This window comes from Schistocerca nitens, chromosome 8, assembly GCF_023898315.1.
Source record: "Schistocerca nitens isolate TAMUIC-IGC-003100 chromosome 8, iqSchNite1.1, whole genome shotgun sequence".
Lineage (NCBI taxonomy): Eukaryota > Metazoa > Arthropoda > Insecta > Orthoptera > Acrididae > Schistocerca > Schistocerca nitens.
Window position 1 is genome coordinate 509,078,544 of NC_064621.1, and position 72,089 is coordinate 509,150,632.

Consider the following 72,089-nt stretch of genomic DNA (forward strand, 5'->3'; position numbering starts at 1 on the left):
AAGGCGCAAAGAATGGACATCTCTCATAAACATTTGGCCCGTTATCATCACGAGGGAGACGGATTTTTACAGCAAATCGTTACTGTTGACGAAATTTGAGTGCATCATCACGAACCGGAAAGTGAGGCTTGGAAATACCCATCATCACCAGAAGCTAAGAAATTTAAAATCAATCATCAGCTGGAAAGATTACGCTAACACTATTCTGGAACATGGGAGGCGTGGTAGCCGTTCATTTCACCCAAGAGGCGAAACTATGAACAGTGAGAACTATTGTGATGTATTGCGAAGTAAACTGAAACCTACAATCAGATCCAAACGTCGCGGATAACTGCGAAAAGATGTCATCCTGAAGCAAGATAACGCTCAGCTACGTTCTACCAATTGAACGGCCGAAACAATAAAGGAGGCGAGATTCGAATAGCTGGAATACCCGCCATACAGTACAGACCTGGCTCCAAGCCATTTCCATATGGTTGAGCCATTGAACGAGGCGCTCTGGCGAATCAGATTTGCAACCAATGCAGAAGTCACTGATGCGGTGAAAAACTGGTTACAGGGGCAACCAAAAAGCTTTTTACATGAAATGTATTCGCAGTTGCGAATATGGGCTACCATCAGCTATATAATGGAATGACGACAATGAAAATTTGTGTCGGACCGAGATTCGAACCATTTCCCGCTTCCGAGCACGACTCACGGCCATACCCAGACTTCCACATGTCGTCAACCATGTGTCATCAACCATGTGTCCTTCAGACATGCATACAAGTCCGAAGAAACTTTACATCGTAAATCGGAATAACATAGGCACTGCAATATCGTAAATACCGCAAAAGACATTTTTCCAACAGAATTTAAGAACTTGCGAAACGTCGGACGAAGTGCGGTGAAGTGCAGGAAGGTTACGTAGAAATATAATATATGTTTCAGTTTCCTATCATTAGAATAAATACTTCTTTTCTCAAAAGTCCCTCTACTTTTTGACTTCCCCTCGTACAAAGCTATAATCAGACCAATATCAATATGTGGGGCAGAAATATGAATAATAGATAACCATGCATAGAGAAAAATAAAAGTTTTTTAAAAATAAAATCCTGGGAAGGGTATCTCGACCAATATGTGACGGAGCAGAATAGCGAAGAAGAGAGAAGAGGGAGGTGAGGGAGATACACTATAATGAATCAGGTAGTGTTGCCTAAACAAAGACAAGCAGAAAAGAGGGTACTGCGAGAAGTGCCAGAGAAGAAACCGAAGAACGAAAATCTTTAGGCGGACGAAAATAAGATGGCAAGACCAGTTGGCCAAGGATCTTCAGAAACTAGGAACAAAGGAAGAGACTGCCAAGGAGGAACACTTTGGAGGAGGCTACTCTACAAGTCCGAAAACCGACTGCAGTTTGTGGAGCCGTGAGAATAAGAGTAACTGTACGTCATCATCATTTTCTTTGGGCTTTTCTCCCACTGCCTTGTTACTACGGATTTGGCAATATCACCCCGTACCCCCCCGGGACGGAATTAGTCTACCCCAGCTGTCTGTGTCTAGTGTCAACCATTAAATAGTGCGAACGTGTTTCAGATGTCTGCGACCGTGTAATTGAGGCCGGACGTGAGGACCAGCCCGGTATTCACCTAGCAGGATGTGCAAAACTGCCTGAAAACCACATCCAGGCTGGCCGGCACACCGGTCCTCGTCGTTAATCCGCCGGGTGGATTCGAACTGGGGCCGGCGCGTGTACCCGAGTCCAGGAAGCAGCACATGTTTCCCATGTGTCGCGCTTCTCGCATCACTCAGCAACTGTTTAAGATCATTATCTTCCTCTTGCACATTTCAGATTAATGCTTTAGGGAGGCATAAAATAAAAATCTATTTATCTGATCCGTTACAACGTTAAAATGTTTTTTTTTTCATTGATAGTTAGGCTGATTGTGAGACTATACCTCGAAATATATTGCAATGTAAAATACACAAAGATAAATTAGCACAGAATGATTGTCTGGGAGTCCCCCAGGAGGGATGTTCAGCCACCTGTTTTCAAGTTCTTTCAATTGGACGCCTTTCGGAGACATCGGCGCCCTTAACCTCCCCAGCAATCCTATTGGGGAAGGACAACCTACATTTTAACCTGGAATTCAAACCAAGCTTAGTTCCTGGCTTATCTGCAATTCATTGAAAGGTGAAGGCTAGCATAAACACGGAATGAAAAATTCCGCTGTCTGATGGGGCTTCGACCCCGCGACTTTTCGGTCGCCAGGCTCGCACTTCGCCACTAGGCAAACAGACCCAGCAATATTACATAATATTAGTAAATTGACAGAAAAATTTGTCTTTTAACGATCTGCAAAAACTCTGCTCATAAAACTGCCAAGTTTGACAATGAAATTATTACTAGTGACGTCATATCTGGAGCAAGGCTGTACAAGTACATAACCATCGAAGACGACACGGCACCCCTTACTACAACGAACGCTAAAATGCCTTGACACTGACTGCTAGGGGACAATATTGGCTGCTGATACGTTTTGCTCCTTTATGTGTGATCAGTATGCGAACACCACTCATTTACAGTCCTCAAAAATGTGCGTCATATAAGGTCTGCAACATAGGCGTCTGCCGAAATTTAGACAGGAGAAAGCAAAATTCTAAAATTACGAATTTTTGTAAAACTGATTCGGTGAGTTTGAGGAAGTATAGTGCTCCAACAGCTAAATTTGATAAGGATTACGCGAAACTTATTGTATCTGAAACAACCGATAGGTATCAATTGTATGATTTTAGGTACGTTATTGTGATGCCGATGTGGCAAGGATATTTCATTGCAGTAAGTTAATTACCCATGGTGTTAAAAAGAGATGCTAATACCCACCAAAACAAGGGAAAAATGTCCAAAAATGTCCGCAGCTCGTGGTCGTGCGGTAGCGTTCTCGCTTCCCGCGGCCGGGTTCCCGGGTTCGATTCCCGGCGGGATCAGGGATTTTCTCTGCCTCGTGATGACTGGGTGTTGTGTTATGTCCTTAGGTTAGTTAGGTTTAAGTAGTTCTAAGTTCTAGGGCACTGATGACCATAGATGTTAAGTCCCATAGTGCTCAGAGCAGTTTTTTTTGTCCAAAAACAAAGGCTTCAGAAAGCATACCTTACGAGCTATGAGCACTTGTTCAATATAAGAGATGTGTTTCACAGTATCGAAGATGGATAAATGATCATAGCTCTTAAGATACGCATTTTATAGCCCATGCTTTTTTTATTTCGCTCCATACTACGCTGTACCAGAGTATAGAAAGAGATGTTTTTCACAGTACACAAGAGGAACAAATGCTCGTAACTACTGAGGTATGCGTTTTAGAGCACACTTTATTGGACTTTTTTTCTTGTTTTGGTTGCTACCACCACCTCTCAAAGTGTTTGACACCTTTTTAAAACCCTGTACATTTTTATGTTGGTATAATGGCTGTGAATGACGCTATTTGACTCAATGATCTGAAATTACAACTTCCTCACAACTAAATCCATAGAATTCAACTAATATTTATTCACAATTTATTTTTTTTTTACTCATATAGGAGCCATGATATATTTTCACAGAAAATTAAAAATCTCGATGGAAAAGTCACAATGTTTGACAAAAACCTCTTGGATAGCTAAAAAAATTATCAGGGAAAATGCTAATTTGTTACTCCCAAAAGCGTAGAAGCAGAATTACACTTTAGAAATCAAAATTCTGCTTCTCCAAGGTGTAGAAATAGAACGAAACTTTAACGCTAGCAATACCAACACGTTTTCTATAACGTGTACTGCCAAAGAAAGGGGTATTTTGTCCCACCACAAAAATTTTTTTAAAAAATTCGTTGACTTCTGTTAAGTTTAATGAACACTATTCTTTTTAAGTGGGTACTGATGTATAAGTAAGCCCTGGAACCTAAAGATATCTTTTAGCACAATGTTATCAACACCCAATCTTCTTTTCGTAATGTGTACAATGATGGAAGGAGTACTTTATGACCTCCAAAACAAAATTTAAAAAACGCACATTTATTTAATTGTCGTTGACTTTTTTCACAACGTAAAGATATATCGATGTGTAAGGAGGATCCTGAACCTGAAAATACGAATACGATGTTTGTTACGAAAAGTTACATTCAGTACTAAAACTTAAATTTTTGCGTTAGGTTTTACGGAAAAATTTAAATAATTACAGGATCTGGTACAAGAAATTAAAACAATAAATATTTTTCCGAAAGTACATAACTAGATTGCAACACTTTCAAAAGGAGATCATAAAGTACTCCAGTCCGCACCCCTTTAGTATTGTGAGGGTTAAAAATCGCTGAAACTGCCATCGTGCTCGGCAATGATAAATCTGCGATTTAGTAGAACCGCAGACAACCATAGCTAGAAACGTGCGATAGTAAGGTCTTTACCCTCAGCTTTTAGGAGGACCAAGTACCCCTATTGTACCTCCCACCCATCTTGTAGACGCCTACGGTGTGTAACGATCCGACTTGTGAAAACCAGAAAAGTACTGTCGGAAATAAAACGCTTTCATACTGCACTTCTTACACGGATATCTCACGCGACTTGCGAAGTTACAGGCTTGGAATCTAGGAGCTGAAGCGACCGAGTAACACACACACCATACTCAAGTAACTACTCCAAGTTCTGCTCGTTCCTGAGATCTTTCACTGGCAGTCAGCGAACGGAATTGAAAAGTGTGCGGTTTCGCTTTTGACTGGCGGAGATATTTGTCGGGAAAAAAATCGGACGGAGAAAAGACGCAGCGGAAGGATACGGCAGGTGCAGAGCCATCTCGGCACCGGCGTCTTTGCGCGGCCAGCAGCCGGCCAGCAGCGTTCGGCGGCGGCGCTGGTATCGATAGCGGGTGCTGGCGGCGCGCCTGCAGACTCAGAGGAGCTGCCTCGGCCTAACTCTGCGGCAGAATAATCGCTGTTAATGGTCTCGCTCAAACACGCGGCCCCTCTCTGAATAGATGCACTATCTCTGAGGAAGACCGGAGGAAGGAGATGGACAGAGATGCTCCCACCCAATCAACTTGTATATAGGGTAATGAATCCCCCTGCGAGGCGCGCGCGTGGCGAGAGAGACGGAATAGGGGGGGATGGAGTTGGTTGGTTTCGGGACGGGTGCACAGCGCAGCGGCGAGGCGAGGGAAGAGCTATTGAACTACGGGCCATTCAGGCGGGCGGAGTTTGCAAAGTAAGCCTGCGCCGCCGCCGCCGAGGAAACACAAACTTGCCAAGAGGAGCCGGCGGCGGCGGCAAACAAACGGCTGCGCTGTGTCTCTGCGCCCTCATTGAGGCGCCGCCGCGGCCGCACAAGTCCGCCTCTGTGTTTCCGCGCGCATCAGATAAGCCGCCGCCGCCGCCGCCACTGCCTGCGACTCCGCCTCCGCCGCCCCCAGACGGGCAGACACACAGCGCCTCACATTGTCGGCGACGCGCCGGCCGACCAACTCCGCCACCGAGTCTTATCTCTCCTCTGCCAGCAGCCCGTGCGCACTTGCACCGGCCGGGCCTAATTTTCCAGAACGCTCTCCCGACACGGTCTCCTAGCGTGAACCGCACAGTACTGGCGTGAGTGCTACTGAAAGTTCTATGCTCGAACTCGAACCGTGAACTTAACAGAATACATCTGTACATCTAAATCTACACTATCTGATGAGAAGTATCATGTGGGTTATGTCTATGCTTCCCCTTTATGACGGGTTGAACTCTGCTGGCCAAACTTTCAGTGAGGTTGCGAGGTACCGGAGCTAGCAGTGTATTTAACACTAAATTCTTCTAGAATCTACATATGTAAATGATGCTCTAAGCCCCCCCCCCCCTATTCTAACTCCGACTTTTGCTGTTGCACATGGATTAAAAAGATACGCGAACTGACTGTAATCAACCCTGCAAGTGGAGTAGAAAAGAGTTTGGCACCTGCAATAATTTAATTTGATAAATAAGTTAAATAAAGGAAGGTTTCATTAACGTAGTGAGAAATGATAGGGTTGCTCTACCGATTAACAGAATGAAAGTTCTGTCCAAAATAACAATATGATTTATTAAGACTAAACACAAAATAATAAACAAAAACACATGAAACATTTACAATACATCAAATTGGCTCAAATTGGATACTCAAATAAACGCTGTGAAGGTGAAGTTGTCCCTAAACTAGATTGTGACGTTTATGACGAAGTGGTATGTGGAGCCAATTCCTTGCCACTCAAATCTTAAGAGAGACACACAGCTAACCCAACATTAATTGCTGCTACATTAGTGAGAACTCAGACAATGAACACCCAAGATAGAACAAAGTTAGAAAAGACGAACAGGCGCGCTCTGCTGAGCTCTGATTATCGCCTAGCAAAAATGCCTGCTTTGCCGGTGCTGCGGACGTACATTACCAAGCTGTCTTCTTAGCTGCAAGGACACGATCTGGTGTACTGGAAGCGATGGGTGGTTGCTTCGACGTCCGGTCGTGGTGATGATAATGTCGCGAGTATAGCCCGAAACAAATTGTCCTGGTCTAGTTGTTCCAGACTAAAGACTTGCTATCAATACAAATGCGCCTCTGAGGGAGACGAAGAAGGCTCGCCACACAACCACTGACGGTACAGTGATTGATTTTCACAAGCGAAGTCACACAGTAACTCCGATACAGTCAACTTTAGCCAAAACTGCCCAAGACAGACAACATAGGCCGCTTGTACGCAGAACGCTCAATTGCCAACTGTACTCGGAAAGTTACGTTGAAGTCGAAACTTCAGCAACTTCGTTAAACAGTTACAATCAAATAAAAGTATATTAGACATCCAACGGAAGGCAGGCTGTCCAGAGCAGCGAGTGCTCAGTGTTGTAACCTACTCCGACTGAAAGGCGAGAGCCGACTGCCCACAAGAGCACCCGTACAAACCGAACACAGAACATTCCCGCCCCCACGACAGTGGCCGTGGTTAACCGTTCCAATCAGCAACTCGAAAACCGGCAGAAAATTCCACTCTATTGACGGAGCACTACCATTCCACCAATGGAGATTCTTGGCGCCAATTTCTGCGCTGATTTTGCGACGTCACGGAGCTATGTCCTGAGCAAGCCAATCACAGTTACGATTTTGCAGAAAGCGCGAGAATTTGCCTGCCACAACTGCCTGGGTACACAAGTCATTCCCACGCCTCGCTGGTAGCCCGCCAGAAAGTGTTTTCGCCAAGTTTCTGCGAAGTAACGGAACCTCTAGCCCAGCCGCTACTTCAGGCCCCTCCGAGCGTGTATCCGCCGCTGTTCTACAATGTCGGCGTCTGGAAAGCATTCACTCGACTCCCTCACATCCGTCTGCTTACCCTTTCAAGATCAGCAGATCCCGCCTGTCACCGGACCACCCGGGTAACGAGAGACGCTGCGTGGGAAGTCCGCGTGTGAAGGAATAGCAACTTTTCACCGCATGCAAGTAGAGAGGAAAATCGTAAGATAGAAATATGAGAGTGGGCTCATGCCACCTCTCAAGGTATCTGAATGAGCAGTCCATACCTCCTGAAGAGCGTAACTAGAGAAGACAGTGTTGTTGGACACTGGGGTCTGGAGTGAAGTCTACGTTTCAACTCTTCCCTAACGGCCAAGTAGCCGGCCAGAGTGGCCGAGCGGCTCTTGGCGCTACAGTCTGGAACGACGCGACCACTACGGTCGCAGGTTCGAATCCTGCCTCGGGCATGAATGTGTGTGATGTCCTTAGGTTCGTTAGGTTTAAGTAGTTCTAAGTTCTAGGGGACTGATGACCTCAGAAGTTAAGTCCCATAGTGCTCAGAGCCATATCAACCACTTTTGCGTTCCAGTTGGGACTCAGAGCAGGTTAGACCACTTCAGGAATATTAATATCCAAATGTTACTGCCCACAAACAGCTCCCTCACATATTTGTTTATTTATTTGCTGTTACCCAAAGCTGAGCTCACATATCAGTAGTTTTGTTATGATGAGTGATGGTAAGTAAACAAGTTTTGAAATGTGCAATAATGTCAGCTACCCTCACGTGTCTGCCTGTTCAGGTAAGCAAACTAACGATATCCTCCCGCCCCCCTCCACAACCAAACTCCCGCCCTGCCCTGCTCCGCTATCTCAGCTTCTAATGTCGCGGCTCAGTGGGGCATGGAGAGAGATGTCAATGGGAACCCACATCGTTGCATTCATCTATTGAAGTAGGTTTACATTACACAACATGTACATTATGCATTAGATTTAATACTTCTTAACAAGATTAATATTGACTGTTGTAAATAATGATGTAGCCCGCCCAGTTATTCGTGCGGTCTAACGCCCTGCTTTCCGGATTGGGAAGGAGCACCTGGTCCCCGGCAAGAATCCGTCTGTCGAGGTCCGGTGAGTCGGCCAGTTTGTGGATGGTTTTTAGTTTTTAGGCGGTTTTCCATCTGCCTCAGCGAATGCCGGCCGGTTCCCCTTGTTCCGCCTCAGCTACGGCGATTGCTGTGCAAACAACTTCTCCATGTACACGTACACCACCATTACTCTACCACGCAAACATAGGGATTACACTCGTCTGGTGTGAGACGTTCCCTGGGGGGGGGGGGGGGTCCACCGGGGGACGAACCGCACAATAACCCTGAAAGAGTGGTTCACTGTGGGGCGACGGAGGCGTGAAGTGGACTGCGGTAGTCATCCTGGGGCTGTGGACCACTGCAGCTGTGACGGGGACAGAGCATCTCCATCTTTTCTAGGTCACCAGTTAACATACAACACAATACAATACAAATAATGATGTTCCATAACTTGCCTCAACATCTTAGGTTCAAATGGCTCTGAGCACTATGGGACTTAACATCTGAGGTCATCAGTCCCCTAGAACTTAGAATTACTTAAACCTAACTAACCTGACATCGCACAAATCCATGCACGAGGCTGGATTCGAACCTGCGACCGTAGTGGTCGTGCGGTTCCAGACTGAAGCGCCTAGAACCATTCGGCCACTACAACCGGCACCATCTTAGGAATCCATTAAAAAAGAAAAGAAAGGAAAAGAGTAACCTATTTTTCTTCCTCGGGATTTAAGCTATGTATGTGTCCAAAGTTGATCGAAATAGTTTAAGTAGTTAGGTGTGAAAACGTAACAGAGTAACTGTCACATTTATAATATCACGAAGTTTGTTCAACAAGTAATGCAACACTTTTTTCCGGCCAATTTCAATTGAAAAAATACGGAATCTGTTTAGGGACATCGTGCAGTATTTCCGCTTCAGTCCCTATAGTTTCATGAAGCTCCGATAGGTGATAGCGCTGTATTTAGCTTTATAAATGTGTTAGTAGGCTCTTTAGGTTTTCTTATTGGAAACGCCACATAGCGCTCAGTATGAAAATCACTGGCTATGCTGTGTGCAGTCTGTGGCTGGTTTGCATTGTTGTTGGCTATTGTAGTGTTGGGCTGTTGGCTGTTAACAGCGTGTAGCGTTGCGCAGTTGGAGGTGAGCCGCCAGCTGTGGTGGATGTGGGGAAGTGAGATGGCGGATTTTTTGAGAGCGGATGATCTGGACGTGTGTCCATCAGAAACAGTATATTTGTAAGACTGGATGTCATGAACTGCTATATATATTATGACTTTTGAACACTATTAAGGTAAATACATTGTTTGTTCTCTATCAAAATCTTTCATTTGCTAACTATGCGTATCAGTAGTTGGTGCCTTCAGTAGTTTGAATCTTTTATTTAGCTGGCAGTAGTGGCGCTCGTTGTATTGCAGTAGTTCGAGTAACGAAGATTTTTGTGAGGTAAGTGATTTGTGAAATGTATAGGTTAATGTTAGTCAGGGCCATTCTTTTGTAGGGATTACTGAAAGTCAGATTGCGTTGCGCCAAAAATATTGTGTGTCAGTTTAAGCACAGTCATGTATAATTTTCGTAAGGGGACGTTTCATATGTCGACCCTTAGCCGAGGATACCTCACTGGAATCTTCTGATTTTTTTCTTGTAGTTTGTGTAATTAGTGTAGCTATTGTTTATTGCTAGCGCATAATTATAGAGAGAATTTCCTTTGTAGTTGTAGTTTTTCATTGTTGTACAGTAAAACAGTTGTGGCATGCATGTACATTTGCACCAAGTATTTCGCAGCTGCGCTTGCAATTAATTAGACATTATTTTCAGTGCTATGTTAATGTGTTTTCTTATTTTGCTCTTCAAATTGTGCTTTTCTGTGTTATCGTGTGAAATATTGTGACAATTATGGCGTGTGAAAAACGTAATACTAGGCTCCAAAGTCAACTGAGAAATGACACTAGAGACGAAAGCAGTGTGTTAGCGCCACCGTGTAATGAATTAACTAATGTTCAAAGTAGTAATTTGGTAATTGTGCATAGGGAAATGGAGCGGGCGGCAAACAATGGTGTAGAGAGTGAAACAATTAGTGAACAGGGAAGCGTTATCGATCAATCGGTCGGCAACAGCTCGCCTCAGGAATCGGGAATGACAGGACACAATCTTGCAAATACTGCAGATTCAGGTTTCGGGTCCTCACCGTTTTCTCAGATAAGTCAAGACACATTTTCTGCTCGTCAAAATTTGAATGTTGCCGGTGCAAATGCCGAAAAGCATAGAGGAACAGATTCCAGACACTAATCCATTATTATTGCAATTAATGCAGCAAATGAAAGAAAATCAGAGACAAACACAGCAACAGTTAGACACAATGGAACAAAATCTTCAAAAGTTAGACACAATGGAACAAAATCAGAGACAAACACAGCAAAAGCTTCAAAAGTTAGACACAATGGAACAAAATCTTCAAAAGTTAGACGCAATGGAACAAAAACTTCAAAAGTTAGACGCAATGGAACAAAATCTTCAAAAGTTAGACACAATGGAACAAAATCAGAGACAAACACAGCAACAGCTTCAAAAGTTAGACACAATGGAACAAAATCTTCGGAAGATAGACACCACGCTTGAACAAACACGTGAAGATTTAACTACTGAGTTACATAAAATCGAAGCGAAATGTCAAAAAGTCTGTAATGACGTAAAAACACAAATTTGTGAGCATTTCCAACCTATTTTTTCGCGTCATGAAAATGCATTACAGAACCACGAAGGAGCCATAAAAGAACTGCAAACTATTGTTCATGGAAATCACGACACCTTACAAGCTAAAATTGACTCAGTTGCACCTACCGATTCGGTTACGCAACTTGCAAATACTCAGGAAAACTTAAAGGACACAGTAGATACTCTGAAAATTGGTTCAGAAAGACACATGGAGGAAATTAGTTCATTATCAGAGAAAGTAGTTGAACTTTCGGATCAGCTAAATAATTTATCTACGAAGGTAGATGATAATCTGAATGACACAAAACCGGTAGTCTTTAATGACACAGAAGAGTGCGAACAAATTAGGAAGTTCAAACAAAATCAGAATCAAATTAATAAGCAACACCAAAGAGAAATCCGGGTAGTACAAGATCAGTTGACACTGGTAATACAAGAATTACATATTTTAGAGGACACTCGCGCTCCAATACGGGAAGAGGGACATAGAAATACGGAACAGCCACTAAATAATAACACAGCGCATTTCGGAAATTATGAAAGAAATTGGCAAGGTGCACCGAATTTTGAAATGGAACCGCCGAAACGACGTAACAATGACCGACATGCGACTCGCCGACACGATGATTTTGACTATAAGCTGTTCATTACTACACGCAAATTCAAAACATTAAAGAATTCTGGCAACGACATTTATCCACAAGCGTGGTTTAATCAATTCTCTCATTGTTCCCCCCCCCCCCCCTCCTGGCCATTAGAGCACAGATTAGAATCTATGTGTGGCTATTTAGAGAAGGAACCAGCTGTAAGAATGCCATCGGTCATTCACAATTGCCACAGTGAAGGAGAATTTTATCATGCCTTCCTATCAGCATATTGGTCTCAAGCTACACAAGACCGAGTAAAACATAGCATCATAATGATGAAACATTTCGAACAATCTGAATTTTCCAGTCTTGTGAAATATTTTGAAGACATGTTGCACAAGATTCAGTACCTGTCAAACCCATACAGCCCCTCAGAACTCATCCGCATTTGCTTAATCAAATTTCCTGAACATTTACGATATGTTATTTTGGCAGGACGTTGCAAAGACGACATTGAAGCTTTTCAGGGACTCTTACAAGAATTATAAATTGACACTGACAATCGCGGAACGCGAAAACAGGAACACAACAATTACAGGTCACATCCGTCACAATTTCGCGATGACAGAAATAATAAATGGACACGACAAGGCTATTCTTACAACGTAAATCGTGACCAAACCACCCATATGACAACCGTTGGCAGAGTAAAAATAATTACAGAGAAAGATCGCATTTCCATAGTAATGATTGTCACAGAGACAACCATAGAAACAGACAATATGGGAATCAAAACAATTATTATCAAGGGAGACAGAATAACGTCAGACGCAATGGTCCACCACGCAGTTACGATTCCGGGAGAAATCTCCACCACATGACTGACAAAAAAGAAACTATGTAAACTACCGACAAACCGACGGACCTGAATTTCATCAGAACTAACCGGATTCAAACAGGGCTGGGCCCTCTCGGCAAGGTGAACTGGTAGAAGTTAGGTCTCCTAATCCCAATAACGACGCACGCCAACAAAGACATAGCAGACAATGACTCGCACCGCAGGCAGCAACGTGCGCCGGCTGGCTCAGCGAAAAATAACATAGACGCTAACCTTGAGAAAAATTTTAGCATTCCTTACCGACGTATACCGCATGATTATTGCGTTAAAGCTGAAACTCTGCACACTAGGAAGGGTGAAAGATTGCGCCACATTTCACATGTAAAACCGTTTATTGAAAGACAATCTGCTTTTTAACTTACTCTTTGCCATAAAATTTTTCACTTCACGCTACTAGTACAATTTGTCACACTGAGTAACTGTTAACATGCAACAATGTTTTGAAGTTAACTATCCAGTCTAGAACCTGGGGAACATATTTAGACAGTATTTACGAGTGCCTTGTTATAGTGAACAAACGACACAGTGTTATTGTGTGTGTACATTCTTGCTTGTTAGTTGCACGATTACGTAAGGAGTATGAGGCTCACATACTTAGAACATATACTGGTACTGCTAATGAGATTTTAATGCTACATTTTGGTTTACTTGAAAATACATTCTGCATTTAAAGTTCTTTCTGTGAGATACCAGATGACACAGTGGTTAGTTTATGTGACAGCTACACTATTTTATCACGACGCTACTAATATGTGACACAATTTACATTGTTGCTTTTGCGGTGTATTTGTTTTATATCTGCACAGTTTTTATGTATTATTCTGGAAAGTAAAACGTGTTTTAGTAGTAACTTTTGTGGTATAGCTACTATGAGGCAGCCTTTTCTGTAGCACAACAATACATTACAGTATAGTACTTTCTTGATCATGGTACTGTACATAGTAACTACGATATCTATACGCAAAGCATTTCACTTTCGTTTATGATGAGGTAAGTACATTGACTTCAGCAGAACTTTGCTTACAGAGGGCGATAACTACGACAGTTCCACAGAATTATCTTACAGCAAGACGTATATTTAGCGCTACAGGACACGCATTTGAGTGATTAATTTTGTTCTTAAACCATTTATTTTTCTAGATTTTTGAATTACAAAGAAAGTTTTCCGTGATACATTTCATTCCATTGCTGTAATCTGCAACACCTGAGGGTATAATTACATTAATCCTCAGGGGGGTACATGCTTACTTTGTGTACCATGTGTCTGGCAAGCACAAGGAGCCCTAGCTAATATGGTATTTGCTTATACAACTTTACAGATCGGTACCATATTTCTCTAACACATAAATTACACAGCTATCTGATCATTTAACTGAGAGAGACAAACAATTTTTTTTTACTATATCAGTGACACATGTTTACACAATTACACAGTTGGATAACTTCACACTTATGAAATTGTATTTTGTCTGTACATTGTGAACGGTTCATATTTTTTTTGGAACCATTGTGATACTACGAGAGCTTTGAATGATATATTTGGTATGGGATCATGATTTTTAAAGTACATTTGAGGTAGATGACACTATTGAAATGAGCAGAGAATTTTTTTTTTAGGTTTTGAAATTATTGCAGAAAGTTACGACGTTCCTGAGATTTGACTGAGGTGTTATGATTATTTTTTTTACTTTGACGATGTGTATTATGCTGTTGAGGTATGTTTATGATCAATAAGCTGATGCTGTATGAGGAATTTGATTATGCTACGTATTTATTATGGTGAAATATTGAAGAAGTGTCGACAAATATGTATATGTGTAATAAAGTAAGGAGTAATGAGTAGTGGTTAGGAACCCTGACTTGTGAAAAAGGATGTTGGAAATCAAGAATCGTACTTTTAAGAGTTATGAAATGTGTGTAAATGTGTGAATGTATCACAATGCGGGCGAAAATTTTTTGGACACTGTTATATTTACAGGATTTTGTTTCTACACATTTGTAACGCAAATTCTCGATCTGTGAAGTTTTTATATGAGACTGTCACTGCTGGCATAAATATTTTGATAAGAAAGTTAAGTGGCCACCTTAACGTAATGCATCGTGGGCACCCAGCTGTGTGACAGTTGCCTGGAAAAAAGCTATTAGTGTGTGCCTCTCATAGGCACAGGTGGAAAAAAAAGGAGGCCATTATCCTCGCTATTGACATTTCTTTGTAGAAAGCATCGCAAATACGACGCTCTCAAACTTGAAAACATATGATTATATTGTGGAGCTCTTAATTTATGATATTTACTAAAATGCCTAATGAAATGATGGGAAACATTTTAGATCTATTGTCTTTCTAGTTGAGAGAATTTTTTTGCCCTTGGAGACGCCATTTGCCTAGTGAATGACGTTTTGTATATTGCTTTATATATATATATATATATTTGCTCATTTTGTTTAATATCAAGTTTCTAGCTGCAGCAGCATTGGTTAAAATAAAATTTAGTAGATGCACTAATATCACTATTTTCTGTCTACAGACCCAGTAAAGAATAATTTTATGATGTACTTTCGTAGAAAAGAGAGCACAAATAATTTTTTAACGATTTGGTAACTTGTCTGCTAGAGTAAGTTATCGTGATGCATCACTCTAGTGTTAAGATGTGACATAGGTATTAGACATGGCCATCTTCACTGTAATATTTTTTCTGCTTGACCTTTGTCATGTTTAGAGATAAGTTATTACATTTACTGCTGCTTGCTTTGCCAATTTCCATTTTTTTGTCATTGCTGTTTGTGTGAATTGTATTTTGCTGCTGCATTGCCTCGTCCCTTAGTTTAGCATCTGAGCTCAGTTGATTTAAGTTAGCTTAAGATGGGGTAGGCTATGTATGAGAACGAGTTGTGATGAAATGGATGAAATGCATTGAGAAGCTATAAGAAAATGGTTTGGCATAAAAAATATTTTGAAAGAGGATGTGAACAAACAAGTAGGGTTTAGAGACAACAGGTTTAGGTAGGATTTTCTTGGAAATAAATGATGAGGTAAGATAATGGAAAATAAATAATGAGGTAAGAAATATGTGAACATATAAAAACAGGAAGCATGCTTGGATAGGATTTTTTTTTCTTGTGGAAACAAATGTTGAAATAAGACGAAAGATCTACAGAATGAAGTTTTGTGTTGGACTGCAGTACCAAATGTCACACTGAAAACAAACCCTGTCCTGTAATTTTGTGTTATTACACTATGTGAATTTGTGTTTTTCCTGTCTTTATGTGTTTAGCTAATAAGATTTACGTTGTAGAATTTTTCTGATAATATGTTATTTACTTTGTAAAGATATTTAGACATTATTTATTCTGTTTTGTTTTAATGCTCATGTGTGAAGTTGATGTTTCAAAAGTTATTGTGATCTTTTATGTATGTAATTATGTCATAATTCTTGTAACACTGATGTAAATTTTGTAAAGCCTGTTTTACTACAAATGTTATCTATATTGTTATGTTCTTTAATGATGTATTTTGTGCCTTTGTTATTGTATTCTTATGTTATAAAATTGTAATTGACACCAGTTCATCAAATTAAGTAACTTGTAAGTTACATTTCACTGCACACGTTTCTGTTGGTCATAGTATATGGACAATATGTGAGAAGTTGAGACCGTTAGTGTTTGCACGTGTGTTGATAATTCAGCAAAGGACTGGTTAAGAGCATTGCTGGTTCTAAGAACAATTCCAAAATCTTTGTGAGTGCACAAGTGGTGGTTTATGGACTTGCTATATTGTCCGCAAAACTCTTCAATGGTGATTGTGCACCTGCACAGTCGCAACAGATGGCTGCTGGCCGTCTCTAGAAGGACTACAGTGGGTCTGCATCTCTGGTGGCCCACCAATACCATTATTTCTACAAGGACTACAGTGGGTCTGCATCTCTGGTGGCCCACCAGTACCATTATTTCTACAAGGACTGCAGTAGGTCAGCAACTCTGGTGGCCCACCAATACCATACTCTCTACCAGGACTACAGTGGGTCTGCTCTGTGATGGCCTACCTACCAATATTCTTGAACTTGTACTGACTCTGCTGTGGGTTTGCTCTGTTGTGGACCATTACCTGTCTGCATGTCAAGAGTCAGCACTGTCTTTCTGTTGGAAGGACAACACTACTTCTTAAAGACTGCATTGAAATCCACTACTCCCATGTGCATTTTCTTTTACTGCTCAGACTTTGAGAAAAACACTGCAATTTTACTGTGATGAACGATCAGGACTGTCTTTATGGACTGTGAGAAAATTTTAGCTTTTGACCAACATTGTATCAATAAGTGTGTGCATTTGATTTCTTTGTTATTGTAATTATGAAAAAAATTTTCAAATCTGTATTGGCCACTGCCCAAAGCAATTTGTAAAATTTTTTGTGGGGAGTATGGGGGCTATGTAAGTTGGCTGTTTAGGTTTTCTTATTGGTAACGCCACATAGCGCTCTGTCTGAAAATCACTGGCTGTGCTGTGTGCAGTCTGTGGCTGGTTTGCATTGTTGTTGGCTATTGTAGTGTTGGGCTGTTGGCTGTTAACAGCGCGTAGCGTTGCGCAGATTTTTTGAGAGCGGATGATCTGGACGCGTGTCCATCAGAAACAGTACATTTGTAAGACTGGATGTCATGATCTGCTATATATATTATGACTTTTGAACACTATTAAGGTAAATACATTGTTTGTTCTCTATCAAAATCTTTCATTTGCTAACTATGCGTATCAGTAGTTAGTGCCTTCAGTAGTTTGAATCTTTTATTTAGCTGGCAGTAGTGGCGCTCGCTGTATTGCACTAGTTCGAGTAACGAAGATTTTTGTGAGGTAAGTGATTTGTGAAAGGTATAGGTTAATGTTAGTCAGGGCCATTCTTTTGTAGGGACTACTGAAAGTCAGATTGCGTTGCGCCAAAAATATTGTGTGTCAGTGTAAACACAGTCTTGTACAATTTTTCAAAGGGGAAGTTTCAAATGGCGTCTTTAATGGACATGTGTTCCAAGCAGAAAGCTGTCACTGAGTTTCTATTGGTGGAGAACCAGAGCATCGTAATATTCATAGGCACTTGCGGAGACCTGGTAGTGAACAAAAGCACGGTGAATAGTTGGGCGAGGCGTCTGTCATCATTACAACAAGATCGCGCCAACCTGTCCGATCTCCAGCGCGCCAGCTGGCCGCCCACAGCTCTGACTCCTGCAGTGTCGGAACGTGTGGACACTCATTGGAGGTGATCGACGCAGCTCAATCAAACACCTCGCTGCTCAACTGGAGAGCCTGTTAGTAGTGCTGACGCAATTGTCCATCAATTGTGTGCTCCCTAGGATCCTCGGCCATCTAATAAAAGACCATAAGAACTAACAACGGAATATGTGTGCGGAATTGCTTGGACGTTATGAGTCTTATCACGACAATTTCATGTGGAATATCGTCTCAGACGATAACACAGGGTTTCATCATTTCGAACCGGAAGCAAAATGGCAATTCACGGAGTGACATCACACCATGTCTCCTCCTCAGCCCGAAAGTAATGGCGACGCTCTTCTGGGTCTTTGAAGGGGTTACATCAGCGTGCTCGTCGCCACAATAATGCAAACGAACTTCTGTGTGAGAGCGCATGGCCTCAGGCAAGTCTTCGCACCAGACAGGAGCTCACAGAAGATCAGTGGACTTTTCTTCCGCATACACCCTACAGCCCAGAAATCGCACCTCCTGACTTCATCCGTTTGGCACAATGGCGGATGCACTCCGTGGGAAGCGGTACGTGAATGATGGGGAGCTTATTGATGCAGCAGGACTTTGACTCTGATGTCGACCAGTAGAGTGGTACCATGTGTGCATACAGACCCTCCCAGAAAAGGAGACTAAGGCCGTCGTACTGAATGGAGATTATGTTGAAAAATAGAGTTTAGTAGCCAAAAGAGTGGAGAATAGTATCTTGTATTTGAATCCTGAATTAAAAAATGGCTACGTTACTAATTGAAGACCCTCGTAGTACGGACGTTGAGGACTGTATCAGGATTGTATCTATTGTGTAGAACATACCAAGCAATAAAACCATTTTCACAATTATGATAAAGTTCTAATGTCCAATGATAATCAGCTTTTTCAAAGGGAGTATATTTCCCCTAATTAGCGTACTATTCTTCAAATCAATAAATATCTTGTAGTGCACCCTTCTTACAGTAGCGTATGTTCTTCCTTAATATCCAAGTTACCTTCATACCAAATTTCATCAAAATCATTTCAGCGTTTGTCCTGGAAACGTATCAGCCAACTTTGTCATTTATAGAGTTATTATGGGCTTATTTTACGTGTGCAGGACTTAGACAGTATAAAATTATAAAAATAATACCAAATTCTGCCAGGCACTTCTGAATCTCTATTAGATGGACTGTCAGCTCCAGAATTCCGCTATCTTGTTGGTTTTATCACTAGCTGCACATACACTGATCAGCCAGAGAATTATGAACGTCGACCTACTATCGATATAAACCCGTCCAGACGATAGCAGCGTCGCCTGGAGAGGAGTGACTGATAGTCAGATACATGCACAGTGCATGTAGTGTCAGTGAGCCTGCCGTCCGTGTGTAGAATGGGGAAGGCACGCGATCTATCTGAGTTTGACCGAGGACAGATTGTGATCGCCCATAGGCTCGGCACAAGCATTTCGGAAACTGCACGACACATGTTCGAAGAGTGTTGGTGATTGAAACAACGTCCAGAAGTTGTGGGTTTGGGCGACCACCCGTCGTTACAGATGTCGGACATCTTAGACTGGGCAGAGTGGTAAAACAGGACAGGCGGCGAGTGTGGTGGAACTAACATGAGACTTTAATGCTGGGCAGAGTACAAATGTGTCTGAACCCACAATGCAGCGAAAACCCCTAACAATGGGTCTCCGCAGCCGACGACCCATGCATGTGCCGATGTTAATACCATGAAACCGGTAACAACGCCACGTGATCATCGGCACTGGACGTTGGCACTGTGGTACAGCGTTGCATGGTCTGATGAATCCGGATACTTTCTTCATCATGCTGACGGGAGAGTGCTCCCTTTATGCTCTGGGGAACATTCAAGAGGGCATCCATGGACCCAATGGAGCTAGTGCAAGGCACCATGACTGCCAAGGAGTATCGTGCACTGGTTGCAAACCACGTACCCCTTCATGACGATCATATTTCCCGTCGGCAGCGGCATTTTTCATCGAGATAATGCGCCATTTCACAAGGCCGGCGTGCGATGGAGTGCTTCGAGTAACTCACTGGCAATTTTCGATTGATATGCTGGTCTCCCATCTCGCCATATCTGAACCTGATCGAACACATCTGGGATGTGATTGAACGTGGCGTCAGAGCTCATCGCCCCCCTCCCCGGAATTTACGGGAATTAGGTGACTTGTGAGTGAAGATGTGGTGCCAACTCCGTCCAGCGATCTACCAAGGCCTCATTGCTTCCATACTACGACAAGTCGCCGCTGTTATCCGTCCCAATGGTGGACACACCGACTATTGCGTAGTCATAATGTTCTGGCTGACCAGTGTAGATCTTCCTTGGTGCAAGGATTGAGCAGGTTTCTGCAGACCAGAACATGGACTCGTGTTGCAGGTCACCACACTCACAGGATTTGTCTTCAGTCATGAAGTCCCGCTTCCTGAAGTTTGCTTTGCATTGTGACACTCCTGTTGTCAACCGGCTTAGTGCTGTCCATGCCACATACGACAGATAAAACAACGCAGCAAGTTCATCTTTGATGTTTTCCCCCACCATTTAGTTCTTCCTTGGCTTCAGCCTAGGTTTTTGTGTTTCATATCCCAACAGGGGTTGTCCAGGATAGAATTTCTACTTCCTTTTCTACAGTTCTGCGACTATCATTCTGCGGACGTCAGGTGGCGCTATACCCACAATTTGATAAATATTTGTGAGAGGAGTTGGTCGTAGGCAGCTAGTCACAATGCGTCATGTCTCATTCAGCGCCGTATCCATCTGTCTGACTTGTGTAGAATTTCTCTAAACTGGTTCTTTGTATTTTGCTGTAGAGAAGAACAGTGCAAGACAGCTGTTGATTTATGACAGGGTGCATTGTTAGGCGTGAGGGCTTTCAAAGTAATAAATGAAAATTATGCTCGTGCGGTGGCCCTCAACTACGTACCCTCCGACTCAACATTGCAGTATCTAAAGTTTTGGGTGGTTTCGTTGTCTAGGGGCTGGGATACGTAGTTGCCGCATTACAGGCCAAATAGTCCTGAGTCTACAGTATACAATATGAATACACACATGAATCGAATGGTCGAAGTTTTCTATCACTTGGCAATTGCGAATTATGGATGTAACATATAAATTTATAAATGAAACATTGCAATTAAATAAAATCTGCAGGTACTATCTTAACGGCTTTAAATGATAAGTGTGATATTAGAAATACTTTTGAGATTGCGGTTTATTTCTGCAAAACACTTATTCTTGTCGATGGTCCAGCAATTAAATAAAATGTAAGTTGAATAACAGGGAAATAATAGATTCCCACTGCACGTAATTAGTCATGAACGACAACACAGTTCGCGAGATATTCACTTCTAAACGCACATTACGTCTTCACTGTAGAAGCCACGGAAATCTCACAAGGGCACAAGTCGGCACTCCAAAGTATTTGTATCTGCCGCGACCACTCGCAAACTGCTCCACACTCTCCAAGTCTCTCTTGCGACCGTGGATCCGCCGCTCCATCGCGTCCAGAGCTTTCCCGTGTCCTCTGCCGTACTGTCCAGAACTGCCGCACTTCCAAACTACCCCCGTGTCCCCTCCGGAAACGATGCTCCTCCCCACTTCCATACAGTCTCTCCACTTAACGGACGCTATGATTGGCTAGAGTGCTCCCGCCATGTCTCCAAGCCAACGCACACTCACAAACATATTGAAACACATTCGAAGTACTGGATTTACGTTGAAATAACTTGAAATTATATATATATATTCCTACGGCTGGACCATAAACACACTCTAACACACATTAGTAGATACATAAACAAATTAAATAAACATACATGAAAGGAATAGAACAAAAGGTAGGCCAGTAGCCTAATGTCTCTGTGCTTTCTATAACACAGTAAATATTTAACCAATTTCTTCATGAATAGTACATATCGGATATAAATAAAGACATAGATGAATAAATATATTTATAAGCAAGCTGCTACCGTTTTTTCGTGTATCTGTGGAGTACTTAAGGCCCGACGCGACCGACAGTAGCCGGCCAGAGTGGCCGAGCGGTTCTAGGCGCTACAGTCTGGAACCGCGCGACCGCTACGGTCACAGGTTCGAATCCTGCCTCGGGCATGGATGTGTGTGATGTCCTTAGGTTAGTTAGGTTTAAGTAGTTCTAAGTTCTAGGGGACTGATGACCTCAGCTGTTGAGTCCCACAGTGCTCAGAGCCATTGGAACCGACCGATAGTAATGGGCCACTTTGACCTCCAATGACCCATGTACTAGTCAAGTTACATGCCTATAATTTATACCAATTTAGGTTTACACTAATAGCTTTCTAAAGACACGACGATTGACAAAATCGGATGAAGCGTTTATATTTTGGAAATTCGTTGCTGGGTGTTAGTTGTATAATTTGGGGTCAGATACTAAACTTTAAACTAATAAAGATATTGAAAATCTGATTACACCGTCAGAATCGTCGTGCTACTAATAGTAATGTGCATGTTTCTTTTTGAGGTATCATGATTTATTTGGCTACTATTAATTTGTATACGAACTGAGAAATGTCTGCCATTCACAAAGTCCGACATCTTTGCCACTCCCGGCATCTCCTTCGTTGACTTCCTCGTCACAGAGGGATTCCCAGCCACGCGCCTGAACCATGCGCTGGGGCTACCCCTCTCGTCCGGCTAACGTTTGGCACCACGTGTTTGCTAACGAGCTCGGCCCTGCCGCGCGGCCAGAGCGGTGGCCGCCAACTCTGAACTTAGAATGTCTCCAGGGCGCCGCAACTCGCCCGTGGCCTCACAGGTTGACACAACCAATCGTAGTCTCTGAACTGTTACTCTACTCTACGCAGTACACAATACCGTAAAATTTGTTCATATCCCTCCATATTTAGCCTTTTCTGACGCGCAATATAACGGACACACCCAACGACGAAAAGGTCACCGTACCGCAACATCAGTTCCTCAGTACTTCACTGTTGGCATCACACATGATGGGACGTAAGGTTCTCCAGGTATTCGCCAACCCCAAATCCTTTCATCTAATTACCACAGGATGCAGCATAATTCATCCTTCCAAATAACTCGTTTTCTGTCATTCACTGTGCATTGGCGTCGCTCTTATACATCTCAAGTGTCGCTCAGCATTGACCACAGAAATGTGTGGCTCTCGAGGAGCTGCTCGAACATCGTACTGTATTCATTTTCATTGCCTACGCACAGTCATCGTGCTGTCTGCACTGTTGATAGCAGTTTGTAAATTACGAAAAAATGGTTCAGATGAGTCTACGCACTATGGGACTTAACATCGGAGGTCATCAGACCCCTAGACTTAGAACTACTTAAACCTAACCAACCTAAGGACATCACACACATGCATGCCCGAGGTAGGATTCGAACATGCGACCGTAGCAGCAGCGCGGTTCCGGAAATTACGAGTGATTCTTTCCACTGATTTCATGCGATATTTTACAAAGCACCTAACGCAATATTCGGCAGTCCCTGTGCTTTAGTACGTGAGGTCTGCCTACTCGTGCGAGGTACTGGCAGAAGTAAAGCTGTGAGGACGGGGCGTGAGTCGTGCTTGGGTAGCTCAGATGGTAGAGCACTTGCCCGCAAAAGGCAAAGGTCCCGAGTTCGAGTCTCGGTCCGGCACACAGTTTTAAGCTGCCAGGAAGTTTCATATCAGCGCACACTCCGCTGCAGACTGAGAACTCTCATTCTGGAAACATCCCCCCGGCTGTGGCTAAACCATGTCTCCGCAATATCCTTTCTTTCAGGAGTGCTAGTTCTGCAAGGTTCGCAGGAGAGCTTCTGTTAAGTTTGGAAGGTAGCAGACGAGGTACTGGCAGAAGTAAAGCTGTGAGGACGGCGCGTGAGTCGTGCTTGGGTAGCTCAGATGGTAGAGCACTTGTCCGCAAAAGGCAAAGGTCCCGAGTTCGAGTCTCGGTCCGGCACAGTTTTAATCTGCCAGGAAGTTTCATATCAGCGTACACTCCGCTGCAGAGTGAAAATCTCATTCTGGATACGTATATTTTATCTTAAACATTTGTTTTCATTCTTGGTAGTTGGCGCTGTAATTCAAGAAAATCCATGTTATCATTTTTGCATGGAAAATGGTTACGGGTAAATAAAAAATACTTATTTACTTCCTAATGTTTGGTTAGTTAGTTAGCTAGTCAGGTGATTTGTTTGATAATTAAAGGTTGTGTGGCCTCATGACGACAAAAGAAACAAAACTTATCCGAACCTGCGGAAAAAATTAATACAATATTTGGGTCAACATTTGTAAAACTCCAATTCCACTCTCTCAAACCCAACCCTATGGGGAGAGAGGGAGAGTTTTAGTTTTAGCGAATCAAAGTTTACGACGTAAATAAGTATTTTTTATTTATCCGTAACCATTCTCCACGCTAAAATGATGACATGGATTTTCTTGAATTACAGCGCCATCTACCAAGATTCAAAACAAATGTTTAAGACAACATATAAGTCGTTTTTTTATGTAGAATCTGATTCTGCAATAAAAAATGGGGGATCCCATTTGAAATTTTAAAGTTGCCTCCCGCCCCACCCCCAGCGGGCTGGGGTGTCGGCTAATTTTAGCACTAGCAGATGTCCCCCCTCGAAAATAATCAACTTTGCATTCTACACATTTTCTCGTATGAAGCCTATTTTTCAACTTATTCTGGTTTGTCAACTTAAAATTTACACCCTGTATAATCCGCAAGCTATTATACGGTTCCATTCTCAGGTGCAGTGAGGAGAAACGACTATCTATACACCTCGCTGCGGGGCCTAATCTCTCCTATTTTGCTTCGGGTTCCTTACGCAATATATATGTTGGTGTCAGTACAGTCGTTCAGCAGCCAACCGCAAATTCCGGTTCTTGGAACTGTCTCAGCAGTTTTTCCTGGAAAGAATTTGTTCTTCCTTCCAGGGATTCCAATTTGGGTCCAAGGAAGATGATACATCCAACATGCCCTTGTATCTTAGGAGCACACCAACCAGCAGGTTCTAGAGGAAGGCATGGGGAAAATTGTCGAAAACCATTTGTTGGCAAGTACTCTCTAACCAATTTATTAACGAACAAAAATTTCTTTTTCTCAAAGCAACGAGATATATACAAAGCTCAACTTAAAACTATAAAGAAACACGTTAAAAATTAAACTTGATCTCTCAACCTTAATAAAAGACATTACACGTGAAACACAAGAAACGAAACAATTTAGATATTCTGTAAAGCCATTTTTTTAAAATACCGTTCATCTAAATATTAAATTTTAATAATTTGCATTCAAAGTCATGCCGAAGTACATCATAGACTGAAAATGACAATGAAGTAACAAAGAGGCCGACCCCCAGGCCAGGACATAAACCCTCAGACGACGCAACATACGACACATGTGCAGCTCGGGATTCAGTCCGCCGGCGACAACAACCAGATAAATCATAGGTAGCACCCTAAAACATACACAGCGACGCTCTCTTAAGCAGTGATCAGGTTGAGTAAGGTCAAAGCCTTTGCGCCGGTCCTAAAAAAAATTCAGCAACTAACATTTAGTTAAGATTAAAGCACCACTGAATGTTAAATCGCCTGACGATGCTAGTTAAAGTTAACAGGTTCGAGCGAGGTACACGCTTAGAAGCGGCATTGTCAGCGGCCAAGGATCAAAAATTAGTGGTATTTTAAGTGTAGCGCAAATATTACAATAATCTTGATGAATGCAGAAGCAGCCTCCATTCTAATATCCACGACCCAAGTTAGCCTAAAAATCAAAACAAAGGTTCCCAAAAACTTCTATTGTCCTCACAGAATTCTATTTAGCACAGTTTTACACATAACTTAACAAAGGCAAGCATTATTTAATCATAATACAAAATACTCCACTCATTTCTCGTAAAGATTGTTGCGATATCCTGGGGGAGGGGGGGACTTATTGGCTGCAAGAAACAGGACAGTACCGTTAAAGCTGATCTCTTCAAATCAACACGATGACAAAATGTGACTTAGAAATGGTCTCAGGCCTCTGGGCCGTAATATTAAATCACCAAAACAACAGTCTGCACTTTACTTGCAATTCGGCGCCTAACACTTTTTTTAAAAATTTACTCTAGACATAAGCCAGTTTTCCCACGGGAGGGAGTTGAACACGTGCCGCAAACCCTTTCAGAATCACGCTAAATGGAGCACAGCACAACCAAAGAAAAGAATTGAAAACCAAGCGGAACGCCAGCGCCAAGCTGCCTCAGACACAACTAACAGCAGGCAATAGAGACAGGTCTCTGGACAACATACAAATGAAGCTCACCACAAACGTAAGGAAGCAACATCGGGCTCCTTGCTCGACCAAGAAACCCGAAGAAGCTCTTGACCCAGTGCCCGGCGAAATTCTGTGCCGAAGGTGTTCCGGTCATCTAGTGCAGAAGTGGACAATCGTACCAAACAATCCGTGAGGAACCTAGATACAGCGCGAACAAGTACGGCCAGGGCAAGACTAGGTTGATCCAGCACGGCACGTCAACAGCTACACCGCCCTACACGGAGAATGCCGACCGCCAATGCTCACACCAGAAAAACAGTGCGCCGGCTATGCTGACCATCAGCTCTCCAGGAAGCCCCTACGTTTCACCCGACACACCACACACGATAACCACCCATGGCTTTCGCCACAGCCCACTTTTTCTCATCCACCAGAAAGAAATCTAAAGACTCCTGGACGGCAGAGAATGTGTTCAAGTCGCCTGGCGCGAGTTACCGAACTCGGCGCGCGGCTCAGACTTTTGCGTAATATTCGCGTGTCAATCTAATCTACCGATAGCCAGTCTAGCAGCATTCCTCTCAATTTACATCGATGTCTTGCTTTAGTCCCTGTCTCTCTCTCGAGTTTTACTAATTGCGTGTGTGTGTGTGTGTGTGTGTGTGGGAAGGTGGGTGCTGTGGGTAGGTGGCTTAGGGACGCTGAAGGCGAGGTCATCTGCGCCCTTACGAAATTAGTAGAAAAGAATGTGGTTAAAAAAGAGAAAATGGATAAAAATCAGTCTGAGAAAAAATCGCATTCACTCTCACCCAATCTCACCCACTTTGACCTGCACAATCACACTAGCTCACATCATGAAAGATTGCGTTAAAATAGTTCAGATGCTCTAAAGCTGTAAAGTAAAACTAAGGAAGACAAGAGGAAAACTAAAATAGATTCGCAGGAATATGTGACTTGCTGATCACTTACGAAAAACACGGATGAGCCAGCCACGCTAATAACGCATTACAAACGACATCCTAAAATGATGTCGAACAGATCGGTCAGTTCACGAAATTTTAAAAGTCGTACCACATCCCCTTGATCGTGAGCTAAAACAGACGGCAAATCTGTCGGCAAATGGCCTGTCGCTCTTTGGTTTACAATAAAACACAATCTAGTAAAAGGTTGCGCACTGTGATCTGCACGCCACAAACACCACCTGTCGCCGAAGCAAGAAGCCATGCGTCATAGTCTCGTGGCCTATGCGAAGACGAGTAAGGGGGACCTCATCCCACTTGATAAATTCCTTCTTCGTCCTATTCCTATTCGAACCTTAAAGACAACGAAGAATAAAATTGAATTTTAGCGTAGAGGAAACGATCAAATCAATGGATATGGAGCACAAACTCAGGTTTAGGGAATTGTGTGGCAAGATATTTATTGTCAAAGGCACTGGTATTCCCTTTTTGTGATTTCGGGAAACAAGGTTAAACGTAAATCGAGATGGCATTTGCTTTTCCTGAAAACAACTACAGTGCCGTAAAAACAGTGACACTTCTTTCCGTTTCGAGCTTCAGCTCCGTACCTAGCAACATCGTCGCCGACGGGAGTTAATCCTCCTTCATCCATGTGCAGTTAGGAAAATCAGCTATAGTTTTATAATTTTTTTGGGTATTGTAATCGTTTCACGTAGAAAATCTTCAACACTTAAGAATTAAATTCATTGCTGGAATTTACGTAACTTCTTTACCAAGAGGAGCACTGTAGTTCATTACTTCGAAACAAGAGAAGCACAGACCATATAATTTGGTGCAAAAACGTGTACTTAATCAGAGTCTACATGTTTAGGAGTAGTTGGGCCAAAGCCACAATAAACTGCTATTTTCTTCCTCTTCTGTCCTTACAGTTCAGCTAAGCTCCACGTTTAAGTTGCTAATCTGAATTCACGATTTTCCAGTTTTCCTTCAACTGATTATCTACATGGCCGGCCTGACATACAAACACTGTTTATCCCAAATGCGAGTCCAGTACCAGAAAAACCGCACCGTCTCTCATGATGTGAAAGATCTGTCACGTCTCAAATGGCGGATCTGTTGCATGCAGTAACATTTTCAGCCATTCTTTAAAGGTCATAGATGCGTTCAGAAATGCATTAACTGAAATGTGACTGCAAAGGTGCAAGCTGACTGTTGTACCTAGTAAAAATCACGCTCTCTACACAGTGATACACCGCTTAACAATAGAAGAAAAAAACTGAAGCACCCAGAAAGGGAGGTTCAAATGACTCTGAGCACTATGGGACTTAACATCTGAGGTCATCAGTCCCCTAGAACTTAGAACTACTTAAACCTAACTAACCTGAGGACATTACACACAACCATGGCCGGGGCTGGATTCGAACGTGCGACCGTAGCGGTCGCGCGGTTCGGGACTGAAGCGCCTAGAACCGCTCGGCCACAGCGGCTGGCAGAAAGGGAGGAGGAAACGAAATGAAACTTCAGGGGTTGAGTAGGTATGTCACGTTATTGTAGTGATTACAAATCCACTCAAATTTGCAAAGAACTAGGCAGTATGAGTCCACTTCTCACCATGGCGTTGCACCTCCTTTGCCCTGCCTCCATGCACTGATTATGTTGGGAAGGGCGTCATGAGGCCGTCGTATCCTCTCCTGAGGCCAGATGGCCAGCTACTGTTGTAACTGGTCCTTGATATCCTTGATTCTGTTGGACACTGGCACTCCGTCTGGATTGACATCTGAGCTAGTCCGCTTTCTCGTCTCCACCAGCATTTCCCGCGCTCCGAATATCCTCAGTCTACTGGCTAGGGCAGTTCCCTTTCCTGAAGCCGTCCATTTGCGTGGCTACAGCTTATCCTACATTATTTTACATTTCAACATATCTGAATAATCAAAGCTTGATCACTTTCACGTTCTAAATAAAGTGACAATAATATCTTGACTAGAAGAAGGGATCGCTTGGTAGGACATATTCTGAGGCATCAAGGGATGACCAATTTAGTATTGGAGGGCAGCGTGGAGGGTAAAAATCATAGAGGGAGATCAAGAGATGAATACACAAAACAGATTCAGAAGGATGTAGGTTTCAGTAGGTACTGGGAGATGAAGAAGCTTGCACAGGATAGGGTAGCATGGAAAGCTGCATCAAACCAGTCTCTGGACTGAAGACCACAACAACAACAGAGCATTGTAGACAATTTTTGTTTCAAAGTTCACCTGTTGAAGCTAACTGATCAGCGCTATGTGCGAAGACTAAATAAATAATAATGGTAACGACAGTAACAGAAGAAATATACCTTGCTTAGGCTAGTTCTAGAACAAAATAGCAAAGAGTAGTGTGATGTTGAGATAAAACAGTGATAAATGTAGTTAAATCAATTCTCAATGGTTTTGGAAATTTGTTGATTTATGGCTTGGCAACTGATGTGTGATGTAAAGTGCAAATGGCAAGTGATCAAACTTCATGAGTACAGACTAACTAAAGATAACATGTTTTGTTCCTGTTCTCTGTCCTAATTAATCTTGTGTAATGTATTTTAATCATCAGCAGTCATTGATCTTTTATCTGACTTATCGATTGCGACTGGTTCCAGTCGAAATTTTACAGTGCTTGTTAAATACTCGCTACAGTATAGAACAAGATGATCGTTTGTATCCCAGGTAATATGCTCCCGCTGTGTTTAATTTTGTAATGAAAGATATAGTGAAATAGCATAGAATTGCAGCTGTGATCTAGAAGAGAAGCTGTGCAACATTAATGCCTTAAAAACTAAGAATACACTATTTTCTAGTAACGAAATTTCTCCTTTTATTCTACTGCATATGACTTAAAAATGAGGGGCGTTCAAAAAGTAAGGCGACAGTCTTTTTCTCGGCCGATTTCAGCTGAAAAAATGCGTAACTTCTTGGGGAACATAATGGAGTACTCCCGTTTCAGCCTTTGTAGTTTCATGCAGCTCCGATAGGTAGCAGCGCTATACCTAGGCTTCAAACTGGCAGCTGTAACGGAGGTATGTTCGAAGCAGGTAGCTGTCACTGGTTTCTTTTGGCAGGAAACCAGATCATCGCAGATATTCACAGGCGCTTGCAAAAAGTCTACGGAGACCTGGGTGTGAACAAATGCTCGGTGAATCGTTGGGTCAGTCGTCTGTCTTCTATCCAATCTCCCACGTGCTGCCGGCTGTTAATGCAATGTTGGAACGCGCGGACAGTCTCATTTGAGGTGATAGACGGATCACAAACAAACTGTACGTCTCTTTTGGTGGTGCTGACACATTCGTCACCATCTGTGTTCAGTGGTGTGTACCCACTGTGTTCAAAATGGTTCAAATGGCTCTGAGCACTATGGGACTTAACATCTGTGGTCATCAGTCCCTTAGAACTACTTAAACCTAATTAACCTAAGGACATCACACACATCCATGCCCGAGGCAGGATTCGAACCTGTGACCGTAGCAGTTGCGCGGTTCCGGACTGAACGCCTAGAACCGCTAGACCACCGCGGCCGGCGTGCCCACTGTGTTCCTCCCTGCCTAACAGAAGCCCATAAAGAGCAACGAAGGACCATCTGTTTGGTCCAATTAAGGATGCACTCCGCAGGAAGCAGCACGTGGATGATCAGGGGGTTACTGATGCAACGAGACGTTGGCTCCGATGTCGACCAGTAGAGTGGTACCAGGTGGGCATACAAGTCTTCCCAATAAGGTGACATAAGGCCATGTTGTATTACTTGTTGAACACCCCTCGCAAGTATTAGTGATCTTGAAAGTTTTCATGTGCCACGCTCAGAGTCAGCTGACAGATGTTTTATATCTTTTTTGTGGACGATGTACGACGTACGTTAATAATGTATCGGAACATTCGTATTGTGCGGTCTAGACAATTGGCTGTATGTACTGTCGATCGGCGCAGAACAAAATGTGCTTGTTGTGTAGTTAACACTGTCCCCGTGATTTCCTCTCGCTCGGTATGGATAAATATAGGTCCGGTTTGGTTTTCAAGGGAACTGTATACCATTCTTCCTCCAAACAGTGGCAAGTTCAGGTAACGATAAAGGAGGTGGGTAGCGATCGAAAGTAGACCACAAAAATTCAATAGTATTGAGATCTGGTGACTTTTGACCAGGGAAGGTGTGATAATTCGTCCTCATCCTCAAAAAATCAGTCTTGGAAGATGCGAGATGTGTGAACAATGGACATGTCGTCTTGGAACCGGTATCGTCATTAGGGAACAAACATTGTGCCATGGGATGGACCTGATCAGAAAAAAGGGTCACCATGTAGAGTAGCCATGGGGCCCATGGAATGGCTCGAAATGGCTGCCTTTCTCATTACCAGCATCTCCGCCATGTTTCGCTCTTGTGACGTAAACGAGGCCATAAGTTGTAAACAGAGAGCAACATGACTAATACTACTCAGTGGCTTACTGCTCCACTGTCCAGGTTTTAAGGCTTCGGTACCACGTTTTTCTATTATGGACATTTGCATCACTGATGAGTGGCTTTGGAATTCCAGTTCGACATGCAATTTCCTGCTTATGGAAGTCGCTGCGTGTTGTGTTGGTGCTGACAGCGTTTTTGAGTGCGACATTCTGTTCTGTAGTGACTTTTGCAGCTGTTGCCCTCTTATTTTTCGTCTCAGCATTTTACAGTGGTCGTCTGCCCCTATTACTAACACACGCTTCTTTCCGAATTCTGGCTTAACGTGAAAAGTAATTACGCTTTCCCTATATGCTATATAAATCTTCGATACGGTGCGTCTTGAAACACCAAAATCTTAGGCTGCCTGATTAGGGAAGCACCCACCATACCAGCACCAGCGATTTGCCATGTTTGAACTCGCTTCGCATCGACATAACGCACTCAAAACTACACAGAACACTGTTCTGACTACGGATGATACAGGGTGATAATTACTGAACTATTTGAAATACTTGACTTCTAGACGGTTTGCATTAGGACGTTCAAACTACATCCTTGGCCGCAGGACGTGATGGGAATTTGTACGGTTTGGTTTAGCGACGAATTCCATTTTCATTTGGACGGGTTCGTCAATAAGAAAAATTGGCATATTTGAGGGACTGAGAATCCGCATTTCGCGATCGAGAAGTCTCTTGACCCTCAACGGGTGACTGTGTGGTGTGCAATGTACAGTCACGGAACAATCGGTGCGATATTCCTTGTTGGCACGGTGACTACCGAACGGTGCCGAAAGTTTTGAAAGATGATTTCATCCCCGTTATCTAAAGTGACCCTGAGTTCGACAATACGAGGTTCATGCAAGACGGAGCTCGACCCCATCGTAGTAGGAGACTGTTTGATGCCCTGGACAGCACTTTGGGAACCGCATTCCGGCTCTGGGGTACCCAGATGCCTTTTGCATGGGCCTCGATTGGCCGCCATATTCTACGGATCTGAACATATGCGACTCCTTTTTGTGGGTCTATGTTAAAAACAAGTTGTACAGCAATAACCGCAAGACCTTTGCTGAGCTGAGAACAGTGATTTAGGAGGTCATCGACATCAGCGATATTCCGACACTTCAGCGGGTCATGCAGTATTTCGCTATTCGTCTGCGCCACATCATCACCAATCATGTCAGGCATATCGATCATGTCATAACCTTAATCCGTAAATCTGTAGTGACGTTTACACGTTGAATAAAGTGTGTGCACGCCGTAGTTTGTAACTAATTTACGTTTTTTTTCATATAGTTCAATAATTGTCACCCTGTGCTAGCACCGTACTGAGGACACTAAATAGTTGCCGTTATGGTCAAATACAACAGCGCAATCTGCAGGCTTGACTAGCAACTGCATTTATGTTGAAGAAGGAATTTCTCGCGATGTTTTCATATTTTTGTTCACCCCACGTATTCCCTTTTGACAACATCGGACATGTTGCACGAAAAGTAACAGGTGATCTTATGTTACTGTATAGAATCTGTCACCTTTTATTATATCATAGAACAGTTGTGAAAAGTAACAGGTGCTCTTATGTTACTGTATAGAATCTGTCACCTTTTATTATATCATAGAACAGTTGTAAGACATTCTCTGACAATTTAAGCTTTTAGCCTTGTCCATTGAGTGCGGCTTAGTCAGGACTAGATGTGATTTTGTCGAAATTTAATTCATTGATTTAATAGTAACAAGTAATGAAACATCAGAATTTAAATAAAATATAATGGAACAGTTAAGTATGAGACACTAATGAATATATCGTTACATTTCTTACGAAATACCAGCCAGCACAGTTCACCTTTTAAGTTAGTAACGAGCTCAACAACTAGCATCTGTACTCGAACGTGTTTGGAGCATCTGAAAGTCGACAGTTAAATAATGAATGTGAATAATTCAGTGAACATTGCATTCTGTAGCGCCAAAGAAACGAAGGGGTGACGCTGGCTGAATAATTGCACTCGAAAGCCGCAAGTTTCCGGCGCCTTATTGTGCGCCGCATCGACAAAACCGGCGGGGATCGGCGCTTTCATTGGCGAGCTTTGGATTCGCGACGCCTCTCCTCGGCTCACCTCGCTGCGGCACAGATATTGCCATTATTCTTCCGTGGGAACAGGAAAAAAATAACTGCCTCCCCACCCCAGCACTCTCGGCACTGCTCCGCCAAATGCACTCCGTCAATACATTTGTCTTCTTGCTCCGGCGAGAAAACACAAAAAGTATATCGAAGAGAGAGGGCGCGCGAGAGCGGCAGCCGAAGATAAATAAAAAAGGTTCCCAATAACCCTCGGTCTATACTTGTCTGAGAGGGCGGCGGCCGTGTCGCTACGCAGTCGCGAGGCGAGCGCACAATTTATTTGGCCCGCTTAATGATCGCTTCTGGTGGGGATTTTTGTTGGAAACTTCCATTATCCTGCACTGAAAGAAAGGATACTCTTGCTCTTATTATGATACCCGGCGGATGAATAACAGAAGGATCTCCGCCACCATGTTGTTCTGATTAATGTTCGCTGAACTCAACGGCTTCAGATCGACAATGGAATTGTGAGATGAATGAAAGCATACGAAAAATAATCCAGTATTCCTCGTTACCCTTTAATGTACATTTTGTTGCAGTGTATTGAAATACGGAGACTAGTAATATTCCTAAACGATTCTAGATATCAAATACGAAATTTTACCCAAGTGACAAATCGAAAATACTGTTTTCATGTACCCAGTCCTCACCTCTTTCAATCTCTTCGTCTCACAGTAGCATTTACATCCAGCATCCATAATTATTTGTTTTGTATATTTTAATCATTATGTTCCTGTACTACTTCCTGTAGTATCATAGAAATTATTGCCAGATATGATAACACGTCTCCTATTCTTTATTTCCCTCTTCTGTTTATAGTGTTTTCAACACGCCCTTTGCCTCGCCGTTCTGTGAAGAGACTCTTTATTTTTTGATCTTAACGTACTACTTAATTTTCGTCATCCTTGTGTAACATCGTTTCTACAGTGCTTCGATTCTTTTCTTGTATAGTTTTCCCACAGACCACGATTCACTTCCACAGAACGATGTGCTCCAAACGTCCGTTCTGAGAAATTCCTTCCTCAGATTAAGGCCTATGTTTGATATTATTAACCGTCTCGTAGCGAGGGTTGCTCAGTGTACCTGTAGTAGTAGTAGTAAAGCTCTTCTTCTAGTATTCTCCTTCGTTGGGCCCTTCCGCTTTATTTTGATTTCGGGTTAGTAGAATTTCTGCCGAGTTTTAGCGTAAAGTCTGTAGCTTATCTCATTGCTGCTGCTATTCAGTATTTTAGTCTCTCTTTAGTTTATACTATGTCCATACTTAGTAGTTAGTAGACTGATCTTTCCATTCATTAGGTCGTGTAATACTTCTTCACCTTCACAGTAGATGGCAATGTTATCAGCGAATCTGATAGTTGCTGCTGTCGCACCACACTGAACTATAATTCCACTTCAGAAACTTGTTATTTTCTTCGTTCCTTCGTTGACACAAGTAGAAAAGCAGAAAAGGAAGATTGTGTCGCTGCCTTTTGCTCCATTAAATTCTAGGAATTCTCTCTTCGTCTTCTATTCTCATTATTTTTTCCTCTAGGTACGTTCGCAAATCTTTTATTATTATCAGACTTTCCCTGTAGTGTTTACATACTCTCCTGAGGATTTTAAATCTCTTGAATTTTGTTGTCTAAAATCACCAATAATTTATGCGTCTAGGTTCATAACCTGAAATTATATTTTTCTTCAACTACACTGCATTCCATCAGTTAATGGGTCTATACTTTGTGAAAAAAGAAGCTGTATCACATACACCAGTATTCATGTGAAATTTAAAACAAATTAGAGCTAGTTAAATGTGATACTAGGAAATGCAAATGCATGGGTACGGAAGAGTTTCAGTTTCACTTCCATGTAAACCACGGATAACTGGGACGAAATTGTGAGATGTTTGTAGTCTTGGCCTAACACGTGGATCGCTCGGTTGCTTTTGAGAAATGTTTCACTGCTAAGAAGGACAAGTTTACACCTAAGTCTTCATCTGGTGAGCAGCTGGGTTTTATTAATTATATGTGTGGTTCCATTTTAAAAGGCACAGTTGCGTCACAATCTTCGTTGATATAAATAACATATGGTGACATACCGTATTATGCATGTACTGTTATTAGTTCCAAAAAACGTTTTTCGTCATTTTCAATCTGTTATAATACACTGCCTAATCATCCGATGCTTCCAAGTTACTTATTTACATCAGTATAATATTAGATATTGTATTGTCAATATTTCGAGCCACTCTTTCTCAATTCTACTCCAGTTATGTTTATCACGTGGATAAAACGAGGTTCGTATTTCAGAAAAAAATTATATTACTTCTAACCAAACTTTTTAGCCTATTCTTGGTAGTCATCATCGTGCTATAATATAAAGCAAATTATCTAATTATAGTTATCACTAAAAGTCTGTTAACAAATTATGTACAAGAGAATAGTTTATATTATAGGCGACTAATGGTGACTAGCATCAGTAGGTGATACGTTTAGTAGCAAATACTGAATTTTTCTCTCTTAAAAAGTTTAAATACTGACATGTTATCCTCCCAAGGTGTGGCAGTACTGAATTCAAAATCAAGATCTACATAGAATTAAGGAGAAATTACTAGAGCCACGGATTAATTAGAAAACGTTTTTAGCTATAAAAAAACAAAATTTTAATATTAATTTTAAGTGTTTTCGGGAGCTGATCGAGAGATGATGATAATATGATGATGTTACTCAAGTATGGAGATGGTTTTTCTCGATTTTTACGATGTTACTCGAGTATGGAGATGGCTTTTCTCGATTTTTACGACTATGTGCTTCAATGAAGAAAATAGAAAATTTACACTTAACAGTGAAGAGAACTGTAAACTACTACAGCATATTTTTCAAAGCAACTGAAGTGTAAAAAACCGACCAAACATCTTGGATTCCATTAGACGAGGACATGTTGAAAAGTAATGCCTCAGAATTTTTTATGTGGAATCTCTTATAGCTTTTTAAATAAAACAAACATTATTAACATTCTACGCCTTTATTCCTCATGTCTACATTCTGATTTCTGAACATAGTCACCCCGGTGTCGAACAAATTTCTCCCAACGGGAGACCAGTGTTTTGATCCCATCACTGCAGAATGTCTTACTTTGTTGACGAGCCACAGTCTCACCTCTGCTTGCACCGCTTCATCACTATCAAAGTGAAGTCCTCGAAGGTGGTCTTTAAGTTATGGAAACAGATGAGAATCGGTTGGGTGCAAGTCTGGACTGTATGGAGGATGATCGTGGACGGTGAACCCGAGGCGTCCGATTGTTGCAGATGTCGCAGCGCTTGTGTGTGATCAGGCACTGTCATGCTGAAGAAGAGGGTCCTCTTTGCGTGTACAAACTCTTCGAACTGGTACTTTCAGAAATTCGATTAAGGCAGGCTGTTTCTCGCGCACCGACATTGATGAGTTACACACCGCCATGTTACACACTACAGTTCAGAGCCTTCTAACGGCAGTGGGTTGCAACTTGCGTCAGCGAAGTGGGCAAATCGACCGAGTAATACGCATGACATGTGGCGCCTCAACCGATATTGAGAACAGAATAAAAGATTCGAAGACATTAATTTTCATCACGGTCTCGCAACATACCAAATATAAATTCAAAACCACCAAGCTTCGATACGATTAAAAGTCACATCAAACAACTAAAACACAAAAAACTCCAGGTGAATCTGGCCTCACAGCAGAAATTCTAAAAACTAGTGGAGATCTGCTGTAGATGTGACAGTTATCAAAGGACAACTAGGTAAGACCAGGGACACTGAAACAGTTGTTGAAACGTGGTAGGCTACTGTAATTCAACCACTTAATAAAAAAGGGGCAAAATAGATATCAATCATTATAGAGAAATTTTATTACCACCCTAAGATCAATCATTATAGAGAAATTTTATTACCACCCTAAGAAAATAAAATCTTATGGAGATCTCTTCACGACATATTAAGTTCTCTATTACATAAACACACACAGGAGTGCATAAACCTGGATTTAGAAGTCAAAACTCTTTCAGAGCAAATTCTAAACCTTAAACAAGTAACTAGGTATATGAAAATGTCAAATAAAGTATCTGTTGATTTTGAAAAGTCTTATGATTCGATAGACCGAGATTCCCTCCTCGAAACCTTTTGGTCCCTTCCAAATTGTATCATGAGTCAGACGAAGACACTGTTTGTCACAACTATTATTCAACTGAGTGCTGGATACGGTTATGAGAGAAAGGAAAATAAAAGAAGAAAAACAGAAAGTTAATAAGAGCATAAAACTGAGTAGAGTGACAGAACCAATAAAATTTTAGTTCTTTACAGACTTTCTTGTAGTAATAGATTACAACTTCTGAAAGAGACTGCCAAAATGACAATCTACAAATATCGACTGATAAGACAGAATATACGGCCAACAAAGCAACTTGCCAATCATTTTAAAAGTAACGCGTGGCAACGTCCAGAAAACAGGCAGCTTGTACTATCTGGGTTAAAATATAAACGTAAAAAGTGGAAAATAAGTAATTAAAACCTGAAATGAGAAAAAAATTTTATAGGAAAGTGTGAAAACTTTACAATAAAAATGTTTTTTCTGATGCTGTTAAGGCCTTATAATACATCAGAAAAACCAAAAGTCCTCCATGGGTACGAAACACTACTTTTATATGAATGCAGAACGGCATCATAAGATCTGGAAAAGATAGAAATAAAAATATTGCGTATAATATTAGGTCCTATCCCATTGGTTTTGAAACAAAATATGGAAATATACTCATTCTGCCCAAAAAAAAAATATTAGCTCAGAAAAATTCTATGGACCTGTAGATAGAATGAAGGAAGAACGATTAACAAAGACGATTCACAGAATCTTTCAAAACAGGAAAACAGAACAAGAAAAAAAAATCAAAACAGGCTAAGAAGAAATGCAGACTGAACAAGAGACGATTCTCGACAGAGACAAATTCAGACCAGAAGTCAAGATATTTAAAGGTTTTCAGGATGATGAAACAAGCATAACAACTGTAGTTATATGGTCAGATGAGAGGAAAAGAATTTGTTATAATAAAATGAAAGAGTTTTCGAGAAGGATAAAGGAAAAGAGAAATATATAATTATCTTAATGCGGTTTTTAGTTGGCCTGAAACGAGATTTAAACAAGTAGCATCACTAAGCTACAAATTATAGCCAGTAAGCAGATTTCGTTACAACAAAGTCTCGGTAAGTAAGACTGCAGACATGAAAGATGAAATTTGTGATCATCAGGTCCCCAGTTTCTGGCAGTCTAATATCCCAGAGTGATTCTTTCATAACTGTAGCTGAAAACCCAGTTCGGTTAATCATAAAACACACTGCCCCTCTGGTCAGTCAACTGTTTTCCTCGGGTTTGGCATTTTTGAATAGGACCCATGAGAAACAGACAGGCTCGCTTTGTGGCTGGACTTCGAGGGAACAACACGTGCTTCGGTGATTGCTACAGTCAGGCACCAGATCATATGGACCAACAATTTAAGCGCAGTGTCGTTGGAGTCACTTAATTCTGAAGCCTCACGAGCTTTGGGAAGAGTACCATTTCAACGGTCGCAGGTTCGAATCGTGCCTCGGGCATGGATGTGTGTGATGTCCTTAGGTTAGTTAGGTTTAAGTAGTTCTAAGTTCTAGGGGACTGATAACCACAGCAGTTGAGTCCCATAGTGCTCAGAGCCATTTTTGAACCATTTCAACGAGTAATCAGTTTAACTGTATTGTTACTCACTGATATACAATGCCCGGGTGCGAATATTTCTGATGATAGCACGAATGTACTACGGTCACCGAGCCAAGAGATCAGCCTTACAATAATTTACGTAACGTCAAATGTTCCACTACCGTTATCTCACTACCTGACAATATCTGCATCTCATTCTCTACTTAAGGCTTTTATATTCTTGTGCTTTCTACCATCCAATAACACTAATCCGCAGTATGTTTTTTGCAGAAACCAAAGTAGATGGTCTCCTAGTTCAGGGTAACAAGAAGTTGAGCCTTTACGTTTGTCGGATACTGCTGCCGTAGTCAGTGGGATGCGTACATTAATTGATCGTACCTGGTTTGCCACCCTCTTGTGGATTGTGTCCAGAGCATCTCCCTTTAGAATCCAGCAGAAACCAGCCCACAAAGCAGTAAGCCAATGTCCTGTGTATCGCTGTTCCACGTGAGAAATGCCAAGTTGGAACCGCTCGTCAAAGTCATTACTGGATGCACCACTGTCCTTTGTAGTGGTCAGATGTGGTCGACCGAAACCTTGATGACGAGTATGCCGGCCTTCACATTCCCTTGCAGTGCATCATCCGGCTGCTGTCACTTCCGAATGTCCCAAAAGTCGAAATATTGTACAACTTGGTCAGCACGCCAAATGGAGACTCACAATGAGGTCCCTTTCAAACTATGTCAGGTGCTGATAATGCTGTTTCATACGATTACACATGTCGATGCCCTTCACAGCGGTCAGTCTACATCTACATCTACATCCATACTTCGCAAGCCACCTGACGGTGTGTGGCGGAGGATACTTTGAGTACCTCTATCGGTTCTCCCTTCTATTCCAGTCTCGTATTGTTCATGGAAAGAAAGATTGTCGGTATGCCTCTGCGTGGGTTCTAATCTCTCTGATTTTATCCTCATGGTCTCTTCGCGAGATATACGTAGGAGGGAGCAATGTACTGCTTGACTCCTCGGTGAAGTTATGTTCTCGAAACTTAAACAAGAGCTCGTACCGAGCTAGCGTCTCTCCTGCAGAGTCTTCCACTGGGGTTTATCTATCATCTCCGTAACGCTTTCGCGATTACTAAATGATCCTGTAACGAAGCAAGCTGCTTTCCGTTGTATCTTCTCTATTTCGTCTATCAAACATTTCTAGTACGGTTCCCACACTGGTGAGCAATATTCAAGCACCGGGCGAACAAGTGTACTGTAGCCTACTTCCTTTGTTTTCGGATTGCATTTCGTTAGGATTCTTCCAATGAATCTCAGTCTGGCATCTGCTTCACCCACGATCAACTTTATATGATCATTCCATTTTAAATCACTCCTAATGCGTACTCCCAGATAATTTATGGAATTAACTGCTTCCAGTTGCTGACCTGCTATATTGTAGCTAAATGATAAAGGATCTTTCTTTCTATGTATTCGCAGCACATTACACTTGTCTACATTGAGATTCAATTGCCATTCCCTGCACCAAGCGTCAATTCGTGGCAGATCCTCCTGCATTTCAGTACAATTTTCCATTGTTACAACCTATCGATGTACCACAGCATCATCCGCAAAAAGCCTCAGTGAACTTCCGGTGTTATCCACAAGGTCATTTATGTATATTGTGAACAGCAACGGTCCTACGACGCTCCCCAGCGGCACACTTGAAATCACTCTTACTTCGGAAGACTTCTCTCCATTGAGAATGACATGCTGCGTTGTATTATCTAGGAACTCTTCAATCCAATCACACAATTGGCCTGATAGTCCATATGCTCTTACTTTGTTCATTAAACGGCTGTGGGGAACTGTATCGAACGCCTTGCGGAAGTCAAGAAACACGGCATCTACCTGGGAACCCGCGTCTTTGGTCCTCTGAGTCTCGTGGACGAATAGTGCGAGCTGGGTTTCACACGATCGTCTTTTTCGAAACCCATTCCGATTCCTACAGAGTAGATTTCTAGTCTCGAGAAAAGTCATTATACTCGTACATAATGTGTGTTCGAAAATTCTACAACTGATCGACGTTAGAGATATAGGTATACAGTATAGTTCTATAGGTCAATATCTAATGCTCTTCACGCCCGTTGTATAGTCTACCAGGTCTGGTAACAATACTACATACGAACAACACTAATGCACTGTGGTGGCTGGTGTACCTATCACAGAGAAATGCAACCACAATTATTTACATATCCAACGATGGTGTGTATGTCTACTGAGTTTTACAATGTCGCAGCATTGGCGAAATTATGCTAAGTATATTTTATCCGATTTTAATTGTTGACTTCTCTTCTTAATCTTCAGTTCATCGCCAATGCTGAATTCACCCTTATATGGCGAACGGTGGAAACACGTAATGCACCAAGGAACATTGTACAACATGATCGTTTTGTCGGTCCAGGTATTATAAAAATGGTTCAAATTTCTCTGAGCACTATGGGACTCAACTGCCGTGGTCATAAGTCCCCTAGAACTTAGAACTACTTAAACCTAACTAACCTAAGGACATCACACACATCGGTGCCCCAGGCAGGATTCGAACCTGCGACCGTAGCAGTCGCACGGTTCCGGACTGCGCGCCTAGAACCGCGAGACTACCGCGGCCGGCCCAGATATTATAATGTAGGGAAACATAAAGGTGCATGCACGTACTGAATACCAAATCGTTGAACACAGATCAGCGTCATTGTGACACTGTACTCCTTCCACATGTGCGTCTTTTCGGGGGTACATTCGTCACTGACTTCATTTTCCTGGATGACAATGCGCGACCGCATAGAACTGGGCAGGTGGAGCAGCTCTTGGAACCAGAGGATATTTGGCGAATGGGCTGGCCCGCTCGTTCTCCCAACTTTAAAGCCGTCCAGCACGTGTGAGATTCTTTGGGGAGAAGTACTGCGCCACGTTCACTTGTACCAATGACTGTCTAATAGCTGCCGACCGCGCTGGTGGAGGAATGGAACACCCTACTGCAAAAACTTCTTACCAACCTTGAGACCATCGTGGTAGGTCGTTACGTAGCATGAACTGCCGCCGTCCGTGGTGATCACATACCATATTAAAAACTAGGTCCCACCTTTTGCAATGTACAGGGGACCCGTCATCAATCGCGCTGACTTCACCGTTATTTAGAGCATGTTTTTTGCTCGCGTATCATGTCGTTTCTGGAAACCCAGAATCTACTCTGTAGGAATCAACATGGATTCCGGAAACAGCGATCGTATGAGACCCAACTCGCTTTATTTGTTCATGAGATCCAGAAAATATTAGATACAGGCTCCCAGGTAGATGCCATTTTCCTTGACTTCCGGAGGGCGTTCGATACAGTTCCGCACTGTCGCCTGATAAACGAAGTAAGGGCCTACGGAATATCAGACGAGCTGTGTGGCTGGATTGAAGAGTTTTTAGCAAACAGAACATAGGATGTTGTTCTCAATGGAGAGACGTCTACAGACGTTAAAGTAACCTCCGGCGTGCCACACGGGAGTGTTATGGGACTATTGCTTTTCATAATATATATAAATGACCTAGTAGATAGTGTCGGAAGTTCCATGCGGCTTTTCGCGGATTGCAGCATTAGAAAATTGCAGCAGGAAGATCTGCAGTGGATAGACACTTGGTGCCGAGAGTGGCAACTGACCCTTAACATAGACAAATGTAATGTATTTCGAGTACATAGAAAGAAGGAGCCTTTATTGTATGATTATATGATAGCGGAACAAACACTGGTAGCAGTTACTTCTGTAAAATATCTGGGAGTACGCGTACGGAATGATTTGAAGTGGAATGATCATATAAAATTAATTGTTGGTAAGGCGAGTGCCAGGTTGAGATTCATTGGAGAGTCCTTAGAAAACGTAGTCCATCAACAAAGGAGGTGGCTTACAAAACACTCGTTCGATCTTTACTTGAGTATTGCTCATCAGTGTGGGATCCGTACCAGGTCGGGTTGACAGAGGAAATAGAGAAGATTCAAAGAAGAGCGACGCGTTTCGTCACAGGGTTATTTGGTAAGCCTGAAAGCGTTACGGATATGATTAGCAAACTCAAGTGGCAGACTCTGCAAGAGAGGCGCTCTGCATCGCGGTGTAGCTTGCTGTCCAGGTCTCGAGAGGGTGCGTTTCTGGATGAGGTATCGAATATATCGCTTCCCCGTACTTATACCTCCCGAGGAGATCACGAATGTAAAATCAGAGATTCGAGCGCGCACGGAGGCTTTCCGGCAGTCGTTCTTCCCGCGAACCATACGCGACTGGAACAGGAAAGGGAGGTAATGACAGTGGCACGTGAAGTGCCCTCCGCCACACACCGTCGGGTGGCTTGCGGAGTACAAATGTAGATGTAGATGAAGATGTACTGTCTTTGAATGGAAGTGTAACTTCTGTCCGCCTCACTGCATATTTGTTTCAGCTACATTCCGTACTTTATGATAGTATTTCTTTCTATGTGGGGTTCATGTCTCATCAAGCTACGTTACTTGGCTGTGACACATGGGGTGAAAGTCATTTTCGTCTTTAAGTTTAGTACACCAGTGCAGTATAAATGAGATGAGCGGCTATTCGTGGTGGAGTATTTCTGCAGGGAAATTTCGAACTTCCTCTTTAATGATTCTTTCTCACTACTGTTCCTAGGGTCTTGAATCCGAAAGCAAGTCTAAAGGAATTCTCCTAGCTAGTCTATCCTGAGCAAGTCTGTTCATCTCTGCATATCTACTGAATGATAAACCCATTTGAAACAGCTCACTATAATAAAGTCTTGATCTCCCTATAAAATTTACAATCCCGGACATTTCCCATGATTGCTCGTTTAAATATTCTGTGAGATCTCAGAAGGTGTCTCATCAACTTATCCTTTCCTTTAGTCAAATTGTGCTATTCAGTTATTTTGATCTCCCCATCTAATATTCATCATTCTTTTATAGAAACGTATTTGAAAAACTGGTCTCTTCTTGTCTGTGCAGTTTACGGTCTACGTTTCGCATCCAAATAAGGTTACAATACGTTTCAGATAGATTAGTGAAATAGTGAAACGCGTACTAGCGGAAAAGAAGCCAACGATAGTAGGGCAGAGGAGGTGGCCGCTGCTTTTCGTAGAATACAAGACCACACTAATCTGAAGGGAAAGCTAAACTCAGGCACTATAACATAGTAATCAAACTGTATGTCTGCGCACGAGTGGATGAATCAGAATGACAAGAAATGCTGGACTGAGAGAATCGGAGATCCTTGAGTGCAAAATCTTTCGGAAAATAATGGGTCTTAAGGTAATAGACAGAGCGTGTAGATTGTAAGGAAGAGAGTAGTTATACAGAGATAACGGGCGAGTGATGGAATCAAAGAGGGAATGATATCTAAAGTTCTTAGAACATTTGCTGGTAATGGATGCAACTTGACTTACAGAGTTTTAATGTAGCGCAGTAAAGCGTCCAATAGATGGTTCAAGGAAGAAAGGATGGGTCTCAGGAGCGTTTGACAGAAGAAGGAAGGAACCTCTAATCTATCACAGTAAAAACCACCAATCAACAACTTTCATAGCTTCACTAGTAAAAGGAGAATAGCGGTTGGATGGAGAAGAGAAAGCATGCGGCTACAGGTGGAATCCAACACTTCTGGTCCGCTAAAAAGTCTTCGCAGAAAGCCTCGTAGTTACTTGACGTGGCTTATAAAGGTGCAAGGGACGACAACATTTGTCTTTTTCAGGAAAAATTTACTTGCAATTTCCAGTTTTTTATTTTATATCCCGCTAGCGACCCGTCCCAGTCTCGTACGGGTAGCAGCAAGTATCTTCTGAGGGACGACAAGTCGGTAATAAATTGTGTAGACAGACCTTCCTTACGAATCATGCTATATATTAGTGAAAACAATATCAAAATCCCTGTAGTAGCACCTGCGATTTCCCTCCAAATACAGAAAGTAAAGAGTGGCGGGAGACTTTAACTTTTGATATGTATAGAAGATATCTACAAACGTTTAGATTTTGGTCAAGCTTCGGTGCTCTCATAGAGTTGCGGCGACTGTTTACTTTACTGCTCTTCCCGTCAGATATCACCTTCTATCTACGCGACCAGCTCATAGCTTCCATCACCGCCCCGAGATGTAACTCCTACGCCAGTTAAATGTGGAGCAGACAACAATACATATATCACACACTCATCATTACTATAACTGTAAATTACGTTCACAAACCCTCATCGTGAATCAGTCTATCTACTAGTGAAAACCATAACAAAAGCCCTGTCGTAATTCCTGAAATGAGCCATAATATACCAAAATAAAAAAATAAAAGAACAGCGGCTGGAATGGGAGGGGGTCGAGCCAAACGGGTACAAGTGACATTTCCAAGCAAAATTAGATGTATCTAGAGTGTAATGAAACAAGTAAAATTTTTATGACGAAGGAATATAACTGAAATTTCACTCTGTGCTGCTTCCTGGTGAACGAAAAGAAGATTATTTACGAGATGTCGCGAAACATTTGGTACCAAATAGATACATGTGCTCGTGTATTCTCTTGCCTCTAAGAAGATCATGTAAATCATATGTTCCCGTGTTTATCGCACGATGTCACGTGGTAATAGTTTATTGTTAAGTTTGGTAATAGTTTACTGTTACGTTGTGAACGCAAAGTTTTCGAAGTATCAAGGTGGACGTTATCGACTTCAGTAATTTTAAAGTATCGGGATGAGCAATGAATGTAAACAATTTTCTCTACTCTTTTTGTGTACTGAAATGGATATTCTACTCATTATAGATTATGTAATATAATTTATAATTTAACCTAATAATATTTAATAATACCATGGTTTCTGCCAGGTTTGCGTGTGTCTGTGCTGGTCTCATTAACTTATTAATATCCTTTCTTTCAGGAGTGCTAGTTCTGCAAGGTTCGCAGGAGAGCTTCTGTAAAGTTTGGAAGGTCGGAGACGAGATACTGGCAGAAGTAAAGCTGTGAGGACCGGGCGTGAGTCGTGCTTCGGTAGCTCAGATGGTAGAGCACTTGCCCGCGAAAGGCAAAGGTCACGAGTTCGAGTCTCGGTCGGGCACACAGTATTAATCTGCCAGGAAGTTTCATATCAGCGCACACTCCGCTGCAGAGTGAAAATCACATTCTGGAAACATCCCCCAGGCTGTGGCTAAGCCATGTCTCCGCAATATCCTTTCTTTCAGGAGTGCTAGTTCTGCAAGGTTCGCAGGAGAGCTTCTGTAAAGTTTGGAAGATCGGAGACGAGGTACTGGCAGAAGTAAAGCTGTGAGTACCGAGCGTGAGTCGTGCTTCGGTAGCTCAGTTGGTAGAGCACTTGCCCGTGAAGGGCAAAAGTCCCGAGTTCGAGTCTCGGTCGGGCACACAGTTTTAATCTGCCAGGAAGTTTCATATTAGCGCACACTGCGCTGCAGAGTGAAAATCTCATTCTGGTAACTTATTGTTGCAATAAATAAATTCATCTGAGTCACATATTAGTTTCAAAATCGAATTGCTTGGTTAACACGCAGTATGTTTAGTAATTTCACTCTCCTTTCAGGCATACCTGTTGTTTTTGGAGAGACAGTGGTAAGAAATGTGTTTCCTCTGATACCTCCAATATTTTCGCAGATGAAGACTCTTCAGGCAAAAGAAGAGCAGAAAACATCTAAGAAGAACAGAAAAGTGAAGAAAAAAGTTTGCAAAGAGACTGAGGAATGAGGGTAAAAAGCGTATTGGACGTAGAGGGGTGGAACATCGAGTATGGTCATTTCAGCAATATGATGATCAATGTCAATACAAATGTAACGCACATTCCCTCCTAAAGAAGTGGAGACAATATTCCATGATTACTGGAAACTGGGATTGTGGGATTTGCAAACAGCTTTCTTATACACCTGTATTGCAACCCGAATTCCAAAGAACTGAGAGAACACTCTACAAAGAACAAATGTGTGAGTAACTTGCTTTTCATAATTGGTAAAAGGGTTTAAAAAGTTTTTTCTTGAAATCTCTAGGTATTAGGAACAAGGGCTTTATGAAAATGGCACTTAAAAAGACTGCGAGACGTGTATCACTCAGAGATATCTGCAGAAGACATCAGTCAGCAAACAAAATTCCCATGGAACAAACTACATTCGTTAAAGAAAATACTGCTTCCTTTCCAAGGATTCGAAATCACTAAACCAGAATTTACTATCCCAATACATGTCACGTAAGCAAAAGTCTAGTTTGAAAACACTGAATAAATTTACACAGAGACCTGTGAAGAGCACGGTAAGTTACCTGTTAAACAATCTTGTTGCAGGCATTTTCTAACATTGCTTTTAACCTTCGACTGCATAAAACTTATACCGAAACTTGTATAAAATGAGAAAATCTTGAGATTGCTATGAAGACAGGCGAACGAGGAAACATGAAAAGCATTGGTGCAAAGAAAGAGCTATATTTGAGACAAGCAAGAAGTGCTAAACAACGATAAAAATAATCATCTCAGATTTCAGAAACTCAGCATGCCATTTACTTTGATTTGCAAAAGGCATTAGCAACTCCTCTTCTAGCCTATAGTGTATTATAGACGACAGTTAGGGACGCATAATCTCTTTGTACACAACCTTGCAACGGGGAAACAGCTATATGTATGTTTGACCTGAGTATGAAGGATCAGGAAGGAGCCGGTCGCGGTGGCCGAGCGGTTCTAGGCGCTTCAGTCCGGAACCGCGCGGCTGCTACGGTCGCAGGTTCGAATCCTGCCTCGGGCATGGATATGTGTGACGTCCTTAGGTTTAAGTAGTTCTAAGTCTAGGGGACTGATGACCTCAGATGTTAAGTCGCATAGTGCTCAGAGACATTTGCACCATTTGATCAGTAAGGTCCCAGGAAATTGCATCCTGTACATAAAATGGTTGACTCCCAGCGCTAAACACACTGGTGTTTTCAACGGTATCTATGATGGATAGACTGAGAATAAACATAGTAAAGTTTTGGAGTTACGTCGTCGCCCACAAAAACGTCAGTACAGTGGATCATCGATTTCTTTTTTCCAGCCACTCTTACACGGAGTGTGATGAAAAATTTTGAGATAATCGAGAAAAGGAAAAAAGAATACACCCTACATACTTGTTCCTACGGATTGGTTGATACTCTCAGTAAAGCAAGTAGCAAATTCACATTCATTCGAACGAGAAAATATGACTTTTTAAGTATTTAAGGAATGAATTTAGTACTGAAAGATTCATTAAAAGGGATCTAAAAGATGATATGCTTCCATTTTGAAAAGCACTCGCCATATATCCTCCATTAGAGACCAGTTTCTCACCTACGATCTAACAACACCTGGCAAAAAATGCAAAAGTCCAACTAATGCCATCTGGTCATCTCTGTACAACCAATCCCCACAGATTAAGCTCCCTAAATAAAACGATCTTCTGGACTTGCTTCCATTTATTCCACCTATCTATCATGAATTTTTTCGCTTGCTTCCACATGAAGATGAACAACCAAGAAGAGAAAGCAGGGATGACACGCATGAGGCACTTGAACCAGATGATGAGAAAGGATTTCTTAAATCAGATTGTGAATAGTCTCTTTCTTACTTTTTAGCGTTAGTTAAAAATATGTATCAACAAAATGCGTGTTGTTCGTGTAGGGTTATAGTGATTTTTTACGTTGCGCTTTACCTAAATATCCTTCTTACGATGTATGAGAAGTGGAAAGTGACGCAGGTGGTGCGAAATGTTTCGAATAGTGGGACAATGCGTTAAGCAGTATTCTTTCTTATTTCGTTTCGCTATTGTAAGCCATAAATGGGATGATGTTCAATTAGGATTACATAAACTTTTTCGTAAAGCTCTGAGTAGCAGTTTTAGAGCTGAATCGATAAAAACCAATAACAAAACGCTGTAGAGTAAACGGAAATCACGCTCTTCTTCATTCACAATATTCTGGAAGCAAAGGGAAACAGGGGCATACAGACTTCCACGAATTGTGATATAAACCTGATATTTATATTAAGCTGTTATTCAAACATGCAAACGTAAAATTATACGAAGTACTTTTATGTCAAATTCACATAAAAAAATTCAATTACCTAGGGGCACTTTTCACTGAGAACTCGTCATGTGAAGCACAGATCAATGCCAGAATACAAGCAGGAAACCGATCTTACCACAGCCTAGCACAACTGCTTCAGTCCAAATATCTCTCCAGACAGTTCAAGATTCGACTGTACAAAACCCTGATCCAGCCTGTTGTTCTACATGGCTGCGAGACATGGAATATCCGGAAACAGGACTTCCATAAGCTCCTAGTTTTTGAGAGAAAAGTGCTTCGGAAGATCTTCGGTCCGGTTCTGGATACAGATACAGGGGAATGGAGGACCAGATACAACCAAGAGCTTGAGGAACTATACAAGCAGCCCAACACAGCAGGAACTGTCAAAGCAAAACGAATGCAGTGGGCCGGCCATGTGGCCCGGATGGAGGATCACAGATGGCCTCGGAAGCTCCTGGATTTCACACTTACAGGAAAGAGACCGCCAGGGAGACCCAGAAGCGTTAGAGGGATGGAGTCCACGAAGATGTAAACCAAGTGTCAATAGATGTGGACGAATGGCGGAGAGCTGCAATGGACAGAATACGGTGCAGGAGGAAACTTGTAGATGCGTGCGGTCCACTGGGCCTGATCACGTAGTAGTAGTAGTAGTAGTAGTAGTAGTAGTATTTTGCAATCTCAAGACGATTTCCAGACTTTGTGAACTTCAGTTTTCTCAAAACCGCGAGAAGTGTACTTATACACCTTTGCTTCTGATTCCCTCATGCATGTACAGACTTTCTTAGTATACAGGGAAATCTGTACTAATGTGATCGTTACATTCCCCCAAGAGAGGAGACTGAAATCATACGTAGAGAGAACAGAAGGAACAATTCTGAGTTCCGAATCCGGCAAAGCCACTTTGTAACTGCCGGCAGCTGGCGTTCGGTATATAACGACCGAGGACGCCTGAAAGCCACAGGCTGCAAAGAGACCCACACAATGAAAGAAAACGACGGCCGCGTACAGCACAGGCGAAAGAGAGAGTGAACGAGACAGAGAGAGAGAGAGAAGAGGAGGAAAGAAAAAAGAGACTCTCACAAAAATAAGGCGTGGTGAGGAAGATGGATGAAATTTACACGAGCGAAGGAAATAAAAGGCGATACTCGCGGCGCGCCGTCTGAGTAATGTGGCGAGGACATGGCGATTGTGCGCGCGCCGCCGCGTCAGCGCGCGATGAATTGGCCGCATCTATCACGCCGCCGGACAGCCCCATTCTGCTGCGTTTTAAGGAATAGTCCCCGGCGCGGGCCCGGCCCGCGTCGCGACGCGGACAAAGTGGACGCACGGACTTACTGCCCCGCGAGGCCGCTGGCGTGGTTTATATACACACACACCGCCTCTAAACCATTCATCCAGGGAGTCATCGACAAACACGCACCCCCTAGCGTGCGACAAAACATTCAAGTGCTTCGGCGAGTGCTAGAGTGCCAGAGGCGTACTACTGGATGAACAGGGGGTCTCATTACAATCCTTCCAGCAGAGCACGATGGGCTATTCGGACATTAAGGTCCGATCGGACGCGAAATTGAAACCGTAGCGAAAATCTGATGAATCTTTGCACGTACACAGAAGCGCCAAAGAAATTGGCATACGCATGCGTATTCAAATACAGAGATAAGTAAACACGCAGAATACGGCGTGGGGTCGGCAACGCCTATAAAAGACAAGTGTCTTGCGCAGTTGTTAGATCGATTACTGCTGCTACAATGGCAGGTTGTTAAGATTTGAGGGAGTTTGATCGAGGTGTTACAATCGGCGCACGAGCGATAGGACACAGCATCTCCGAGACAGCGATGAAGTGGGGATTTCCCCTTACGATCATTTCACCAGTGTATCGTGAATATCAGGAATTCGGTAAAACATCAAATCTCCGACATCGCTGCGGCCGTAAAGAGATCCTGCTAGACGAGACCAACAACGACTGAAGACAATCGTTCAAAGTGACAGAAGTGCAGCCCTTCAGCACATTGCTGCAGCTTTCAATGCTGTTCCACCAAGAATGGGAACCATTCAACGAAACATCATGGTATGGGCTTTCGGAGCCGAAGGTCCACTCGTGTACCCTTGATTACTGCGCGATACAAAGCTTCACGCCTAGCCTGGGCCTGTCAACACCGACATTGAACTGTTGATGAATGAAACACGTTGCCTGGTCGGACGAGTCTTGTTTCAAATTGTATCGAGCGGATGGACGTGTACTAGTATGGAGAACCTCATGAATCAATTGATCCTGCATGTCAGTAGGGGACTGTTCCAGCTGGTGGAGGCTCTGCAGACCATAATGGTGTGGGCCGTGTGCAATTGGAGTGATATGGGATCCCTGATACGTCTGGCAGGTGACACGTACGTAAGCATTCTGTCTGATCACCTGCATCCATTCATGTCCATTGTGCTTTCCGACGGACTTAGGCAATTCCAGCAGGACTATGCGACACGCCACACGTCCAGAATTGCTACAGAGTGACTCCAGGAGCACACTTCTGAGTTTAAACGTTTCCGCTGGCCACCAAACTCCCCAGACATGAACATTATTGAGCGTATCTGGGATGCCTTTGAACGTGCTGTTCAGAAGAGATCTCCACCCCTCAATCCCTTACATGCCGGCCGAAGTGGCCGTGCGGTTAAAGGCGCTGCAGTCTGGAACCGCAAGACCGCTACGGTCGCAGGTTCGAATCCTACCTCGGGCATGGATGTTTGTGATGTCCTTAGGTTAGTTAGGTTTAACTAGTTCTAAGTTCTAGGGGACTAATGACCTCAGAAGTTGAGTCCCATAGTGCTCAGAGCCATTTGAACCATTTCCCTTACGGGTTTATGGACAGCCCTGCACGATTGGTGGTGTGAATTTCCTCCAGCACTACTTCAGACATTAATCGAATCCATGCCATGTCGTGTTGCGGCGCTTCTGCGTGCTCGCGGGGACCCTACAGGATTTTAGCAGGTGTACCAGTTTCTTTGGCTTTTCAGTGTATGTGTTGCGCAGTGTCTCTAGCATGCCCGTCGATCGCGTCACGTCACTCTTTTCAGTTCTGAGCGCTCAGTGAGCACCTAAAGGTGGCTAGAAAATGAAGTCTCCCGCCAGTTATGACGGCCTGGTGATAGATTTTGCCTGATGTCAATTCTCGGCCGCACTCTGCAGGAGCAATGAAGATGACCCTGAAGCGCACAATAAAGCCCGTAATTGGCTTCCCTTGGGTGCCATCTCTACTCAAATGAATAGCTGGCTATGAAGACAACTTTTTGGCACAGGCAACGATCTGTAGACCAGTGTAGAGAATTGGCGGGAAGCACAGGCTGCTGCTTTCTACGAGGAGGGTATTGGAAAGTTAATACAACGGCACGACAGTTGTCTCAGTCGGAGCGGCGAGTGTTTAGAGAAGTAGCTATGTAGCTAACTATTGCAAATAAAGCATTTTTGATTTTTCACTGTAGTTTCAATTTCGCGACCGGTCGGACCTTGCTTTATGAATAGACTTCGTATATCGTGAAATCTACACCTAATGGGAGACACAACTTCTTGTCAACTAAGTGGATCACAAGATGAGATTATTACAAGTTATGGAAATTATTAGTTTCGTCTTAATAGCCGAGCAGATGGTGAAAACGTCGTGAAACAGATTTTTTAAAATGAGAGTCATCGTTGCTTATAACACGGTACTCTTGTTGTTGTTGTCAGCAATTCATAGACTAATTTGACGAAGCTTTCCACATTACTCTACGCTGTGCAAGACTCAGCATCTATGCATAAATAACAACAAATTGCACCTGCTTTCTGTACTCAAGCTTTGGTATCCCTCCACAATATTCACCTCCCACACTTCCCTCTATTACCAAACTAACTATTCTTCTATGCCTCACGATGTTACTTATCAATTAATCCCTTCCTTTAGTCAAGTTATGCCATAAATATCCTTTTTCACCAATCCGATTCAATATCTCCTGATTAATTACTCGATCTACCCACCTAATTTTCAGAACTCTCCTGTAGTACCACGTTTCAGAAGCTTACAGTCTCTTCTTGGCTGAACTCTACATCGTCCATGTTTCAATTTCGTACAAGTCTACACTCCTGACGAATACTCCCAAAAAAAACTTTCTGACACTTAAATTTATTTACAGATTCCCATCTTGGTGGAGGTGAAGCGGATACGCAACGTTATCGTTAAAGAAAGAAATGGTTGTAAAACCGTCGTAAGTTGCGTGAGAAAGTGTCTTTATTTATTTATTTATGAAATCCTTCGCTTTTTAAAAATTAGCCTTGTAATAAAAATAATGGTTTGGCTATTGAGTGAACATTTGAATCTTTGCATACACCACGATTAGTGGCTTATCTTGATTACTAGACAACTATCACTTTTTATTATTTTATTTCATTAAAAATATTTTTGTGCCACAACGAGAAACGTAGTGTCTGTAAATAAATACATATTATAAAAACGTATGTACGTTTGTGTATTGGTGCGTCCGTGTGTGAGTACATGTGTGTGTGTGTGTGTGTGTGTGTGTGTGTGTGTGTTTTCCACATCTCCTCCCAAACCAGAGGACCGATTGCAGTCAAACTTGGTAGACATACTCCTTAGTGTCAGGCAACAACCGCTGTCGGGGTAAGAACCACTTACCTACCATAGTCCAAGAGATAGGTCGTCATAAACAATAGGACGTGTGAGTTCAACTGCATGATACATGACGCTTAAATTTACTATTTCTTTGTTGAAACTGGCAGATTAAAACTGTGTGCCGGATCGAGACTCGAACTCGAAACATTTTCCCGCGAACGGCAAAGGTCCCGAGTTCGAGTCTCGGTCCTGCACACACCTTTAATCAGCGCACACTCCGCCGCAGAGGGAAAATTTCATTCTGGATACATCTTTGTTAGCAAAACTGTTCGCAACTTATTTCTCTGACAGTATCCATATGTGCCACTGAATGTGTTTACACAAATATATAATTGTACGACACATAGTTCAAGAGATATGATCCCATAAACACTGATGTGGGTGAAAAAATGACGCATAGTGCATGAAATTTTGATACATTTATTGTTTACTACTAAGACACTACAACAGTCGAATCAACTTAAGGTAATCCCTGGCACCTGACCAGCGCTTTTGACGACTTTCAGCTGCGAAGCGGTAACGGCTGTAGGCGAAACCAATCGCCGTCTGTAGAGACATGAAGACTCGTTCCCATAGAGACGTTTGTAAGATCCTGTTGCAGACACGCGAAACAGCTGCGCCCAGATTACTGAATCGTTTCAGTATATTACACTCCAAACACAGTTTTTTTTTTGTTTTCGTTTCTAGTAGAAATGCAATAAAATGATCGGGTGGCACTGATGACTGGGGGGCCCCACCCGGGGAAGATGGGCCGCCGGGTGCAAGTCTTATTTTAGGCGACGCCACATTGGGTGACTTAGGTGTCGGTGCTGATGAGATGTTAATGAGAACAGCACAATACCCAGTCCACAAGCGGAGAAAACCTCCAACCCGGCCGGGAATCGAACCCGGAAAAGACATGACCACTTTTTTTTTTAATTCCACAAAAACAGTCATAAATTACAGCGTTCTAAGAATGAGGAATAATATTCAGTCTTTAGCAGTAGCACACGTTTAGCACCTTCACTGTCCCCTTCAACTGGTGGCAATTCAGCATGCACATTTTCTTCTTCTGCAACCTAAGGTTCCACATCATCATTTCCTAGACCCAAATTAATCTTTCAGTAAATCCTTGATGTGTGTTCCTTCCAGGGTAAATTACGTGGACAGAAGAGCAATCCCGAACAGCGACATCGCAAAATACTTCACTGCCTTGTTATTTTTGTCAGTTCCAGCCTTCTAAACGCATCCATAGGGAGTTCAAGATCTTCCTTTACATCAGACACCAGATCTTTGTCGCCATATTCTTGTATCTGCTGTACTACTGATTTATTTTTCATGTGTGACTTGCAGGTGAGGTTAGGTTCGGGATCGTGACCCAACCCATCCCCTCTCTACGAGGAATCCAGTTCCTAACCTATACCAGTTCTGTTGAAGACAATTCGGAGCATGTTAGCATATTTCTTATTGTGATTCTGATACTTGAGTGTTTTCTCGAATTCATTTTCCATATACATATTGTATTCAATATGTTCATCGCTCCCAATATTGTTAAAAACGTAACTTGTATATTTGCCCATTAACCAAATCACTGCGTTATTTTTTGCCTGAGGGTAGCAACTTTCCTCTGGTCTGAAGAAAATGTTAGTCGGTACATTGTTTGCTGAAGTTCTTGTTATTTGAACAGTTTTCTCCCTGGGCCACCTCCAGTTGATAGTCCGATTTGCACATGTGTACCGATGAGGCGCACTGTCAACGAGGTTGCATTTGCTGCAGATGTTAGTGTCACTTAAGCCGATGGCAAAGAGACGCTCATGAGTGCTGATGGTGTTATTGACTACCTTGTACCACGCTGTTCTCACGTAAGACGAAAGAGCATCACTACTGATGTTTTTCCGGACCACATTCCATGCTATGCCAGCATATTTAGTTTCTATGTTATTTTTCCTTTCATGTTTCCGTCTTTCAGCTAAAACCGCCTTTGCTGTAACATTTTTGGAGTTTAAAAGCTTTTTGCTGAGATAGCTTAGTTAAAGATAATGCTCCCTAATGTGTTTTAGCTTAAAACTTATTTTTTGTATATTTATCGGCGGCTCTACACTTTCTGGCCTGACAATGTCGTATAGTTTTGCTGTAATGCACCCTGGATCGTTACACATTATGCTCCCTGTTCGTTTGACATACAATGCCATCGCTTTAGACTTGATGTCGGCTAGACCCATTCCTCCATTGCTTGGATCCAAAACTGCTGTCTTCACCGGCACTCGAAACAATTTCCCTTTGCACAAGAACTTTGCTGGGGTGGACATGATCGTCTTCGCCACCATTGATGGAATGAGGAGCAGCTAAGCAGGAGGACGTTTCTAACAGAAAATTGACAAAGTGAGTTCCTGAGCAATGTCGGGTTTGTCAGCTAGTATGGAAAAAACTGTAACAAATGTTACCATGGCTACATGTGATGCCACTGGTGATATCGTAAGACCTATGTTAACACTGTGGAAACATTTACGTATTATATTATATCTCATTTTATTTTATTTTATTGTATATTTCAAACTTGTTTCATTTGTGTGCAGTCTGTTCTGCAACCTGGATATGTTGTTTGAACTACGCCGCACATGGCGCAATTTTTTTCATGATTTTGTGAGGTTTAATTTATTATATTACATATTTTAAATACTCTTTTCGCCTGCTGGCGATTTATTGTGTACTCGCAAATCACGCCATATATAGCGCTATATACTATGCAGTCTGTTATTTTAATGAGCTTGGATTGGTTACCATCAATAAGTGGTTGCAATATGGAATGATATCAGTGCAGTATTAGAACATTCTGTTAGATAATAAACGTTTCGTCCTACGCGCGCACACCGCTACAAGCAGCCTCTGGCGCTATCACTTAGTAGCTGCTGATGAGTCCCAGAATTAGTTGTTTTCGCATTGCTCATTGTACCTTGTCTGCTGTACGCTTAAGTATCTATATTACCATTTGGATTATTTGCTATGGTTGTTCCACGGAAGCATACGTAACTGTAACTTGCGAAGACGATATGTAACCCTGTTTGTATCTTCTTACAGTATGAATTATTGTCATTCTCATGCTGTACTGTTATTAATATTGCAACATCTGCTGCAATGTTGTTTCTATAGGATGGTTTGAGAATGGACGCAACTCCGAAACTAGTGAAAAAACCACTAATAAATGAAGGAGACTTCCTAACGGAACTGGCGACGGCATTCCCGCCATTTCATAAACGTAAATTTGCGTTACATGTCAGCAGATTCCTCTCGTTCAGAAATGCTTTTCGTACCACAGTCAGACTTCATTTTACATCCTCTTCTTCCGTCATGGCCAGTTATTTTGCAGCCCAAATAACAAAACTCATCGATTATGTTTAGTGTACGACTCCTAACCAGATTTCCTCAAAATCGTCTGATTTAATTCGACTACGTTCCACTTTCCTTGTTTAACTTTTGTTGATGTTCGTCTTATACTCACATTTCAAGACACTGTCCATTCCGTTCAAATGCTCCTCCAATTGCTATGCTGTTTCTGAGAGACTGACAATGTCATTAGCACTCCTCTAAATGCTACAGTGTAGCACTGTTATCGAAAGGGAAAACTTCATTTTTGAATGATTACAACTATTTAAATTGCAAGCAATAATTCCTCAGAATGTTGATGCATTAAAACAAATTTTTATGTATGTGTAGTTTTTATTTTTTATTTTTTTATTTTTATTTTTTTCAAGTGCAGACGGTCGGAACTATCTTCACCAATCGTTCACTTCGAGCCCTCAGAAAGGTCAACTGGTTCTCGATTATCCGAGCCTTCGTCTCCACACTAAGTATTTCAAAGATATTCGTAATTATCACATTTTTGCAGGAGAAAGCACAATCCATTAACAGAAGTTGGTCACAGTTGGTTGTAGCATTGACAGCGTTATTGCAGCGCATCCTTTTCTTACTGTTTCATATCAGTGGTCGTTGTAATGTACAGGCGAAGACTCAAGTAGCCATCAACATCTAACATTTATCTTAAGCCCGTAATCTAAATAATCCTCTACACTTTTTCCACTGACCTCTTCATTAAATATCTAATACTTTCTCACGGGTTCCTCAATAATAGGTTCGTTTCTCAACCCGTTCAAAACTTTTCTCATTTCATCATTCTCTAAAATACTACACTGGATATTGCGCCTGTTTTCTCTGGAAACTTTCCTGCAGTGTTGATATACTTCCTAATTTTAAACTCAGTTCTTCCTGGTCCTAAGATTTAACCTACCCATGCTTCTCACTAGTCTCTCTTGTCTGCCTTTTCTGATTATTATTTGATAGTACTATAAATTCCTATTCAGAGTAATCGGGCTGTCTTTTCATGTTCTTCCACAAGACCGACCACGGCCTTTAAGCGTATGCATAGCATGGACGCGATGCCTGTTATGCTGGTATTCATTTTGTGGCTAGTCATAATATGTTTTGTTATGAATATTATTTGTGTAGTACCAAATATAGGCTTATGAATGGTGGGCTCCATGTGGTTCCCAAGTCGTGCAGCAACCGTAAACCATAAAATAACCAAATATGTAGCAATCAGTGGCAAAATAATGTTTTATTTATTCATTTTTGCAAATCGATTACAACTGATTAACAGCCATCATCGGTGCTTTCAACCAATATGTGCCCTGATTAGTAATACTGTCTTAAGCAGAGGTCAAACATAAAGGTTTCCCGCACGCGAGAAAGAACGTTTTCCTAAGAACTACTGAAAAAATTTATATTATGTTGCACTTTACGCCGTAGTTTTCTACATATTTAATCCACAACACCTTCCTCTAACTAAGGATCTATATGTTCAAGTTTTTAAGCAAGTGCTCGCAATGTTTGCCAATGGTTCACGTGCACGCTGCGAGAAAAGCATTTTATGTAAACTGATCCTCTTTAGACCATTTCTTTGGCCGTAAGGCACTGGACAAACTCAGTGGACACACTCAAATAGCTGCTAAGAATTATTCGCCCATTCTGTACTTGGGTGAATCTAATGAAATTAATTTCTTGCACTCGGCAATAAAAATAACCGGATGCACATCACTTTCGGTACTAATTTCTTGTCTATAGGAAGGCTTCCACTACAGGAAGCGCTACACCTATTTAAACTTGTTCGTGTTCTTATGTTTTTTTTTTTTCAGGAATCTTGCTGTGGTTTTGAGTGGCTCAGTCGTCTGAGCAAGTTTTTATACCTTCACATTTTAAATAGCTATTTGCATAGCACTTTGACTTTTCGTTGTTTTTCCACTTTCTGTTACCCGGTGAAACATGCGCTCTTCTACTGCTTCAGGTTTTTCACGAGTGTGTTATTTAGTGATTCAAATTTTCCATTGGCTTCGGTCTCGATTATCGTACTTCTTCGCATAGGCTTTCTAGAATCGTTTATTTATTATCGTGGTCAGAAGTACAAAGTATATAATCAGCAAAAGGAAATCGATCGCTGATATCAGTTTATACATTGGTTGACCAGAAACTGGCCACATCTAGTGCACTCGGTGTCTCCCTCATCAGATCCCCCACAGTGCATGTAGCTGGAGGTGAAGAACACCGTGGAAGATGGCTGCTAGTCTGCATAAAACTGACTGCACAGGGAGGCGCTACTTCTGCAAGTTGCTCTTACATCTCGTGGAACTAGAGTTAGTCTGTTGAGAGTCTTCCACATATTCACTTTCAGCAGGATAGAGCTGTTCCTTCGGAATCATCCAGTTCTCCAAATACTGACATTTACACCACCACTTTGAGATCCTTGCTTGCTGTGATGTTCCTGTAAGTGCAAACCATCTATAATTTCTTTCCTCACTTCAGTCATTTGATAATTCACATATTTAATTGCGTCGCGTTTCACAACCTGAACCATTTGGTCACAATCAAATTCCAGCTGATCGATTCTTCCCTGTAAACACATTACAGTTTCATTAACGGCATTTAATTTTTTAGTAACTTCGCCTTTGGACACCTTCTGATCATCGCGTATTACATTCAGTTCATTGCGCATTGGTTCAAATGGTTCAAATGGCTCTGAGCACTATGGGACTTAACTTCTGAGGTCATCAGTCCCCTAGAACTTAGAACTACTTAAACCTGACTAACCTAAGGACGTCACTCACACCCATGCCCGAGGCAGGATTCGAACCTGCGACCGTAGCGGTCTCGCGGTTCCAGACTGTAGCGCCTAGAACCGCTCGGTCATCAAGCATTTTTTTTTTCATCGCGTTTTCCTTTCATCTTACTTTTTTTGTTCATAAGCATTCCTCTTAGACTAAAGTCTGTTGATTGCAGAGAGATTGAATTAGCGTCACACTTTGACTCATCCATCTGGACGTTACTTTCTTGCCTATTCACTGTCACTTCATCTACATTATTTCCTTATTGAACCACATTCTCGAATCTTATAATCCTGTTTATTCTCAGTTATTACTTTCAGTATCGATATCATAAATCTTTTTTTAAACATCTTATTCATATGTGCAATGGATAATAATCTAAACTATGTTGTTGTAACCTATTAGATGTAACTCATTATTATCAATAAGATGAATCCTAGTTACCTATGCTAGCCTGTGTAAATCTAAAATGTTTCCACTAAATTTTAATTTTGCTCAGTTCAGTACGAACAGTTAATAAAACTACTGTTCTGTCACGGTGGATCCGTGCGACGGAACGCTTTTTCTAGTACGAACTGTAATCGAGTTGGAAAATTCTAAAAACTGCTTGCCAGCTATGGTATACATAGGCCTACAGTTCGCATAACTGGAAAAGTGATTGTAGCGTTATTACCCGAGACTAAACCGAGGTAGGCCTGTGGGCACGGAGAACTGTTGTCACAATTTGGGTGTCAAATTAAAATATTTCTGCAGTACTGTGAAACATTTTATTGTTCATTCTACCACTTAATAACGATTAATTGCTCGGCAGGTCGATGGCGTGATCAGTTAACTCACAGGCATCGTTACTAAACGGCATGAATATACACGTAATTTTAACCCCGTACCAAAGTTACAACAAAACTTCTGTGATAACGCGAAAAAACTTTTCGAGAGCTCTGATATATAATACTCTTCATTTGATGAACAATGCCGTAAATTTAAATAAAATAGCTGTAACCACTTCGATTTAAGCCACCAGCCTTAGAGAACAGAAACGACATCAGAATAAAGAACATATTTATTCCGTAACCATATGAGCGCCGTTAATATGCATTCATATTCACACATACATATCAACTACACAAAATCATAAGCCCAATTTATGTGCATAAATAAGAATGCTTAGTAGCGATAACGCAATGCTTCTGTTTCATTTCCTACCTGAATAACTACCTCAGTGCAATGTGACAAAATATTTTTGGATATTTTTAAATTTTACCAGTTAATCTGATTGTCTCTCACACAAATTATTAAACAACGGCAGCAGTTACTAATTATAAAGTATCTTACAAAGACAGAGGAACTATCTGAAGCAATCGATGAATCAGTTTACGCGAAAATTTTTTTTAATCAATAGCCCATGTAATATTCTAGTACGAGAAGCCTTCAATAAGTAATGCAACATAGTTTTCTTCTCGGCCAATTTCGGTTGAAAGGTTGGGAAATTTGTTGTGGGACATCGTGGAATGTTCTCGTTTCAGCTCTAATAGCTTCATGAACTCCCGAAAGTTAGCGGCGCTATAGGTAGTCTTCAAAATGACGTCTCTGACGAAATTGCGTTCCAAGCAGAGAATTGTCATTTAGTTTCTCTTAGCGGAAAACCAGAGCATAATAGATATTCATAATCTCCTATAGAATGTATACAGAGGCCTGGCTCTGGCAAAAGCACGGTGAGCCCTTGGGCGAGGCGTCTGTTATCATCACAAGGTTGCTCCAATCGGTCCGATCTCCCGCGTGGCGACTGGCCACACACACACTCAGGAAACTGAAGAAAAGACTTCTGCGTGATTATGTTGATGAATATGTTTTTGTAGCCAAAAGAGTGGGGAATATCATGTTTTATTGAAACTCTAAATAAAAAAGTGGATACATTACTTATTGAACGCCCCTCGCGTTTATAAATGAAAAAGTGGCCAAGTTTACGATTCAAATCTAACAGCGTTCATATTCGTCTTCATCCGTATCTGCCTTGGAAAAAAATGCAGACACTAAGCATTTAGCGTAATATCGCAGTGCTGCAGTCACGGTCCACGCCGTGATCCACGTTAGCGTCTCTGTCTGGCGGGACCTCCTCCTCATACCAATGAGTAATGTGCGTATCCCAGTATTCTCTCCAATTCAAGTTCCAGAAGAGTAACGACGGGCTCTACCGTTATGTTTTGGTGTACACTTGGTGGAAAGCAGTTACTGTGTTGTATGCCCACAAACGGATCTAAAATTTTCAAGTAGGGCAGATGAGGGACACATGCTGAACGCATATATATATATATATATATAGGGTGTTTCAAAAATGACCGGTATATTTGAAACGGCAATAAAAACTAAACGAGCAGCGATAGAAATACACCGTTTGTTGCAATATGCGTGGGACAACAGTACATTTTCAGGCGGACAAACTTACGAAATTACAGTAGTTACAATTTTCAACAACAGATGGCGCTGCAAGTGATGTGAAAGATATAGAAGACAACGCAGTCTGTGGGTGCGCCATTCTGTACGTCGTCTTTCTGCTGTAAGCGTGTGCTGTTCACAACGTGCAAGTGTGCTGTAGACAACATGGTTTATTCCTTAGAACAGAGGATTTTTCTGGTGTTGGAATTCCACCGCCTAGAACACAGTGTTTTTGCAACAAGACGAAGTTTTCAACGGAGGTTTAATGTAACCACAGGACCGAAAAGCGATACAATAAAGGATCTGTTTGAAAAATTTCAACGGACTGGGAACGTGACGGATGAACGTGCTGGAAAGGCAGGGCGACCGCGTACGGCAACCACAGAGGGCAACGCGCAGCTAGTGCAGCAGGTGATCCAACAGCGGCCTCGGGTTTCCGTTCGCCGTGTTGCAGCTGCGGTCCAAATGACGCCAACGTCCACGTATCGTCTCATGCGCCAGAGTTTACACCTCTATCCATACAAAATTCAAACGCGGCAACCCCTCAGCGCCGCTACCATTGCTGCACGAGAGACATTCGCTAACGATATAGTGCACAGGATTGATGACGGCGATATGCATGTGGGCAGCATTTGGTTTACTGACGAAGCTTATTTTTACCTGGACGGCTTCGTCAATAAACAGAACTGGCGCATATGGGGAACCGAAAAGCCCCATGTTGCAGTCCCATCGTCCCTGCATCCTCAAAAAGTACTGGTCTGGGCCGCCATGTCTTCCAAAGGAATCATTGGCCCATTTTTCAGATCCGAAACGATTACTGCATCACGCTATCTGGACATTCTTCGTGAATTTGTGGCGGTACAAACTGCCTTAGACGACACTGCGAACACCTCGTGGTTTATGCAAGATGGTGCCCGGCCACATCGCACGGCCGACGTCTTTAATTTCCTGAATGAATATTTCGATGATCGTGTGATTGCTTTGGGCTATCCGAAACATACAGGAGGCGGCGTGGATTGGCCTCCCTATTCGCCAGACATGAACCCCTGTGACTTCTTTCTGTGGGGACACTTGAAAGACCAGGTGTACCGCCAGAATCCAGAAACAATTGAACAGCTGAAGCAGTACATCTCATCTGCATGTGAAGCCATTCCGCCAGACACGTTGTCAAAGGTTTCGGGTAATTTCATTCAGAGACTACGCCATATTATTGCTACGCATGGTGGATATGTGGAAAATATCGTACTATAGAGTTTCCCAGACCGCAGCGCCATCTGTTGTTGAAAATTGTAACTACTGTAATTTCGAAAGTTTGTCTGCCTGAAAATGTACTGTTGTCCCAAGCATATTGCAACAAACGGTGTATTTCTATCGCTGCTCGTTTAGTTTTTATTGTCGTTTCAAATATACCGGTCATTTTTGAAACACCCTGTATATAATGAAATTACAAATCACTGACTTACGTGCAAAATCTGTATAAAGTCTATGTAATGATGGTATGTAATACAGGATATCATGTGTGTGTATACATTTAATAGAAACATGTGTTAAAAAAATTCATATTTCTTGCAGTTGCTTATGTTTTAACAAGTACAACCATTAAAATTTGCGTATGTGTCTTTAGCGCCGCCGCCCTCTCAACAACCTTTTACCGAATGACGCCAATATTGAAGCAAAGTTCATTAACATATTTTTTATCTTTTTACATGGTGTTCACCATACATGCATTACGAAGTGTGGATAATTTTCACATTTGAGATGGAAGTTAATAGCCCGAAACGGCAAATGTGAGTTTTTATAGTAATTACTGACTACCTTGACTTACTCAAAATTCCGTATTTTTGCTCTTGCTTGTGTTTTAATAAGTATTACCTTTAAAATTTGCATACAGAAAAACGAAATAGATATCGAGTGCACTGTTGTCCACCTCTTCTCGCCTACGTCTTTAGCGCCGCCGCCCTCTCCCACAACCTTTTACCATGTGACGCCAAGATGTAAGCAAAGCTTTTTAACAAAAAATGTTCAGATCTGTGTGTGAAATCGTATGGGACTTAACGGCTAAGGTCATCAGTCCCTAAGCTTACACACTACTTAACCTAAATTATCTTAAGGACAAACACACACACCCATGCCCGAGGGAGGACTCGAACCTCCGCCGGGCCCAGCAGTACAGTCCATGACTGCTGCGCCCATACACCGCTCGGCTAATCCCGTGCGGCGTTTATTAACATATTTTGTACCTTTTTTCATGGAGTGCAAAGTACATGCTTTACGACTTGGAGATAATTTTCACCTCTGAAGATGCAGGTTAATATCCTGCACAATCAATATGCATTTTTATAGTAATTACTGACTACCTTGACATAATAAACTATTGGTTACCATAATGCGTTTTTTATGATGGCCGTCCAATGTCTCACATTCGATCTCTTAGTTGTACGCAACGCATTAACGATAAAATTTTCAAATAGAAAATACTTGAAAACGTCTGCTTTGATTGACACTCTTCTTGTTGTGCCTATCTGCGATTCAGCACCTCCGCTATATGGTAAGCAGCAACTATACAGCCGGCCGATGTGGCCGAGCGGTTCTAGGCGCTTCAGTCCGGAATCGCGCTGCTGCTAAGACCGCAGGTTCGAGTCCTGCCTCGGTCATGGATGTGTGTGATGTCCTTAGGTCAGCTAGGTTTATGTAGTTCTAGGTCTAGGGGACTGATGACCTCAGATGTTAATTCCCATAGTGCTCAGATCCATTTGAACCATTTTTGAACTGGTGGCTTACACTCACCTCCTACTCTTCCGTTCCTGGACCATGAAGGGGTCAGGCTTCTTCTCTTCGCAGATGTTTCAGAGTCTAACTGATAATATAATTAAAGAAAAAGAGACAGTGGGAAAGCTACAGATCAACGATAGACAAGTAAATGCGATTAACGTTGGGTTCAAATGGCTCTGAGCACTATGGGACTCAACTGCTGAGGTCATTAGTCCCCTAGAACTTAGAACAAGTTAAACCTAACTAACCTAAGGACATCACAAACATCCATGCCCGAGGCAGGATTCGAACCTGCGACCGTAGCGGTCTTGCGGTTCCAGACTGCAGCGCCTTAACCGCACGGCCACTTCGGCCGGCTTAACGTTGGGTATATTGTACGAAAGGACACAAATGTGAGATATTCCTGCCACAAGATTTTTATAACGTGCACTCACAGTTCTGAGTGACCTGGCGACCAGCTACCCTGCTGCAAGATAAGTAATGAAATATAAAGTACGTCGAAACACTATGAAAACTAAACAAGAATATGTGCATTCCCTAGCGAGAATAACGAATGTTTATCGACATGAATCAAGAAATTGAGAGCTTGTAGCCATGTGTTCGGTAATACAAATACAAAAGCCGCGTCGGATAGCTGCGCGGTCTATGGGAACCTTGTCACGATTATCGCTGCTTCCCCCGTCGGAGGTTCGAGTCCTCCTTCGGGCATGTGTGTGTCTGTTGTCCTTAGCGTCAGTTAGTTTAAGCTAGTTTAATTAGTGTGTAAGCCCAAGGACCGATGACCTGAGCAGTTTGGTCCCATAGAACCTTACCACAAATTTCCAAATACAGAAACAGCGGCTGAACATCAATACTTACCACGTTACGTTCGATAGAGCCGCGATGCCCCGTACTACCAATGCAAACGGACTGATTCCACAGTAACTGATGCCAGCTTCCTATAGTAAATCATGCTGACCTAACCGGATGGTCTTAACACAAAGTTGCTCCCAGGTAATGGAAGACAATACTTGCTTATCACAATGGCAGTAACTTCTGCTACTACTACCTGTGCAGGCTCAGCAACCGACTGGGGCTGGAGAGCGACTCCCTATATTCTTTGTAAATCTGGACACCACACCGCAGAGGGTATCTGTAGTTAACAAAATTATTCCCCTAGCCAACATTACAGGATGTGGTTTTGGAACGGATGTTGTAGCCTCGGCTTGGCCCGGTGTCTTGGCACTCAACTTGGGACAACTGTTTGGATGCCAGCTCCCGGGACGAGGGACGAATTAGTGTGCCTGTGTGATGGCGTGGCTTCAACTTGATTTCAAATGAAACATCCCAGAACATTACAGATTTTCACCATCTTGTGTACTTCCTGAATTAATTAAATGGTGAATGTAAAACTACTTTGCCACCTCCAATAAATGGTCCTCCACGCAGGCAACCCATCGATGGTCAGGAAAAATTAATTCAATTACGTAAATTCCTTTATTCAATTTGATGATTTTCTCATTAATGATCCGTCCAGTCTCCTACTACTATCAATGAACTCGGAATTTTGCAGACAACCCTTATATATGAGATTATGAAATTAATTTTATTTGGCTCTCTTTCTTTTTGACACGCACTGGTTTGGACAGTCATTGTGGCCACGTCATGCTTTCAGATAGTTTCCACATTATACGCTGTTATTTTAAATACGTCCGTTTTCAAGAAATCACTGGACGAAATTCACAAGAAAATTCAAAACTACAGAAATCAGGCAAATTGAAAGGTTTTTAAGTTTTCTGAGACCAGCTTTAAACTCGACGCTTTTTGCGTAGACAGTTGCTAGGTGTAAGTACTGACTGTTCTTTTATTAGAACACTGCAAAGAGTACAAAGAATCGCTTTCTTGGCTACATTGGGTTGTGTAAGTAGCCTGTTTGTATGTTGGCTGCGCTATGTAGCGCTCTGCATTAATAAATCTGACAGCACTGTGCGCACGCTGTAAGAGACTCTGGCTGGTCTTACTTGTTGTTGGAAGTTAACAGTTAGCGGTGATGGCAGTTGGATGTAAACAGCCAGCAGTGATGGATGTTAGATGTGAGTAGTTAGCATTGATGGAGGTTAGGCGTTTGAAGTGTCAGCGCGTGCGGACGATCTGGTTGTGTGTCCGTCATGGAAATGTAATTTGTCGATAATTATATAATTTTTGGAACTGGATGTCACGCACGATTATATAATTTTTGAACTGGTTGTCGCATTATTAAGGTAAAATTTCGTAAATACATTGTTTGGTCTGGAATATAATCTTTCCTTTCCTAACCACAGGCCTATCAGTAGCTAGAGCCTTCAATAGTTCGAATACTTTATTTTCTGACAGTATTGGTACTTGCGGCATCGCTGTAGTTCGTGTAATGAAGATTTTTGTGAGGTGAGTGACTTAAGATATTTAAAGGTTATTGTTAGGATTTCTTCCGTTTCAGGGCCATTCTTTTGTATTGATTATTTGAAGTCAGGTTGAAACGTCACCTTAGAAAAATTATACAAGACTGTGCTTATCCTGACACACAATATTTTTTAGCGCAACGCAATCTGACTTTCAATAATCCCTACAAAAGAATGGCCCTGACTAACATTAACCTATACGTTTCACAAATCACTTACCTCACAAAAATCTTCGTTACTCGAACTACTGCAATTCAGCGAGCGCCACTACTGCCAGCTAAATAAAAGATTCAAACTACGGAAGGCACTAACTACTGATAGGCACAGTTAGCAAATGATAGATTTTAATAGAGAACAAACAAGGTATTTACCTTAATAGTCATAATATATATAGCAGTTCATGACATCCAGTCTTACAAATTTCAAAACTCCGCCATCTCTCTCCCCACATCCACCACTGCTGGCGGCTCACCTCCAACTGCCCAACTCTACGCGCTGTTAACAGCCAACTGCCCAACGCTACAATGGCGAGTATTACAACAATGCAAAGCAGCCACAGACTGCACACAGCACAGCCAGTGATCTTCATACAGAGCGCTACGTGGCGTTACCAATATAAAAACCTAAACAGCCTACTTACAAGGTTATCATTTTAAAGCAGTCAGATCGCGTTACCGTTGAATATTGTGGCTAATTTATGAATAGGAAATGTTTGAGTTTTGTTTGTCAGGGCAAATTCTGTAGGTCAGTGTTGAAATGATAAAATATCAGAGAGACAGTATGGTCAATTCCACTCACAAGGGAACCTCCCCATCGCACCCCCCTCAGATTTAGTTATAAGTTGGCACAGTGGATAGGCCTTGAAAAACTGAACACAGATAAATCGAGAAAACAGGAAGAAGTTGTGTGGAATTATGAAAAAAAATTGGTAAAATATACAAACTGAGTAGTCCATCCGAAGACATGCAACGTCAAGGAGACTGGGAGTCAAGGAACGTCGTGGTCCCGTGGTTAGCGAGATCAGCTACGGAACGAGATGTCCTAGGTTCAAGTCTTCCCTCGAGTGAAAAGTTTAACTTTTTATTTTCAGTTTATGTGACAAACTCTTGTTTTCATCACTTTTTTGGGAGTGATTATCACATCCACAAGAAAACCTAAATCGGGAAAGGTAGACAAAATCTTTTTACCCATTCGCTAAGTGTACAAGTTAGGTGGGCCGACAACATATTCCTGTCATGTGACGCACATGCCGTCACCAGTGTCGTATAGAATATATCAGACGTGTTTTCCTGTGGAGGAATCGGTTTAGATATAACAATGCACCAGTGGCTTCGGTTCTTTGGATCTTTAATAACTACAAGTTTCTCTTCTATGACATCCAAAGACTGAGAAAGGTTTCAAAGAGTATGGTGTTTGTCAGCTATTACCATCCAGTCTTGAGCTGTCTCTGGAAACTAAAATCAAAATCAGAGGGCGTTAATAAAACTTTTTTATATAGTGCCTCAGTTATTTTATGATAGGAAAATGTAAGTGGTGGGAGGATGAGTTGACTACGTTTGCATAAAAGCAACCTATTTCTTATAAGTATGAAAGGACGTTCCTCTCCAATGGGAAACGAAAACATTTGATCGCAAGGTCATAGGTCAACCGATTCCTCCACAGGAAAACACGTCTGATATATTCTATACGACACTGGTGACGGCATGTGCGTCACATGACAGGAATATGTTGTCGGCCCACCTAACTTGTACACTTAGCGAATGGGTAAAAAGATTTTGTCTACCTTTCCCGATTTAGGTTTTCTTGTGGATGTGATAATCACTCCCAAAAAAGTGATGAAAACAAGAGTTTGTCACATAAACTGAAAATAAAAAGTTAAACTTTTCACTCGAGGGAAGACTTGAACCTAGGACATCTCGTTCCGTAGCTGATCTCGCTAACCACGGGACCACGACGTTCCTTGACTCCCAGTTTCCTTGATGTTGCATATCTTCGGATGGACTACTCAGTTTGTATATTTTACCAATTTTTTTCATAGTTCCACACAACTTCTTCCTGTTTTCTCGATTTATCTGTGTTCAGTTTTTCAAGGCCTATCCACTGTGCCAACTTATAACTAAATCTGAGGGGGGTGCGATGGGGAGGTTCCCTTGTGAGTGGAATTGACCATACTGTCTCTCTGATATTTTATCATTTCAACACTGACCTACAGAATTTGCCCTGACAAACAAAACTCAAACATTTCCTATTCATAAATTAGCCACAATATTCAACGGTAACGCGATCTGACTGCTTTAAAATGATAACCTTGTAAGTAGGCTGTTTAGGTTTTTATATTGGTAACGCCACGTAGCGCTCTGTATGAAGATCACTGGCTGTGCTGTGTGCAGTCTGTGGCTGCTTTGCATTGTTGTAATACTCGCCATTGTAGCGTTGGGCAGTTGGCTGTTAACAGCGCGTTGGAGGTGAGCCGCCAGCAGTAGTGGATGTGGGGAGAGAAATGGCGGAGTTTTGAAATTTTGTTACTGTAATTGCAGTATTTGCTTCAGTTTGAGTATTTATTTCTCTTAAAATAAGTTACAGGCAGTCACAGTGACAAGTTACACGATTTTAGAAACCTATCAATGTTAGGTGGGTGATAGAGTCCCTCAAGGAGATAGCAGGCAAGGCCGGCAAGAATTTGTGTGCATTCGGTATGTTTGGCGGGAGGCCTGATCCGTGATGTGGAGGAGGCCGTGGCGGCGACTATCGAGCGCACTGTGTGAAACCGGCTGCATGTAGTGGCACATATTGGCACGAATGAGGCCTGCCGCTTGGGTTCTGAGGCCGTCCTCGGCTCCTTTCGGTGACTGGCTGATTTGGTGAAGACAACTACCAACGCATTCAGGGTGCGGGCTAAACTGTCTTATTTCAGCATCGCACCCAGGGTTGATGGCGGTCCTCTGGTTTGGAGCAGAGTGGAAGGTCTAAACCAGAGGCTCAGACGACTCTGCGACGGTATCGGATGCGAATATCAAGACTTCCGCTATTGGGTCCAGAATTGTACCCGCTATTGGGTACAGAATTCCTCTTAATAGGTCAGGCGTGCACTGCACGTAGGAAGCGGCTACTAGGGTAGCGTAGTACGTGTGGCGAGCACATTGGCCTTTCCCTTGGGATCAAAGACGATTTACCTGTTAAATCAGCCACAGTGACCTCAGAGAATCTTGGTCCTCGTAGATCAGAGGTAGAAAAGATTACTACGATTTTAGTAAACTTCACGAGCATCCAAGGAAAGGTCCCAGAATTAGTATCGCTTACTGAAGGTTATAATACACAGACACTATTGGTAACAGAAAGCTGGTTGAAACCAGACTTCAATGACAACGAAATCGTAAGTCCAGATTGGAATGTTTATCGTAAGGATGGGTTAGTCGCCAATGGTAGCGGCGTGTTTATTGCAGTAAAAAATTCGACAAAATCTAGCGAAATTATCACGATTCTGAATTTGAATTAATCTGGGTGAAACTGAGTATCAATAACGGTCAAAAATGGTGATCGGATGCTTCTACAGACCACCTGCGTCAGGATCTCCAGTTGTAGAGCACTTCAGCCAGAACTTGATTAGTAATTTTCCTGATCATGTCATTGTAATGGGGGAAACTTCAACTTACCAGGTGTAGATTGGGAGTGTTAGGCCATCTAAACTGATGCCACAAACAGGGATTCGTGTGGCATTGTTCTGGATGTCTTGTCCGAAAATTACCTTGAGTAGATAGAGAACCAACTGGATAGGGTAACGTCTTAGACCTTCTGGCAACAAACAGACCTGAACTTGTCGAGTCAGTTAACGTAGAGGAAGGTATCAGTGATCTTCAGGCTGTGACGGCATCTATGATGATGTGTCCTACAAGGAATGGTAAGAAAGGTAGGAAGACATATTTACTCAGCAAGGGTAACAGGATACAAATTCCAGAATACCTCACCAGTCAGCATCAAATATTCGGTGATGAGGACGAAGATGTGGAGAACAAATGGAAAAAAAATTCAAAGACTTAGGTCAATATGACCTACACAAGTATGTTCTGAGTAAGGTTTTAAAGGATGGGAAAGACCCACCATGGTTTAAAAGCCGTGTTAGAAAATCACTACGTAAACAAAGAGCACTTCATGTCAGTCTCGAGTGAAGTAAAAACCTAGCTGACAAACAAGAGTTGAACGAGGCGAAATGAGCGTAAGGAGAACAATGAGAGAAACGTTCAATGATTTTAAAAGACGTTGTCAACCGACTTGAGTAAAAATCCTAAGAGGTCTTGGTCGTATGTAAAATTAGTAAGTGTGTCAAAATCATCTATTCATTCTCTCAGCGACCACACCGGCCCAAAAATGGAAGCTAACAGAGAGAAGGCCTAAATACT